Source organism: Hyalella azteca, unplaced genomic scaffold (genome assembly GCF_000764305.2).
Source record: "Hyalella azteca isolate HAZT.00-mixed unplaced genomic scaffold, Hazt_2.0.2 contig13457, whole genome shotgun sequence".
NCBI classification, from domain to species: domain Eukaryota; kingdom Metazoa; phylum Arthropoda; class Malacostraca; order Amphipoda; family Hyalellidae; genus Hyalella; species Hyalella azteca.
Genome location: NW_025943380.1, coordinates 618,159 through 690,247, shown reverse-complemented (window position 1 = coordinate 690,247; position 72,089 = coordinate 618,159). Strand labels below are relative to the sequence as shown.

Genomic DNA, 72,089 nt, shown 5'->3' with positions numbered 1-72,089 from the left:
GTACTTCGTACAAGTGTGTCTGATTTTTCATTTCATGAAGTTATTTTCCAAGGATTCTTGATTACTTTCTTGAAAAGTAACATGACATAACCATTGAGTAAGGAATATTATAATTATTTCAAATGCTCCTCATTAACAAAACTCACCCTAATCTCCATTAAAACCAAGTGTTTCCTCATGCAAATTGGTCCATGAGCTCATTGAGAATGTTTTGGACGTTTTTTGAAGGAATGTAAAAGTTTACGACTCAGGAATCGTGTTCTCGGTCGTGTCGATGAGGATTTACAAGAGGCGAGGGATTTAAGAATTCCAATAGCAATAAATCTACCGCAGCCAGCCTCAGCTGCACCTTCGATGCTAGGAGATCAGAAGCATCGTTCAGAGTAATGAGATAATAATCAAAATATCAGGGCATCCATTCATAATATTTCAGAGGTGTATTTTTATTAATTATATGAATATTATATCTATATTTCTAAGCCATGCAGACAGATGTGCAACTAAACTGTATTTTTGTAATTTATGTAAGTTTTGCTAGTGGTATTTCAGATCGGTAGTTTGTCGATATATTGTTATTGTTTCTGAGAACAAGTTGGAAGATTTAAATCGGTATGCCCTTGCGTATTGTATTGATTGTCATTTTTATCAACCACCGCAGCTTTTTATGTGATTTATGACTATGTAATGAATTTATCGATACTTAATAAGGGCTTTTCCTTCTGCTAATGACCCTTAAAACTTCCCAAATGAATGGGAGCGTTCATTAATATATCAAACATATTACGTCAATACCTTATATTATTATTTTCGTTGTGAACGAAACTCGAAATAATGAATGTAAAATCTATTTTTATCTATTTTTAATGAATCTCATATCTTAAATCTGTATAATAAAATATCGAAATATTGAATCAACTTACATGTATTGCAGCACCCGTGATAAACCGGCATCATTTTTATCAAGGAATCATTTTATTAAATACCGCTAGAAAGCCATCCTTGCTATATTAAAAAACTACCAATATCGACTAAACTTTGTTATAGGTACCAACTTTGTTTAAACTACAGAATATCATAAAATTTGCTAAACTTATATGACACTGTAGGACTTCGCTAGAATGTGTAGACTTTCATAAAATTCCCGGGCTGTGACGAAGCAGTGAAAATTTGCTACAACTTAGAAAAAATCTTACAAGTGAGAAAGCCACTATGACTTCGACAACGAAAACTAATTGAATTTTGAACTTTTATTGCATGCCGAAATTTTATATGACCGCAACGAATTACACCTTCAGGAAACTTTTTTCAAACCTTATTAGGGCCTTTATGTTAATTAGCGAGTGTTGCCACAATGGACTCGGGAGCCTTGATATGCCAGAAAGTGTTCACCAGACCTGAAACCAAACTTATACGAGTGAATCTGAAAGCATTTACAAGATATTAATGACGTTAATAACATATCAATTCGACAAAGTCCAGACAAAAGTAGAGACTCAAATACAGAATTGATTTCCAGAATGAGAAGTTAGTCTTACCTTAATCAATCAGAATTCTGTGTTTTTGCTCTGATTGGTAACGGACGCGATCATTCCTTTCCTCTAGTTATCCAATTCTATTCAACTATGATATAATTCTACGCAATAAAGTGATTGTAGATGTTGTCGTACAATGCCGCTTCACAACAAACTTCATGCAATTCCGAAAAACGACAACGGAGTTGACACTGATCAGTCAAATATTTCCAATACAGTTAATTCAAAGTAGACTCATGAGGATTAATAATGAAAAACCTTATCTGAAGTATTGGTAATAGTATATGTTTGTTCATTTCGTAATTTTAAATTTTAACCCCGACATAAAACTTGATTCACCGAAATACAATCAGGTAAGTCATAGCGGACGATATAGTTTTGTTCGTGCGCAATTTTCAATACTCGTTTCCTAACACAAAAAATTTGTAAGGAAAACCACTCGGGGATTATCAGAGCGCTGAGCGACAGCATCGATAGTCTCATTAGAGCACAGCGTCCGGTGCAAGTTTGAAGATCGGAGTTTAAAATCGGAGAATCACGAAGATTATTAGGATGTATGTAATCACGATTACGATGATGTTATCAGACGATCACTATTGATGTTAGCAGATGATCACGATGAATGTTTTACCTGACACTCACGGTGAATGTTATCTGACGATCACGATGAATGTTAGCTGACGATCACGATCATTACTATCAGATAATCACGATCATCGACCATTACCAGAAGACCACGATCATTATTATCCGACGATCACGTTTCCTATCTAACAATCATTATTAACACACGCTCACAATGATTATTACGAGTAAGAAGATTATCATCACACGATCAACAAGGCAAAAGATTCTATAGCTATCCCAGATCTATAAGAGGGCAAAGAAGGCTATGGTGCACGTCTGAATTTCCATTAGTATCGTTACCATCAGTATTATCTAAACTCAAAGTTATATCAAATTTCAGGACTATCAGAGCTCGAGGAGTTCCAATATAGAGCATCAATTTCAATAGAGAGATCACAATTCCCCCCGTCACGGAATGGAGGTGCCGAATAAAGCCATAAATTTCATACGGGCCATTTCAAGCTGCGAATGGATGCTAAATATTTGAATGAGGTAAGTTTCCTAATTATATCACAGTTAACAACTTTCATTGGAAAAATATGTTTACACGCGCTGACTACTTCTAGATTTTGACTACAAGACTTACAAACAAATTTTTGATTACAAGACAAGATGAACAAATTTTGTCTTGCTTGTATAAATTTACAGTATGGCTATGAAAAATAAGTATATCAGTTTCACTTGGAATTTTATGTGTTAATTGAATGTTATCAAAAAGTGAACACGAAATGAATGTCCCTCACATGATGAAAATTTTTTATAAAATATGATCAGTATGAAGACCAAACGAAGGTCATGTCATGACAATATGTACGTATTTTGTAGCGTATATGAAAAATATTAAATATTATTTAATTCATTAAAATAGTTTCCACTTCATTTGCGAGCTGCAGGAATCCCTTTCTCTAATTTAATAATTGATTAATTAGATTATGTTATATTTTCTAAGTCGTTTAGACATATTTGTTGAGGGAAAATTGAATGCAAACAGCTTTACGCAAATATTCTTTCATAAGCTGCTTTTACTAAGAACGTCATGATATTAAAACTTGAAGGTCAACGGAAAATTAATAGTTATTTTTACAGGCTTTAATTTGTATGATTTTTATCATCTGTTTTATCCTACTGGACAAACACAAGCTCATCTTCATTTAAATTGCATCCGTGAATATATATATAGCGTCCAGGGTATTTACAAATGCTCGCGTGTATCTCAAAGGAAATTAAGTGACATAGCACAACGCTCGCAGTCCACGAGATCAAAGTTAAATCTATTTACCTGCGGACCAAATTTAAAGAAATTACTACGCACTTTTTATAAAGTGATTGACTTGGAGGCAATCAACGGGCGTTTAACAGAGCCTGCGCGCGATTTGACTGCTGTGAGAAACTCCGCACGAGCGGATTTTTTTTAAAGATTTTTCCTTCTCATCTAAAATCCCCACGGAGAACATTTTTTCATTTTAAAACTCGTAAATGAGCTCCAAGTTCTATTTGAGCGCTCGTGCAGAATCATTAATTGAAAAGAGAAAATATGACACAATTGGAGGTGTTTATTATCACTGAAATGTATTGAAGGATACTGATGCAATGGAGATATTACTTGAACTGCACGACACTTTTCACTCAAAAGTGCCGGAGTGGTGACGGGTCGATTGATTAAAATAAAGTTTAAACGACTACCTTCCGACCACCACATGTCGAGTTTTCAGCAACGGCAAATTTTCAACTTCAACCGGCAAGTTATTTCATGTAAGGGCGTGAAAATTCTCAAAAATAAAAGTAAAAACTAAGATGAATTTTTACAGATGGCAAATGTGAGTTGAATTGAAATCTATCACTAGGACATAAATAAACAAGTAAAATTAGGATTTAACGCTATTAACAGCAGTTGTGATAAAGGCTTAGATATATTTATTCGTTGAAGTATTTGGTAGATGAAGTAGTCAACTTCAGATGATAAATTGCAAATACATATTTTGCATTGCTTAAATAGTCGTTATGTTCTGATAGACACAAAATGAAAATGAAACATAGCTGACTATAATCTTATGCTACATTAGTAAGATATTTAATATGGAAGATAAGGCACATCATCAATTAAAGACTTAATTTAGTCCAAATTTAATGAAGGGTAAGTAAATCAAGTTAATATTTTCATTTTAAAATGATTGGGCATGATTGGTGGTTGATCTTTTGCATATATCAATAGGTACATATAAGCTCTGACAGGCATAAAACTAGGAATATGTGTTCAAATACACAAGAATAATAATCGAAATTCCTTATCAAATCCATGGTAAACAAATCAGAATTTATTGTGAAATCCCAAGCATACAAGTCTATTTTGTTCTACATTAAAAGCTTTCTTGGGTGTCAAAGGCAGCAGAAAGTCTCGTTAAAAAGTTTCGCTAATTAAGGAATTTTTGTGTTTTTACGCTGTTAACCAGCGTTGTTTATTATTTTCTTGGATTAATAAAACACGATATCAGTAATAAATTAAAATATGCTATTTCTATATTCAGCTAATAATAACGAATATTTTATCTTCTTTAAAGTTTCGCTCGCTTTTAATATGAGTCAATAATTTATGTCACTTTTCAATTTGATATCTATTTTTCACTAATAAATAATTAGCAGACTGCGTGATCCCATTATTTAAAAAAATATTTTACTATCCTACGCTTTATTTCAAGCTTTTTTTTAATCTTTGACAGGTTTATCTCCTCGAACAATTGTGATGCCTGACTATATCTCTTTATAAAATTCCACAACTCCTGTTTTTTGTCCTTCTATTGTTAATTAGTGGATGTTGACGTGGAGCTGGAAGCCCTTCCAGACCTGTTGCATAATCACCAAGTCTGTACAAAAACATGTTGATCAATTAGCACGTCGTCAAAGCCAGAGATCCGTTTTCTTCTATTGTAGTTGTTGTCGTCACATGCAGACAATTAAGCAACCTCGTTTTTCACCTGAAGTGGCAATTAACAATTTGGTTCTTGAATTTTAAATTATTTTCATAATAAAAATTTGTTATTGACATCCAAATTAGTAAAGTATTTATCGCAAAATGATGCCTTTGTGTTCAATTTTCGCATGAAACAATCCCCTTCTGTTGTCACGTACTTTGATCAGGTGTTATTCCAAATAAAAATCTGATTCCCGGGAAAAAAAATCTGATTCCACGAAAAAAATTTGTCGATGTTCCGACGAAACATGTGCAAGTTTTCAGTTAAAGATAATTTTTCAAATTTTTTGCTCAGATTCACAGAGCACGCATTTTTGCCTACGAGAATACGAACTACGAGCTCAATTTTTCAGTCATGCTTACATTTTATGAGCTTAACAAAGGCTTCTGGCAAATATTCATTGTTAACGCTAATCCCGATTCTCATATAGTGTTTAATTACAATTTAACGATGCTGATAAATTACCCCGGTTTTCACAGCTGTGCATTTGTTCCTAAAAAATCAATTTTGTATATCGAATCGCAAATGCTTTTTAAATTTACAAGTTTTAGAACGTAAATGGATTTGGCATTTATGTTTTGTTAATGTTTTAGTGAATCCAAACGAATCCAAGCGCATTTAATTGCCCACATCTCCGACTTTCAAGATTCTTAGTCTTTAGTTCTTCCACCGAAAATTTTTAATTAATAATATTTTACCCATAAATATTAATATATGGATTTTAATGAGCATATTGTTATACCTACGGGTGCATATGCACATGTCAATTAATGACATTTAATATGCCGTGTTAAAAGTGCGTTTTAATTTTCACGTGTTAAAAAATAAATATTAAAACATACGTGTTCATAAATTAATATTAATACCCATTCCTTAAATAATTTTCTAAATAAAGATAAATTAAATAAAATTGTTAAGTTCTTTAAATAAAAGTCACAACATAAGTGTTAATACTCAGATGCCTAGATAAAGAGAAATCTATTTAACTTTAACCCGAAAAGTATGGCGACGGAAGGCAAGGCACAGAACATCAGCTTATGCACGACTGGCGGGAAAAATCTTGAAAAGTTCGCATCCCTCGCCGCTCGTTGGCACGACCATAAAAGTAAGCAAAGTGTCGCTTAACATTTCAAAAGTCCCGTCATGCTAACGAAAGACCGGCTTCAGCCAGCGCCTCCTGAGGCCTTGGACAACTTTATACGAAACACGAACTTGTGAAGCATAGACGCAACGCTGCGAGTCGATGTTAGAATTTACCGGAGTGACAGCGACGGCCGAATTAAGGGCAACGATGGCCAACGAAAATCTTCCCTGGGTATTTTATACGGTTTTATAATGGATGTCGTCGAGGTACACTAGATTGCTTCATTGTATTCGCTCAAAAATTGCGAACTTTACAAACTGAGGGAACTTTTTTTACCCTAAGGAGAAGGTCGGCGATACATGATTGGCTGCCTAAAAAAGCTCCTTGTTTAGCGCTGATTCTCACAGAAAATCTGGCAGAGATATCTACCGTGGCAGCGCTGTAATTTAATAAGTTTCGGTCATCATTCATGTTGGGAAGTGATTGGAATCGACAGATTAGGGATTAAACTATTTTAAGCATCAGTACGTAAAAATTTTTTCCTGCCTAATTGACAAATTAAAAACTTACCTAAGTAGAACGATAATACACTTTCTTCGCATTTTATCACAAATTTTTCTATCATGTTTAGAAACAACTATTTGAATCCTTCCTTAATATTATCATTTCTGAAGGCAAATTATCCAAATAATTAATCATCGGTTCATCCAGTATATGGAAATTCTGAGACCAATTTAACAGAATTTCGTATTCATCAGAGCGTGAATTTATACGTCTGGAGTTGTGATTATTTGAAGAGCGGTGAGTGCCCTTCAAGCCATCTGCTGCTGCTGCCTGTGACAGCGAGGCTCCGGCGACCAGCAAGACCTCAGGCTCGACAAGTCAAATGCATACTGCTCCATGAATTTTAGTATTCATGAATTTCTGTATATACTGAATTTAATGAACATCATGAAGCTCGAGATGTCAAATGCATACTGCTCCAGGAATTTTAGTATTCATGAATTTCTGTATATACTGAATTTAATGAACATCATGAAGCTCGAGAAGTCAAATGCATTCATTAGTACTCAGCTCCATGAATTTATCATTCATGAATTACTCGAGAGCTGAGTTAAATGAACATCATGAAGGATTTATTTCTTCTCAGTGATATCAAATTGGGTCAGAATGAAGTTTTTCATTTTGATCCATGTCCCGTGTGAGTTATAAAATTGAGTAAAAAAAAATCACATTTAATCTTTTCATACTTCTACAAAAATTAATTCTAGGTAGAAAAAAGTCAATAAGTCAATCAGTTACGTTTTAATCAAATTTTATTAACAATAACTTACATGTCAATTTAGTTATGACGCTGATACCCGAGCGTTGATCTTGCTTCATCATTGGAAGCGAGTCGCAGTCGCTGTCCAATTAAGAGCAGAGATTGTAAATCAAAAGGCCTTCAAAGTTCATTCACTTTTCTACAGAAATAAAATCAGCGAACTGTTAAGCATTGATTGCTTCTGGACACTGGATTTATATTTTTTTGTTACGAATTAAACCATCTAGTTAGGAATACTTCATATATAATAAAACATTCTTGATTACAGATTGAGGTAAGGTTTTTCCTGATGAAATTCGCAAGTTGTTCCCCATAGTTTTGTTCGAAATCTGCGGAGCTCAAAATACAATTTCTTAAGAAATGTAGCTGTAATTAAGAAATTAGAATAATTTTTAAAATATATCAATTTTGCGACCTTGATTAGTAATATTGTCAAGAATTTATTTTATTAAAGCGTGTAAGGTTTTCATCATATCATAAGTTTTCACATGCTATCTCAGAGGTGAAATAAAAATGTTCAACGATTAAGAATAATGTTTGTGGTCATGGTATCGAAGGTCTAAATTTAAATCTGCTCGATAATAATGTTCGCATTAATTATTGCAGAGGTCCATTTATTTCATTATAAGTGCACAAGTTCGTGTAAAGTGGCATATATAATACAGTGGCTGTACAGTGGCACGCATGATGGCAGTCGCATTATAATCGACGGCCGAGTTTCGCGAACATCTCTAAACTATAGCAGTATTTGGTAGCCCGATCGTTGTTTCGGAGCTCCGGGTGCGCAGCATGAGAGTTGTTTGTCGGCAACGGCATTAATTGAGTTATAAATTACAGTGACCCCGAAGTAATTGGGTAATTAATATTTAATTGGGCAATAATTAAGCCCAATAGACAAAAAATGATTTTAAATGAATAGATTTGGCTGAAATAAAAGTGATTGAGTACTTGTGGTTACTTACGTTCTCTTCAGTTTGCTCTGAATTGGTGGGGATATACGAGCATTTTTGTGTATCTTTCTTAATTGATCACAGAAGATGTTCGGTGAAAGACTGAATGAAGTTAACAGTTAGCAGACTTCGTAAATGCTGAACACAGATGAATGTCTTGAGCGATATCAATTTGAACTTAAATTGATATTGGGATAATTGTTACTTAGTTTTTAATTTTTTGTCATTCTGGTTCAATTAAAATTCATTATCAATCTAATTTTATAAATAATAACGTGCAAAGGAGCTGACATCGAACTGTAACTACTTTTTTTCGATAATAAGAATGTCTTCCACAGCATATTTAAGGAAACATTTTAAATGGATTTTAAAAAATTTTGAAGAATTTTCTACATTTTATAAAAAAGAGCTAAGCCCATTTTAGCTATTCAGACAGGATCTTCAATATAATTTTTGAAAAAGATCGGAAAGGCGAAAGCTCTCTTGATAACCTAAATTTCATCCTGCCAAACTGTAATGCTCTCAATCCTCCTAAACGCAAACATTTCTGTGCCGCCCAGCATATCGAAGGAACCTCGAAAAACACATTTGGATGCTCTCTAAAACTTTATTCATGCCGATGCTATTTCGATGACCTGAAACTTACTTGGGACTTTCTTGCATTTCTGTCTCTGATCGCTAAAACTTGCTTGCCCCGAGAACGTGACTTGGAGTGGAGAGTCTATGTTATTTGGAGACCTAAATAGAAGGAGGGGCGCCGCCCCCTGTATTCTTCACACTTCATTAAAGCAGCCTGCCTCGAGTAGGTCGATTTCGGTCGGCCCTCGCAGTTGGACTGTCACTTGGACGCAATTTATTTCCTTGAGAATTTTAGTGTGTAGAATTCTATTCAATGGAGCATTGAATTTCTTAATATAGCTTTATAGAGTACACAAAAAAATTCTGCACTTTTTCATTAAATTCTATGATTATTTTAGAATTTAATGAAATCAACTGAATATAATTTAATCAAATCATTAGTTGTCGATGCTGAATTTCGGTTGACTTTTTGGGTTAATTATTTACTTAGGTTAATGAAGCCTAATAATAAGCTCTATTAATATTATTAATGCAACTAACTATTTACTTGCGCCGAGCACTTCAAGTCGTGTACGGAGTATGATAATAATATAACCAACTCATTAAATAATAACGCAATTCTTTCTTCAGTAATCTCCCTCATTGTTAATCAATAATCTTCGTTTATTAATTCACACCATCTTCCTAGGATACGCAATTCAGTTTAGAGGCTCAGATTCTGATCCTGTAATGGACGGACCTTTGAACTGGCGAACAATTTTAACGAAGTCCTATTGACCTAAAAACTGGATTTGAAGATCATGGGCCAGGCTTCGTTTTAAATTTAAATTAAAAAAACGGCAGCACTGCTGTTCTTTAAACAGAATAAAATTAGGGATAAAACAGAAACAATGTTTGCATAGAAAAATTAAAAAAATTAGGGCGGCTGCATGCTCATTACGTAATTGAGGAACCTAATCATAAACGACAACCAATAAAAAACAATTTAATTGCAATTTGAATTTTATGGTGTAAAGTTACCACCGTTAAGCACTTTTCTAAAATCACCATAAATCAGTCATTTCGAACTCTACATTTCCACACGCTGTACATGAACCTGACGAACACTCGTGTAAAATAAAATACTGTAGCCAAAATATCAATACAACAAATGGATTTTATTGCAGCTTTGCACACTTTAATTTGTTGCAGCTCAATAAATCTTGAACCTTTTATTATATGCTATGAATTAGAAAGGAGCATCTCTTCACAAGCAACGAAATTTCGTGCAGCACTTTTTCATGCCGAGGCTGTGATGAAGAACGCTTTATATTTGGGAAATTACCCGTTCATTGTGTAAATTCAATGGCAAGCTATTTGAATTATTGAAGCTAAGCCATTAGAATTATATTATAATAGGGGACATATTTCTATTAGTTCTCGAATAACAGGAATCTATCTCATTGACGTAAATAAAGATTATTACTCAAACAGTCACAAAATCCCATACAATATGTATAGTAAATATATTTTTCGATAATGTAAATGAAGGAAACGTTTTACCGGAAAATGTTAATTGGCTTGGTATCGTTAATATAAATTGCAATTGAACGTAGATAATGGGCATTATAACTTTATATTTGTATTGGGTATTTTCTAAAGGTATTGTGTATACGTTATTTTTAGGAGTACATTTAATATTCCTTGTTATAAGATATTTTTAAGACGTATTGTTATCACTGTATTGATATTGAGTAATGCGCAGTGTTCATGAAACTGGGAATACGGTATAAATGAGTGATGTTTTTCGAATATGTTGTTAATTAGTACTGTTTTTACAATCGGGGAGCCAGTCAGCAGTCAACCTTATGATCAATATGATCTGAAATTGTTTCTCTTTCCAGCAAAACAATTCTCAACCAAGAGTAGGGTAATTTTAAGAAAAATTTGTAAACTCGAAGTTGAAAACAACGTCTGTTACCCCTCGGTTTAAAATTTCGATTAGAAATAAATTTTGGATTGGAAAGAAATTCAACTTTAAACGAATTTTAAGTAAAACCTATTTATACATTTTTTTATTGAACACCTACTCATGTCTTGTTTATCATGCAAAAGAAAAGCGTGCATAAAATGGAAACTTAAAAGACGAGTGAATTCAGACGTGGTAAAGAGTAAGTTATATACGCTGATATTAATGTATGTATAAAAGAAAAAAATGCATTAAAAGCTTAAAAATTAATTTTTAACTGAAGACTGAACATTATGGTGCGATCTCTTCGGAAATTTTTAAAATGATGAATATTTTCGGGTAAGGCGGAAAAGAATGCACCATATTTTCACAGAGGATGCACAAAAAAAATAAGTAAAGACTATGGAAAAATGTGCAGAGAATGTATTGCAAATGGCTGAAAATTAAATGAGAGATAAATTATTTTTTTTTTAATATGCACGGATTTCGGAGCTATGGTGCAATTTATTAAATAATTTCAATCGCTAACTCTCCCAAATCACTCTATAGGGACGAAAAATAATCGAATAACTAGGAAAAATTATGCGTCATAAATCTGAGAAAGCATCTCAATCAAGTGCATTGCTGTAAGATATTTTCAGCTTTTTTAGCGCATTTTCTCATTCATGGAAAAAATGCACTATTGTGCTCGCCATGTCCGTCTGTCTGTCTGTCTGTCTGTCTGTCTGTCTGTCTGTCTGTCTGTCCGTCTGTCCGTCTGTCCGTGACCTCAAGTTTTCGTCGACGAGAAAATGCGCTCTCTGTCACTCACTGCAGTGAGTACTGAGTTATATTTTTTCAATTGACCGCGTGCGAGACTGATTGGCAAGTCGCTCACGCAATTGGATTTTCTCAAAGTTCTGAGATATTAACTGTAACTTTTCGAATGGAAAATACATATTCTGCTGAATAGATAATCACATTCTACCTAGAAAGTATTTCAAGGCATCTGACCTCATGAACAGAAGCTACGCCTGCGACGCGATCGCTCGCAGTAGCGCCCCAACTCTCGCGGCGTGCGCGTGTGAGCGGCTGGCGGGCGATACGAGTTCTTGGGCACCGGGACAGCGTTCAGAACTGCCGTAGGTTCTTGGAAGCAAGTGAAGGTGGATATAAAACTCTGATTGCTAAATCGGGGAGAAAATAATAACACAACATAAAAGGATGTTTTTCTCTGCCCAAATGTATGTACATTCTAGATGTACAACGATCGAAATATAAGATTATATGCGAAGCAAAAGGTTGTGAATATTGAACCTTCAGGGCTCAGAAAATATAAATAGTTCAAGTTTCCACGGTAAAAAGAAACTTCTGCTATCTTTGAGTGTCTGTGAAAATCAAACTTTAATTTCATGAGTTCTTTTAATAAATTAAAGATCCTGTCTTTATAAGATCCAGATTCATCCTTACAATGGAAGGGATCGGTCACCTGAAGCCAAAGTTACGAGCAAACGTCTTACCACTGCCTGCTCTGACCTCACGATATCTCAGTTAATTTATTCGCTGTCACTTGGTCGTAGTCAGATGGTCACATTGTCGCATTGTCATATGGTTAAATTTTCGCATAGTCACATTGCCATATGGTCACATTGTCGCATAGTAACATTGTCATATGGTTACATTGTCGCATAGTCACATTGCCATATGGTCACATTGTCGCATAGTAACATTGTCATATGGTTACATTGTCGCATAGTCACATTGTCATATGGTCATTTTGTCGTATTGTCACATTGTCATATGGTCACATTGTCGCATAGTCACAAGGTCACTTAGTCATATGGTCCTTGATCGCAATGTCACATACTCGCTTAGTCACATTGTCTTATAGTCACACGGTCACTAAGTCATATGGTCACACGGTCACATAGCTTGAGTTGAGAAGATTGGCATGATCAATATTATGAGGCGACATTGAGCGATGTTACGGCCAGAGTAACAGTTGTGATCTAGTAAGTTCTTGATGTATTTAGAGGCTATAATAAACGATCTAAGATCAAGGAACAGTTGCTTGCTTGCTAGTACAGTGATGAGTCATGTAAAGTATAAGCTGGCTATATAGTGGCAATAAAATTAGGCTCATGAATATTTACCAATATTGCGCTGGAGATCTTTGTTTGCCCATTTGACTTGAGTAACATACATTGTACGAAATGTATGCATTGTGACGCAGTACCCCGTTGACATTCATTGTTCGAGGCCGGTCATTTAATTGCTCAAGTTAGTTTAAGATAAAAAAATATGCTTCCTATATATTTAAAATTGCTGTGCTAATAAATGCGCATTGATTTCAGCTGTTAATCATGAGAAAAAAGTGCTTTATAAACCTTTAGCTCTGCGACTTTATTAATCCACATTTAATCTACAGCGAATTTAAATTCATAAACGGAAAAATATTCAAATCTTACAATTAGAAGCCCAATGAAGCCCAAATTACAACATGAAGCCTAATCCTTTCTATGAGTATGAAATTATGTATGACAGTCTATTAACTGACTTCTGTACATCTGATTAAACATTTTTCAAGCATAAAGCAGACAATCGATTCAGTTACTTGTAAAGTTGTTTATTTCTAAGTGTTAACTCTGACTGGAACAAGAATTCAAAATTGCTAACTTTTTTCTATGATATTTCAATCATTTTCAAACTATTTGACTTAATATTTCATTTCATAATTTAGATTCTACTCTGGAGGCTTCATTGCAGCTATTGAATCAGAATTTCTCATCGTTTAAGACAAGCTAAATAGGAGATAAGGCCGTGTAATTGTTTCAATTATTTTGTTTAAGTTTTTATAATAAAAGTTAACAGATAAATTCAGTAGATTGTGTCGACGACCAGTAAGATCAAATTATTAGTTTTTAACTAATGGCGTAATTTCAGCTGTAAATTGACTATTTATCAAACGATGAGCCATCAATTTTGTTTTATCAAAAAATAATAGGACGACTGAATACGCTCCCAAATGGCAAACATACTCATAGAAGCCAATAATGTGGGCTAGTGTAATGTTGGGAGCATCTTCCGTAGACTATTTTACATTTTGCTGCTAGGTGCTCGTGGATTTTAATTTCCAAGTTTACAAGTAAGAAATACCTCGGTGAAGGTGATTATACAACTATTATTATATGAACGATTTAAAAAGAACGTGCAACTGGGTGTAAACAATGACATTTTCATCCATTATTTCATTTGTCCAGCTGCATTGACTTTACAATTAAATTAGCTGTTCAATAATTTGTGAACTTTGCATCTCATTCAACCACACTAATACCTGTTGGCTTTTTCTATTTTTGATGATACCTTGCGTAGTTTCAGTTTCCTTAAAATACTAAAAATTCTTTCTATTTTTTTCTGAATATTTCTTCTCTTCTTCATTATTTTCCCGATCGGAACTGAGAGTAATAATCCTGCAGAGAATGAAGGTTGCCATCCATTTCAATGACACTCGATGCACATATTATGCCTCTAATTAACTGTTTACATCTGCTTCACTTCTCTCAATGCATTGTTGTGGACCATCATTAAGTGAGATTAATGTGGCTGAAGCCACTCCTGATCTTACCGCCACTGATTATATTTATACTGATGGGAATATTCATATCAGATTTATATTTATTCGCATTGCAGAAGCATTCATTTATTCTTGTTTGTGAAGCATGGTAGCCGGAAATATATATGTTCTTGCGTCATTGGTAATTTCATAAAAATTTTTAGACTTGATTTGAATAGTCAGTGAAAGAATCTTAACGATTTATTTTATAGTCGATTCTGAACTTACAGATTAAATATTCGATATATAATAAATATATTTAACCACAGAGTAAGAAAAACGTGTTAGTGCATATAGGCTTTTTCGATTTCATGCATTCGGAAATAAACTTCTTCGAAATGACTGGAACTAATAGGAGCAATGCGATATAATAAGGTGAATTTAAATTATTTGTTATAATATTCTATTAGGCAACTTTCAGGCTAATTCAATGCTTAATGAAATCACCGGAAAAATATGCTCACTCGATAATTGACTGAATATTAATTATTTTCAGTGAATTTTTGTTTGTAAATATCAATTAAGAGCCTTAGCTCATCCTCCTCAAGCTCAACTTCTGTCGTCAGACAAATCTCAACCGTAGACAATGATGGCCTCCGTGGGTTCCTAAAAAATTTTATTAGTAGTTTTATATCACCTTCTGGAATGAATGAATAGAAATAAGTCCTGGCAATAAATTCTCTTTCAGTTCTGTGCAATTTTTTGTGCCAAACATATGATCTATCGGCATTTTTAGCTACAAAATGTATCAATAATTATGGAAAAATATTATTTGGTTTATAGTCATTGTTAGTGAATGCGAAGCAAGTAATGGTGGAAGAAAATGTTGTTGAATTTCGTTGCTGTATCGACTTCAAATATTTACGAGGAGCTCGATAGCAAATGCAACAGGACATCAGTCAGTTGTTTCTTTACGTCACTTCTCCCCTGGCGCAATAAACATAATGACATTATTCCTTAGTTTTCAGCTAAATGTAGAATGCAGTGGCGGGAATCAATTTGCGTCGCATCGTGCACCGCACTTGAGAATAGCTTTAAATTATTACCGATTAATGTTGATATCACATTAGACATGTTAATTCAGATTACTCCTTGCTTACAAGCCTTCTGTTCATCCAAAAGACTAAACGAACTGATACAAACTCCAGTAACGATGATATTTACTGGCTTGACTTTAAAACTGGAAAACCGGGACATCGTTTCGACAGAAAGTTAATTCTAGGATTTATTAACATTATATTGGCTGATTGATAGCAGTTATACTTGCATAATGTCATCCATAATGAAGAAGTCAACGATACCATCAATGTATGTATGCAAAGAAGTTATTTCGAGTGTAAAATATTTCCCTTTAGAAAAAGAATAAGAACATAATTATTAAAAGTTGGGATAATTTTACATTCTAAATGATTATTGAGTCTAATATATTCAATACATTATTTAGGTATTGGGATCAGCTAACATTCATTTACTTTTATTCAATACGAAGAGAATACACTCATTACACTGCATTTTAATAGTTCAAATCATGATTAAGTTATCTATTTAAAACTTTTAAAAAAGAAACTTGCCAGAAAATTATATTGTAGAGCTGGGAACATTCTTCATCCGAATATCTATATAATCTTTCACCTGCATGAAAAACTGCAAAAAATCTCATTCATTTTAATGTGTAAAAATAAAAGGACGTCAGAGGATGAAATCAAGCTAAGATGAAATAAAACTCATATTTTTCTCAGTACATGCAATACAAGACAAAGAGACTGCTTCAGAATCTACTCAGACGTTCGATCAAATAAGACGACCTCTGCGGAGGTCAATTCCTAAGTGCCAGGTTGCTGTGGAGGTATCTTCAGTCTTTGGCTTTGCGAAAGGAAAGTCGATGATGGAAGTTTTGAAGCCGGCCCTCATCTCAAGGGAACCCGGCAAGTTACTCCCTCATACAGACCAGAAGCTCGAGACTTGCACGTCCAAGATCAGACGCCGGAGCTGCCAAGACTCTGTAGATGGTGCAGGAGAAACAACACCGGTAGGATGATCATAAACACCAACGAGTGTTCTTTAGAGCAAACTTTGGCCACAAAAGTTAGCACGATCGTCTAAACTGAGAAGTTTGGCGGTGTGTGCAAGACGTGTTACCTTCTTTACGACAAACAAGGACTTAAGTGCTTGAAGCTTCTGCATTAAAAGTGTACAGCATGCGGCTTTGCAGTGAACTGCATCTGATCTAAGCTCGTCGTAAGGAGCACAACACAATGTCTCAAATTGATTGCCAAGCTAAGCACTTACAACGACCTCTAAAGCTCGAGCATATTTATTTTCAAACGCCGCACCACAGCCATTGTGGTAGATTTAAGTTCTTCAGAATTGCCTGAGGCAACGGGCATTTTTCTTGGAGCAAAACTTTCCGATTTTATTTAATCGAAAAATATTCCCGATCTCAGCAATGTAAAATTTTAATTATATTAAAGTAGATTTAAATTATTTTGATTTGAATTATTGCGATGCATAAAACTATAAATGCATTTCCATATTGACGTATGGATCATATTCGATTGAAGTCGTATTGACTCAATAGTGAAGAACTTTCTTAGTCACATTACATTACGAGGTAAAAGAAAAAGAACCTTGATACACTTTTTTGTCGTGCCAAACTGGGTCAAAATGACCCACTCATGGAGCATAAGTTCTTCGGTCTATGAAAAAAGTCTCATTTTATAAGCGTATAATTTAGAAGCAAGGAATCGCGTGTATTTTTTATTATTTTTAGATACTTATAATTATATAACTATATTATAGTTTATAAAGCTTTATCATTCCTTTGCTACTGATAACCTGAAGTTTTTCTAATTAGGGGTGCTTAAACTATGCTCCACGAATATTATTATCCATGTGCGAGTAAAAATCTGTTGATATACTAGAAAAAATCATTTAGATCACGAAAATATTTTTAGTCCAATATTAATTATCATAAATTATTTTTCTTGATAAGGACAATTGTAAAAACTATCCACCGCTCTCATCAGGTCCAGTTTGCTCTCGTTTTAAAAATGGAAATATAACTCATTTGAAAGCATGAATTTTAAGTTTTAATTATTGTACATTATTTAGGATAGTAGTTTTGTGTAAGTTTTCTATACTATTTGTGGTTCACAGAATTTTTGCTCTAACGACGCAGCTAGTCTTGCCGTTCGTGTCGTTCACCCTTAAATTCAGACTAGCATTATCACAAAAGCACAGAAATTTTGCTCTAATGACGCTGCTAGTCTTGACGTTCGTGTCGTTCCTCCTTAAATTCAGACTAGGATTATCACAAGAGGAATTTAATTTTGCACGAGCTGTGAATTATTTGGTGACTCTGAGCTCCTCTTGCTAGCTTGCCTCCAATACATACAACGAGTGGCGCTCAATTGTTGCATTTAGCGTCCTAAATATTTTTTGACCTACAACATTCACGATTTCTTTAATTCACCAAATCATGAAAGTGTTTGATACTAACTTGATTATTTTAAATCGATCATGAAGCAATTACAAACTGTTCGATACCAACTTGGCTAATTACAATCGCACTTAAAGCAAGTACAACAACATTTCTGTACCAAGCAGCTTTCAAATAAGTTCTAATATCCATCCTCTCCATCACTTATGTGAACTGGGACATTTTAAAATTAAATTTACCATGTAAGCAATTGCATGGTGACTCGAAAAACATGTAAAAAAACTGTAGTGTGTATCTTTGACTCAAACGTTCAACGACTGCCTTCCAATCATCCACCTGGCCGTGGCATGTGATAAAATAGTTCTGCTAACATTTCTAAATTTTAAATGCCAATGAATTAGTTACAACAATTGCCTGCTTCAATGAATAGTAAAACACATACAAACGGAGCAATGATTTATTAAACCCGTCGTTCCCTAACATTTATCGCCCTAATAATGAAATGTTTGCATAGTTACTCACAGAGGCCCAATATTAGAATTGGGAAAATATTCGTCATATGTACGATATCGCCATAAGTTCCTGCTAAAACAAGCAAGCATTACAAAATGTTCTCAATCATTATTCTTCAAATTATCATGTCAGCATTTAAAAGCAATCCCTCTTCTTCCTACAGAAAAGAAAATTCAGAAATAAATGCACTAAATGTTCCGGGAAAATATGTTCTCAATTTTACTATAGCCCTGCATTTTTTATATTGCAAGTTTAACCTGTGAAGTTTCGCCGCTCAGCGGATTAGTTTGCCACTGTTAACTTTTCGGTTAAAATTTTTTTTTAACCTAACTTCCAGCATTTCATGCCGCTCTCATGTTTTTAGGGGACGTTGAACGTTCCTCTAAATTATTCATCAAAACATCGGATGAATTGCTGCGCATGCGCTGAATATTAAACTTGAAAGTTGGTAGAATGATAGCTGGAATGGAGCACAGGTCCTAAATATGGAGACAATTTTCATGCCAAGCCTTCGTGTGTGCATGTAAATAAGTTCACTAGGCAGCAGGCGACATTCATAAGCAGCATGAGAGGTAAAATCGGCTGTCGAGGCTAGCAAAAGTGGGCTTGTTTTTAGCAGGACACTTAATACAAAGGTGCTGCATATTCATGCTCGGCAGCTCAACGATGAGACTGCCTTTATAGAGCAAAGAAAAATTGTGGTCGAGTTTTGACTCGGCCGAGTCTCATCAGGCGGAAAAGGCTGAAACAAATAATGTTAATTCAAAAATAGACTTGTGTGTTCATCCTAGTCTTTCCGTCATGGTGACTATGACCTCAATCTGGAGTTTCTTTCCGATTGATTTAGTCTGTTGACGAGGATGTATTTCTACGTTCATTTCCCCACACGTTCAATTGCATTTTTAACCATCTTTACTTTCCAGTGTTTGACTGATATACTCTATGAACTCATATTAGGTATAAAAAATAAATGTTTTTCTTCTTATAATTTTGCTATTATATTTTTACCTTTAAGGCAATGAATAACCCAGCATTAGTGCCATTCAGTTCTCGAGACCCTCTCGTACATCTATTGCAAGTTTTTGAAAAAAAACTCACAGTTTTGTTTCGTTCATAATTTGCGCTGCAATTAATTCACTGCCAACTGGAATAAATAAATGGAAATTTCTATGAAATATTTCAATAAATTTGTCACATTTAACGCTAATTTTTTAGACCTATCGACTGGAAAATTTTTAATTTCAATGCCGAGACCAAAAATTTCCTTATAGCTTCTCACGTGCCACATCGGAAATGGCTATACGTTCTCCATGTGGTGGCAGTGCCAGCGCTAGGCACACGCTGCCCTATGACGATCCTGCTGCACAGGGCAGCTCCCTGGCCGCCCGTTGCCATAAATGGCAGAAAAATACAACTCAGTACTCACTGCAGTGAGTGACAGAGAGCGCATTTTCTCGTCGACGAAAACGTGAAGTCACGGATGGACAGACGGACGGACAGATAGACAGACAGACAGACGGACATGGCGAGCACAATAGTGCATTTTTTCCATAAATGGGAAAATGCGCTAAAAATTATATATAAATTCAAGATATGTGCAGTCAATCCAGATTTTTGCAAAAATAAACAATTTTTTATAGTATGCTTGAGTTTCACGCTGATTTACCAGAGTCTTATAGAAAAATATTAATAATTCTTGTAATCACCTTTTTTTATTTTAACATTTTAGGAACGGGTAATCTGTTACACACTTTTTCTATAAATAAATCGCCCATTAATGTATGCCACATTCGCGTTTGGCTTATCGTTATCAATAGAATTTATTCTCACCCTCCGCACGTCTATCAAACTATATATAAGAGCCTTCAATGCATTCACAGTCGCAAATTACCATTCTGAGCAGCTCATCCTTAGAAAAAATTTTACTGTGTAAAATATCCAAATCCATATCACGTACCGTAAATTGAGGAGAATAATGAAAAATTCACTCAATGTGCCAACCAAGGTGCAGTTCATCGCCTCCGTACGGAGGATCATCAAAGTTTTCTGTCGCTGAAGGCCTGTGATGGCATCGCCTTTAGGTATAATTTTGACCCTGCCGACTGCAGCTCTTTGTCGGTGAGCAATGTTGTAGTAATAAGATGGAGGGTCGGTCACGCATGACAGAAACATGTCATGTCGTATCGAACTTTCAGCACTGACCTGGTATTTGATATATGCATTCATCTTCGGATTATTGGTTCCTTGGTATTGTATTAGGAATGAATGTAAGATAATAATTAAATTTTTAATAGAAAGACGAATAATTTGATTTCCTAATGTGGAGCATGCTTCAGTTTCCTAAAATTTGTAATTTTAACGATGCCATAATACTTTTCGAGTCTCATATTGTAAACTTCAGCCGTCCCAGATTTGATCGGAAATTGAGCCAGATTTTGATGATATTTCAATAGAGTTTGTACTTACTAAAGTATGCACCAACTTTTCAATAAAAATACCAGCATTGTGGCATAAAGTTGCTAACAATTTATTATTTCTTACGTACAAGGAAAACTCTTGGAAGCTAGATCATGATCCACAACGCAAAAAAACACTTCTATTTTGGAGATAATCAAGTTTTACGGCTAGCCAACTTTTGCAAAAACTCTTCTACTTTTTCTCACGGAAGTTGTTATCGAAAGAGTTTTAATACCACCTCAGTCTGCCCTGGGCGTGGCTGATTGGCAGCGCGTGCATTGGCTTTAGCGAAGAAATCCATCACAAGTTCGGTGCGCTGACAGGCGTTGTCATGGGCACGCATGCCAGACGGCATGGCAGCAGGGCGGGCTCACATCGGTGGTCTGGGCACTATGCGGAAATACGACAAAATTAAGACATGCAAAACCGCATGCTGTGAACGTGCGTGGAAATTTTTACTTTGCATTTTTCATGAACTATGTGTAATTAAGGTGTATATGAATGTTTAGAATATTATATCAATACTTTCATGCTGGCAAATCAATCGTTAAATGTCGGGCGCAATTGGAATCGCCGTAGCGTTTCGTCCCGATTCTAAACCATAATAAAAATATACATATAGAGGTGACGAACTCATACGATGGTTTAGATGGATTGATGGTTTAATCCATTCGATGGATTGATGGTTCATTGCAATTCTTTCACAGTTACTGCAACCTTCCGTAACTACAGCGAGCAACCAATCTATATAACTGTATTTTTACCGATATTATCAGTTATGCTTAGTAATAAATCAGAGGAGATTGCTGATAAAAATTTACTCACGTTAACAAAAAACCGCGAAAAGAATAATTTTATTCTATTTTTTTAAAGTGTGATTTAATAAAATTATATAAGCACAACAAAAAATTTAACGAGTCTTCGACACTAGTGTGACTTTTATCTTGCAGTTTTCGAGTTTTAATTTTTTAATAGAAATGCCTCATTAGTTTTTAAAACTGAATTTTGAAAAAAAAATTATATATTGCCTGATGCTTTCTTATTATATGCCAGAATCTAAATTCATATGAAGGTAAACTGTATATGTAGTGATGCGTAAATGTTTTAATGACTTGTTATGTTCCTTTTACATATGTCTCAACGGATATTTTTCAGCGTTTATAAAGGCCCACAGATTTTCAGGAGGAGTTTTCAACAAAAATATTACAAATTATTTTGTTAACTTATGAGTCACGAACAATAAGTTCATCATGCCCCAGATGAGGGGTAGAATCATTCATCTGACGATGAATAGTTTGTAGGCGAGATGATATTCATCGATAAGAAGCTCTCCTAATTAGGAACTTCAGGTTGAAATATGACCGATGTCGAATTAGCTTATGATTGTCTCTGAAAATAAGTTCCTTGAATACAGTTAATGTTGTTTTCAAAGTGTAAACGCTAAGAAATAATTGTTGATTTAACAATTCTACTGCAGAGATTTGATAAAGCTTAGTTTCGTGAAATGAGCGATCAAAGTATATTCATGCAAACTAACTTACTTTCTCCTATTTTCCGATCTTAAAATCCAGTTAAAGTAAAGAGCAATAAACAAAAATACTGCTAGCCTAAAATTCATCATTGAACCTTTTACTCCTTAATATGAACGTCACGATCTCTGGAACGGCTGAAGTTGAGCTAGTCATTTTTTATGCACGACTAGCTCACGTATCGTCTACAGTGAGCCTCTGAAGCCGTACTAAATTATCGAATAAATATTCAGTAGCAATCGTGCGTAGTCACGAAACCGCGCAACTTTTTTGTTCGGCTCTCGTTAAATAAAGAAGCTTTGTGCAGCTGCAGCCCATGTATGCAATTTCAATGTTGAAGTGGTCTTAACCTGTTACCATGACATGAATGTACTGCAGTCTGCCACAAGACTTAGCTGAACATTTTGCGCGTAGTTCCTCTTATATTTCATTTCATTGCCGAACAGTGTTATTTCAAGCTGTTGATTTATTCTTCAGAAATGAAATTGTTCCAATGGATTTTTACGAATTCAGTGATAATGCCGAAGAAGATAAAGCCAATCGTGAATTTTCCTTCGTATCTTTCTCAGATACCGAGTGCTCCTATCTAGTCAGTTTTAAAATTTTCCTAGCTTGAACGTAATATAGAATTTTAAAACATAGTTATAGTGATATAATGAATTATAGTAATAGTGGATAGTGGAGTATATTCGTAATTGAATTTTCAGCACGCATCGTGAATATCTGACTGAACAAACCTAAGAAATGCCAGCAACGAAGAACAAAATGCGTGTCACTTTATTTTTTTTAATAAAACATATGTTTATTCAAGAAATTACAAACATGATTATGATATATTTTCCATTTGTACTTGCTGAATATTAATACTATTATTTTTTGCTCGTGCGTTAGTACTCATTTCTAAGATCGAGCAAATTTTTATTCTCAATTTATGTAATATTATTTTTAATAAACTATTTTCATCGTCATCCTCGCTCACAATTTTGAGCATTCTATGATGTCCTTTATCTAGTCTTAATTTAGTCTTGACAACCATGAATCACGTTGATTCATGGAATATTTTGAGATAAAATTATGCAATAGATACTAAATCAGTTTGGTCTTCTATCAAAATAAGAAAAATTACATAAATTTAAGATCGCTGCGTGCAAATGAAATCTCGCTGTCAGTTTTCCAACAGAACAGTTCCAGACAATTTGAACCTATAATGCAACATCAACCAACATTAATAACTGCCAAGTTACTGAAAAATTTAGCACTCATATAGCTGGATAGCTGGAGGCCAAGATACCAATGATAAGTTTGATAAATTAATCTGTTCACAGTCTATTCTTAATTACCTTGGAAAGCATTAGCGATCTATTAATCGAAAGAATTGGTAATTATTTAAACATGGCGTTCAGTTCCACGAAATTGTACTTGCATGCCTACACGTTGTTGTGATTATAAAGATTAATAGAGAGTAGTTTAGCTGCTTGGTTAATAGATTAATTAAGTGTTTTTAATTACCATTTTTGAGATACAATATTTAGAAATAGTGCATAGTAAGACTGAAAATTTGTATAAATATTCCGCTAAATTTATTTCCTCAGCTAACGTTCACTCAAAATGAATTTTTATTCTAGCTGTAGGGCAGCACAATAATATCTTACGTTTCTCTTGCTGTGTGAAGTGCTCTTTGTGTTACGTCTTCTATTTTTTTGCCTCGCGAAGTCACTTAATTATTTTCTGAGAGCGAAGAGATTGCATCGACAAGAAAACAGCTCGAGGGCATTTTGCGGGGCCTTCCTCGTCCAATAACCTTTAGCCGCCATGCAGCCCCAGGCCATTCTCTCGTATTCATGAAGGCCGTGGAATGATGTCACAGGTGACGATCCTGTAATGATGTTAGCAATTATAATTTTTAGCGCATTTCCTCATTTATGGATAAAATGCGCTATTGTGCTCGCCATGTCCGTCCGTCCGTCTGTCCGTCCGTGACTTCGCGTTTTCGTCGACGAGAAAATGCGCTCTCTGTCACTCACTGCAGTGAGTACTGAGTTATTTTTTATTATAATAAAAATTTTTATGGAAAATTTATAAATTTATAATATTTTAATTATGATATTGAATCGATTGGTATTCACATGCAATATGTACTCTACTTCAAATTGAGTAAATAAATATAGTAAATTGAAATTAAATATTTGCGGTCGTCATTATATGATAAAATGTCATATGGTGGTAAAAAAATAGATTTAGTCTTTGTAGAGTATCTGAGGCTTGCAGCAGCCCCCTTAGTAAATATAAGAGAAAATGGAGACTAGACTAAGCAGTTACTTCTTCACCTAAATCATTGCATCATTACATTTCTCTCATCTGCTTATCTAATCGTAAATCGGACAAAAAAAAACTTATTTCGTTCTCCTAGGGTAATCTAGAAGAGCTTTTAGTGACACCCTATTGGAGCACATGTTCTTCGAAAAATTTATATATTGCAGGTAACTAGCATATTATTCTTGCCTCATCAGAGCAGTTTTTGCAGTTCTCTTGTTAATTGAGAATCAGTAATGTTAGAGATGTGGTCTTCTTGAAAGGTCAGAGAGAAGGCAAAATTAGCGCGTCCCAGCATGAAAATATTTCTTCATTCTTGTCTCTCTGAATGTCAACATTTACACTGAATTGCCTGGATTTCTCGCAAGTTGAAAAATAGCTTTCATTAGTTAATGTGAGTCTGAAGATAAGTTTAATAATCTAACTTGTGACATACCGTTCACTCACTGGTCTTCTAAGATATGCAGCGTCCCTTGCACTTCTAAAGAAACTCACTTCAACTCTAACATTTATTCATTGGACATTTACATCCAGACTTATTCACCTTCCAAACCAAATAATTACATTTTTTATTTGGTATACTTACAAATAAAACCAATAGCATAATGGACGCATCAGAAGCCTTAATTTGTTCGCCGAATGAGCCCAGACGCTCCGCTTTATTCTATGTTGCCGTCCGTCTTTTAACAATGCCGCAGAGCTGGCATTAGCCTAGCAACCTCATGCAGTGCTTTATTTCGGTAAGATTCCTGCTGGTCAATACGAATCATCTGCTATGCTGCATTGCTTGAACATTTTCTGAATTCAGCGCAAGCTGAGGAGGAAAACTGCTGGTCAATACGAATCATCAGTTATGCAGCATTGCTTGAACATTTTCTGTATTCAGTGCAAGCTGAGGAGGAAAACTGCTGGTCAATACGAATCATCAGTTATGCAGCATTGCTTGAACATTTTCTGTATTCAGCGCAAGCTGAGGAGGAAAATTATATTATTCACCAGCACTATTGTTATTTGTACCTGAACACGCGATTTATCTGTCTGTTGCAACATTTATGCTTGTCACGGTTTAATTACAAGAATTAAACGACGTTATTACTAGTCTTGAAAGTTATAGGTTAAAAAGATCCCTACACTTTATTATAAGGGCTTGAATATTGGAAATGGTTTTGAATTTCAATATTTTTAATATTTCACCTTTGCATGACATCTTTGCATCAGCCCTTCGTTAAATTAGCATTAGAAAACTCCTTGATGCATGGGCTTTATTATTTATAATATTTTTAAATTACTATACTTATTTAGATTATTCCTAATTATCATTAAAACGAATAACCTAACAATAATTATATGAGAAGGAGGTGAATTATGAATTGAAGTAAAATTGAATTAAATGTCAATTACAAATTGTTTTGAGATTTTAGCTCCAAATCTTTTGCTTAGATTAATTAATACACTCGATAGAAACAGTTATTATGCGTTGACCATTTGCAATTAAGCTCAACATTAATCACTTGAATTTGACATGCACTAAACTCGCTTAATTATTTGAATCAATATTGACTAACATGACTGCCACGCACACGTGATGTTGCGTGCCACATATTCGTGATAACTACTTTCAAAAAAATTTAAGAGATCGTAAGTTCATCAGCCAATCGTTGACGGCCTTTCAAGCAAAATCCACCAATCATGGACAAGAAAATAGAGCGTAAGTACTTACGTTCACTTAGCGAGTTTTGAAAGTATGGCCCCAACAAGCCTGACCACATCTCGCTAACTAATGCTTATGCTGACATATTCATTCGTAATTTTTCACGCGCGTCATTGAACGCAGATGCAAATTTCTTCTCTTTTAATTTGCTACACGCTAATCCAATGAAAATGAAATAAAATCATTGTGGAAAGTTTTTTCTTAATTTTCGAATTAAAGATTGATTGCGATCTACCTACGTTTGTTGGCAATCAATTTATGTGTTGACAAGTAATCCTAACATATAAATAGAAGGAATTCAATGTTCTCCTCATCTGTTATTCATTTATTTATGGAATTGATTTATCATTTTGTAATATTTAAATTAAACTTTGTTGAAGCCGTAATCAATATCTTAAAAGTAGGTTATAAAATTTCATTCGGCCATTGTTGTTCATGTACTAACTTTCTCCATACAAAAGTCCCGAAATCTAACCGTTCTTTCTTCTATTTTCAATCGTTTGAAAGAAAAATCTATTACCGTATTTTTAAAGAAGCATTAACGATGCTATATTAGGGACTAAGCAGCTTACCCAATACCTATGCGTGACTTTTCTCACTTACGTGTCAAAGTAACTGGCACGGTAAGCTTGTATGGAGCTAACGCTGTGATGTAGCACCCGTGGTAATCGCTTATAATGACACTAGAGGTGCTATTAAAATATTCACCTCTGTGCGCTAGTGCAGTAAATCAAATAAGTTATTAAGTGCTACGGAAATCTATGATGTCTAATGAGTTTTCTAATAAATGAAAAGTTTTATATAATAGAGACATCAAAAAGGTGTTTCTAACAAAAGAAACGCTTTATACAGGGTGACACAAAAAAAACAGAGCTCACTAAAAGTCTTATAACTCCTGAAATTTTATTCAGTTTGAAACAAAAATTCTATGGAATTATGTACAATCTATGTAGCCAACATCTGCAAAATCTCAATTCTATACCACAAAAACTCTTTGTTCTACAGCCGCTCAAAGATATGTTCCAGATGCGCGCCCCGGCGCTGCAGGCAGACTTGTGCGTTTCCCGGAAAGACTTTAGCCGAAAATATGTCTCAACTGCAAATGTCTTTTGCTCTGTAGTCCAAGGCATCTCGAAGCTCACACGTGGTAGACTCTTAGATCAATCCGTCTTCTTAATGAATCTGAAACAAATAACAGGATTACTTGAGTATTGTGGAAATTATTCAACTTTTTATGAGCTCTGTTTTTTTTGTGTCACCCTGTATGTATCGAAATATGCATGGGGTCGTACTTTCCGTTGCACTTTCGTTTGATCCAAAGGAAACAAGTCACAATTATAGGTGTCGCGATTAATTTGGAAATTGTTTGAATCTTTTAAAATATTTTAGCATATAAATGAACGATCAGTTATACATTTGGTCACGTTGTGTCATGCATATCGAATTAATGCCATGGTTGCGTTACTGTTTGACAGCATTTCCTTGAATATATATATTTTGCTTAAACTGCAGTCTTCCCAGTAATTTCAAGAAAAAAAAATTCCTTCGTTCAATTCGACTTCTTTTGTCCTTATTGGATAACTTTTGAGCGTTGAATGGGCAAGCGTTTTACCAGCCCTGTAATTTCTCAAGGTATTTTTCGATGCTGTGGCGTGGAGGAACGCTGAGTCAGCGTCGGTCTGACCAAACGTGTCTGGAGAGTCGCGCGCTCTAACGAAGCCTCAGCCGGTACACGTCGCCTCCAACGACGTAAATCCTAGTCATTTATTACCTGGTAAAAAATAAGTGCAAGAAGCAAGAGTAATATAAGTAAAGAGCAGTGCAAAATTTAAAGAAAATGATATTCGGTTCGAGGATATAATAATATATGAAAGATGATTAAACTAATTAATTAATTCTGTTTCTCAGTTTCTGCAGTTCAAGGGAGTGGTAGGCAATCTTATGTGAAAAAATTTTACTGAAAAATAATTGAATTTAATAGAAGCTATTTTGTTCCAAAATATGACGGACCAATATTTCTTAACTCAAACAACTGGTTAAGAAACATACTCTCCATGGATCTAATTTGAACTAATTCCAAATATTAAGAAAAGTCAATATTACATGCTGGTGAAGAATATTTCAGTGTAAATAGCAATACGACATAAATTAAACATCAAATCGTCACTTTCATCTCCTGCGCAAATTTCAACGGCAGACAGAGTCTTCTTTTGATCTTCAAGTGGAGCGACGGCACTTCTCTTCTGAGAGACTTCACTTAAATTATTTTCTGTGGAAGTTATTTCTCGTCATAAATTAAAAAGTCTTTTAGTCTCAATTAAAGGAATGATAACATCAGTTAAGCGGCCTGGTCTCTCGAGACTTCGCCTGCACGCACCAAAGATGAAACCAAAAGGCCTTGTCGTTCCGCTCATCTTCCTGCAGACGCTGCTGGCAGGTAAGTTGGTCTCGATTTATAATTTCCTGTTGATTACTTGTAGTAATGTCTGTTAGAGAATTCAATGAGCATTAGTGCATGTTTACTTGAACAAACTTATGCACTAAAGCATAAGTTTACTTTTTCTTATTTGAACAAAAATATTGATAATATTGTGCTGCCTCATTTGCAAATTATCTCTGGTTGATAATCTTTGGATCCTACAGGGTACGGCGACCAGTAAGTTAAAGCAACTGTTAGGTCCCGACCAGCCACCTTTAAGAGTGTGTAAGCACTAAGCATTGACACTCAATCGTGTCTGGTATCACTCAGCTCAGACACTTCGCAATGTCTGGAAATATCGTTCAGCAGAGTGAATATTATAGTTACACGATGTTTTCATTGCATTCAACTAGATGGTTAACGCTGTAATTCGCTTTTTATAATCAGAATCACAATCATACGAGAGCAGTCGAGGTCCCAACAATTATTATTCGTTGTATCTCCTAAATGTGTTTTCAATGAACCTTACCCCAGTGTTTGTTCGGCTCGCACATTGGAGAATATACCTCGACTTTGCATAATTAAAAGTTCTGAACATGCTGTCCAACTTCTGAACCTGTAAATGCTATATAATTTTCCTTTGTAAATTTTCCATGCTAAAATTCAACGATAGATGAAGAAAGGTTTTGTTAGTCAAATTTTGCGATTACAAATAAAAGTGAACATTTTTGACACGGAAAAAGTCTCCTGATACAACCATTGCGATTGGTTTCTTTGAAAAAAATTGAAATTGGACGTCAAATTATTGACGTCTACTTTAGTATATAAATGTCTAGTTCATCAATCCATCTAAGAATGAGCTTTCATGGAAAAATTTGTTAAATTCAGTGAAAGATTTTCTTGAGCAAATTCCAGTTTCTAAATTGACTTTTTTGCTCGCGCTTCCAAACCATGGAATTAGCCAAATTATTCTGGCCTTGAATGCTATCTTCTTTCATCGAGATTGCAAAGAGAATGTGAAGCGAATGCGTGTCGTGTTTTTCTCATTGTATAGTTAGCGAAGTTTAAGATATCAAAGTTTGAGATATAGTTTGAAATACCTATGAAACTGAATAATTTCGGGCAACTAACTGATAGAAATCATTAATTGTTAAAGTTTAAGCTTTATATTCAAAATACGATAAGCTTATTTCAGTAGAATATCAAGAAAATTTTAATATACAAATTAATCTTTGGTCCTCAAAAAAAATCGGCCTAAAAGTACCAAGTCATAAAAATCTATATAATTAATAATAAACTCACAAAAAAAGATTTCCTCGCAAATCTGCATCTACCGTTCCCGGTATTAAAATTTTAAAAATTGATTCCAAACACGAGTATTCGTTTAATATTTCATTGAATTTCAGTTACTGAAAAAATTGTCAGGTTAACACGATACCTTTAAGCTCCAATATCAAACTAACCATTAATTTAAGCCCTACGAACAGGTTTTTGTTTCTGAACTGAAATTATCAGCAACTTGTGGTTAAAGGTGACATTTGTTCTGTCGCTTCTGGTGTTTTTGCTCTACGGCCTCTGCGTGTCGAGATGAGGCGTCTCCACAACGCGACATGTTTCTGTCTCCTGCGATTGTTTTTGCGCCCTTTAAAGCTCACGTGGTGGAAATATTTCTTCTTTCTCACCGAATGTCTGCAAGTTTTGCTTAAAAATCAGATAACACCCGACGTTCCACAATTTGCTTCTAATAACCTTTATGCCAGAAAATGATCTCTTTGCCAGAAATCTCTTTGGCTCAAAATTTTCGATTATCGCAACGTTTGTGCTATCATCGGAAGCCGAGTCCAAGATTTTAAATTAAAATCGCCGCGGCGTCGTAGCTCCATCATATCCGACCTTCGATAAAATCATCCACATCCATCAGAAACATCCCCGAGTAAACTGCGCTGCTGGATGTCAACAACGCAGTCGGAGGGGAAATTATTCAGAACAGTCGCAGGATCGGCCAGGATGACGACAGGCAATCTGCTCAGGTCAGATGAACTGAATTGCAAATGCGTCTGCAGAAATGCTGCAATGTGTGTCCGCGATTCATGAAGCGATCCAGCGCACAATATGGCCAAACTCTTTATTTTGCGATACTTTTTCGAGCAGCTCTTGACTTCCATAGAAAAAAAAAAGACGAAGGCCTGGAGGCTCGAGTCAGGTTTCTGACTGGGTAAAGATGAATGCCTTTTTTCGCATGTGTTATTTTAAATCCATTTAAAGTTGGAAGCCTAATGCTAAAAACAACTACGTTGAATATGCTTGTGTTTTATGCAATGAATTAGAAACTCCAAAACTAAGTCAAGAAAATCTGTTGAATTCCTAAATTTGTTTCCAAAACTAAGTCAAGAAAACATGAACGATTAAATGAAATGTGAAATATGTTGGATTCCTAAATTTCTCTATTTTTGCGAGAGAATAATACTGCATGAAAGCCGTGCAGTGCATGCTGATAATGAGTATATGAACTACCGTATTGGTCACTTGTAAGCTGCCGTATTGGTCACTTGTAGGCTGCCGTATTGGTCACTGGTAGGCTCCCGTATTGGTCCCTTGTAGGCTGACGTACTGGTCACTTGTAAGCTGCCGTATTGGTCACTTGTAGGCTGCCGTATTGGTCACTGGTAGGCTCCCGTATTGGTCCCTTGTAGGCTGACGTATTGGTCACTTGTAGGCTGCCGTATTGGTCGGTGGTAGGCTCTCGTATTGGTCACTTGTAGGCTGCCGTTTTGGTTCATGCTGAACTTGTAGGTTCATGTTGAAACACTTAACCCCTAATAAAATATTAATAATTTACTATTACTATTATTTACTATTACTATTATTTCGATTCAAATTACTTTCCAATGAGAAAAACTTTATCTCCATTCAGGCAATTGGTTTTCAATCTATACCGAATAAATTATAGGAAGAAAATTTTTAATCTTACATGCATTATTGAATTTTTCATTGAAAATGGCTCGGCCTCCAGAACTCTGTGAACGAAAGTATTGCAAATTTACTCATAATATCCGTACAATCAACATCTTACGTAATTATTGCGCAACAAAAGTTTGATTTGAAAATCTGCACAAATCAGTCAAATAAACTTTTGCCTAAAATTAGAAAGATGCTTTGATAAATTCAGAGGAGAAATAAAACAAAAGTTGTCATAACAAAACGTCCTTAATCTAAACACAATATGTATGATAATTGTCAACATTTCTTAAATTTTTACTCATAAAAAGTAAAGTATATATAATTTGAGAATTGATATAAAACTTAAAAATTAACATAAACTTCATTTTATAATCAATTCATAATACATGGATTCTTATATTATATCAAAATTGCATTCACAAAGAATTTGAAAACTGAGTGAATGGAGTATGGTTTGTAGTGTTCAGCAGTAATCCGTGCAATCAAGATATAAAACCGGGAAAAAAAAGGTCCCGGATACGATTTGTGCGGCGGTTGTAGAATATCGTGTCGTGAGTGTGGACCATTGACCCTAGAGACCTGCAGCTATTGTACCAATAATCATCGCCGAATGAACTGGTGCCATGAATTGCATAGCCCTTGCACATCGGCCAGAATCGAAGCCTTGGAAAGGCTGGCGAATGCCCGGGAGACACGCAACGCCCAGCCGCGCCGCTGGTCAGGTTACCTCCGCTCGTTTGTTGGTTGCTGCTGATGCTCAAACGCGAGCTATGTTGTGCTCGTTGCTCCTGATGCTCGAACGCGAGCTATGCTGTGCTCGTTGCTGCTGATGCTCAAACGCGGCTATGCTGTGCTCGTTGCTCCTGATGCTCAAACGCGAGCTATGCTGTTGCTGTGCTCGTTGCTGCTGATGCTCAAACGCGAGCTATGCTGTGCTCGTTGCTGCTGATGCTCAAACGCGAGCTATGCTGTGCTCGTTGCTGCTAATGCTCGAACACGAGCTATGTTGTGCTCGTTGCTGCTGATGCTCGAACGCGAGCTATGTTGTGCTCGTTGCTCCCGATGCTCGAACGCGGCTATGCTAATATACTGCATTAAATTCGTTTGTTTTTTTATTGCTGTTTCCGTACATAAATTTGGATGCGTGTCTGAATGTACAATAGGTGTCGCTTCCGACTCAGCAAGCACGTAAATCAGCTTCTCTATGTCTGCTTCGGCCGGTCTTGAAACGTAGCCTCTGAGCAGCTCGCAAGCTAGGTAGACTCAGCTTCGGCCATCCCTTGTTATACTCTCAGGACACTATATAAACTCACAAATTAGTTCGGACTAGAAATTGATTTCCCGCCTGAGAAGCGCGGAATATATTTGAGCCAAGTCGGGCGACTTCTGAGCAGATTTATTGCTTTCCTCGATTTTTGTGAAGGTTTTTTACCGAGTTTGATATGTTTTTTTCGCTGTTTTTACCGAGTTTGATATGTTTTTTGCTAATGCTGATTATACTCTTGTGCTGCTGATCACAAATCAAAACACGCTGTAATTCTACGGCTCCATTTCAAGTTCAGGTATTCTACGAAGTGGACGGATGAGAAATGCAATGAATTTAAATAGACTTTTTATTCTCATCTACAACAGCAGTGAACGTAGCAATTCTGTTCTGATCAAAAATCGACTACAAAACTTGTTATCTCAATTGGCTCGCTCTCTATTATTCTATAAGCTATCAAGACACGCAATATTTTCAGCTGTCGTCGACAGAGAAGGTCGATGAATTTTAGCAAGAATACGGCCCAAATGACCGCGCTCTACCTGAGCTCATTTGGAGACTCTTTAAAACATGAAGATTTGACTGCTTGTTCCGTCGTAAATCGTGTGCCACGTGCAAGCATTCCAGAATTATTTGAAATAATACACCCCTATGCATGGTATTTTCATAAATGCTTAGAATGCAGGTTAACTTGGAAAAAACATGTAATAAAATCCACTCGTGAATTTTATTAATATAGTTAGGAATAATTACATTGATAATTATATTATAATTTATATAATTTTAATATATAATTAGAAATTTATAATTTTTAAATAATTTAATTATATAATTAGGAAGATAGGTGAATTAGATCTAGATTTTATTTTAAGGATTAAAGTAATTACGGTCGTGATTTAAGAAAAGACATGCGTGCGGTAATTAAATCTATTGTATCATAAAATTTTGACCCTACAAATCTTGTGTACCTTATATCTTATCTAAAATGTATTGCTAAAATACGAAATAAATATGTCACTGAAAACTTGCAACGAATCAGAAACGTATCATTACATAATATATATCTTAATATTCCAATAATTATGTAAATTTCGTTTTTTTTACAAACAAAACATCCTCCAATTTTCATGCCTGTTGCCGCAATCGACCTAAGGAGCGATCTCGTTGCCGCGGGCCAAGACTGATAGAGCAGATAGCGAAGCCTAATTCTGGAGCTTGAGCGTACACTTCAATATGAGTATCGGAGATCGATGCTGCTATACTGACTTGCATATCTCAATCTGCTCAGCGACAAGTTATCCGACTCAAGCATAAGCCGCTGTTTCTTGATGAGAAATTTGCAGTCAATTGCGTTCACGAGGTTCGGTATTAGCTACATGCACTGCTTGCTAGGCCGTTTGCAATTTATAGAACATTATTGAACTATTGACTTATTAACATTTTATTGAGTTCTGGTTAACCATCGTTTATGTCTAATTGTACTATATTATTCTATATATTGTTCGTGCATAATAATTTTTATATGATATTCCGAAACAGAAATCATAAAATTACGATGCAAATATAGTTTCATTTCATTTTCGAATTTTAAAAATTTTGATTACTTCAAATTAATATTACTGGGAAGACATTAATGCGGCAATATAAATCGACTACTTCTCTTTTTTCCTTTCATTGTTATCGCTTGATGGAAGCTCTAAATAGCAATCAAAAATGCATATTCAAGGCTGCTTAATTTATTTTGCAATTCGTTGAACTACAATAGAATTAATGTCCGTAATATTTACTTCCATAGTAGGCATTTCTGAATTATTTCTACTGGACTTTAAAATAAGTTGTAATCATAGGAAACTTATAGTCAGTTCATGAAATGAGTATAACAATGATTAAAACATCAATGACGTTATTTGGCTTCATTCAATGAATAGAATTCACTTTTGCGTTTCGTTTAAAAGGGCGATAAATGTTCGAAATAGCTGTTCATATCGTTAATAATATGCGTTTCAAAATTACTTTTTAAAGACAACACTTCTTATGAATACAGTGTCTCCGATGTTACACATCTACAATGAATTTCTAATTTTATTTCCATGTAGTAGAAAAATAAATTTTTGAATTTTTTGTTATATATGAAGGAAATTTAAATTTACAAATTTGTTTATTCTGTCAATTGATTCACGCATTGTCTCCGACTTTACGCAAGTGTGCAAAATTTCAGATCGATTGGACAGGCAGAAGTATGTTGATACATTGATTATAAATTGTTAAAAGACAAAATTATTTTTTTCAATTTTTTTAATGTCAAAAAAATTATATATTTAACATTTTTAAAATTATTTATTTTGTCAATTGATTCATGCATTATCTCCAACTTTACACAAGTGTGCAAAATTTCAGATCGATAGGAAAAGTAGAAGTTTGTTAAATTTCGATTATAAGAGTTGTAGCAGACAGACAAACAAACAACATGAAGTGAAGTTAAAGAGAAGTGTTGTATTAATATACGTTTAAAAATTACTTTTTAAAGACAACACTTCCAAAGAATCCAGTGTCTCCAATCTTACGGATGTACAATGAATTTCTCATTTAATTTTCGAATATTAAAAAATTAATTTTTCAATTATTGATAATATATAAATTTTTGTAATATATAATTTTTTTCTAAATTATTTATTCTGTTAATTGATTCATGCATTGCCTCTGACTTCACACACGTGTGCAAAATTTCAAAACAATTAGACAGGTCAAAGTGTGTCAAATATTAGTTGTAAGATTTGTAGAAGACAAAATTATTTTTTAATTTTTTTAATATTGAAAAAATAAATTAATTTTTAAAATAATTTATTTTGGCATTTGATTCATGCATTGTCTCCAACTTTACACAAGTGTGCAAAATTTCAGATCGATAGGATAAGTAGAAGTGTATTAAATTTCGATTACAAGATTTGTAGCAGACAGACAAACAAACAGACAAGAAGTGAAGTTAAAGAGAAGTGTTGTAAAAAAGACGATAATTTTGAAGATTCTGTTTAATTTTCAAGTTGAAGTTTTTCAAGGCAAACTAAAACATATTGACTTTATTCGAAGTCTCACAGAACATGTCATACAAACTCATTTTATATTATCTCTTTTTATTTTACGGATGATATGTTTTCAGAAGTAAAAGGTCCGACAATTTCAAATCTGCTTGAATTTTTATAATTATTGTTACAGTATATTTTAAAAATAATATTAATACATAAGTAAGTATTTTAATGATTTCCTTCGTCTTATGCGCAAACTGTCCAGAATATTCACGCCACTTTTTAAGAATAATCTCGACCCATGAATAGGGAATGGCGGCTTTTGGCCTGCTTTATTTTGATGCTTTATTTTAAAAATCAACAGTTTGGACGCGACAGTCGCTTTAGAACCTGCTGCACGAAATAAGAAATTGCGCTGCGTGGAGCTGAGATTGATCCAGTGATTTGGAAATTTTATTCTAAATCGAGCAACGAACAATTCTCGCGAGCCTTCCAGGCTTGAATAAACTAAAGCACTTAACATACGCTATTTTATTCAATAGCGACCCCTGTCCAGAAGTTTTTGGCGATATAAAAATACTCTTAGCCTCCGAGCCAAGTAACTCTTTTATACCACCATGTATTATTCTGGATAAAAATAACCAATCTTATTTGACAGGCAGCGAATAAATTTTACATTAGAATATTTATTTCAAATGGATTTGAAACTAAATCTTGCGTGCTCCATACTTGCCCGAAAATGGGAAATAAATTATTCTTCACGAATCAAAAAACCATCGGAATTTTACGTAGAGTCTACAAAAATTAATAGGAGGACAAGCAGGTGCAAAAGTATCAATTAACTGAATTAATGCCTTTACTGTCTGAAACCTTTAACTGGAACACCTTTGGAAAGCCCGTAGATCGGTGTATCGGCCGAATAGTTTTCGGTGCAAGAAAATTTACTCCATTTTTTCAAAAACCAAGTATCGCCCAGAATTCACATAAGTATCTCATAAAACTGCACTTTTCGTTCAACATCAAAGTTCCGTGTTTCTGATACGATCTACGCTGCACAGCCGAGATTATTATTTTCCACGAATTCTATCTCAGGCGAATTTAGTTGGTTTTTGTAGGCAGGACGCCGAGCAGGTAGGCAGTCCATCGCCCCTGCCGAGCACTCAAAAGCCTGGCACTTCACACAATATTGCCTATTACGGCAGTTCTTTATAGGCCACATGAACACCCGATCATTTTTTATGGTCGCTTCAAGAGAATGAGGATAAATTCAAACCATAAAGAATTTAGGTGGGAATATCGCTTCCTGGGCGATAAATTTTCCTCTTGCTCGCGGGAAGCAGCCTAAATAGTTCAGCCAGTAAACGCTTTCCGACTTTGAGACACTTGGACGTCTCATGGAATGCTACGTTATTTTTTAGATTTTGTAGCTCTTTATTTAATAGCGTTCTGTTCATTTTATACTCTCATATCTTGTGTGGAATTTAAATAGAAAGCGGTGGCTGAAAATAAAACTTTTGATAGTCCACAAATGTGCGAACAACTTGGGAAGAAATTTTTCATTGTAAAGACATTTAATAGGACGCGTAAATAAGATGATTAATAATGATGGGGAGTCATGTGAAGTTTAAAAGCATCTGCATTTCATCACCTACAAAATTATGGCATAAATGCCTGAAAAATCGAACAGAAAATTACTAGTTATCAGAGGCGTATTAGTGATTAATTTACGCTCTGTTAATATGCGTAAAGTTTATTCGACGGAAAGAATTTAACCTACTGAAAGAAGAATGCACTTCCAAAATTATCATAATAAGGTAAGAGTCATTCTCATGACTCATTCAATGTTCGTCGGCCCCTAGTTAAGTGGTTTCATTTCATCGTTTCTTTTAATTTTCAATTAAAAAAGCACGATTATTAATATTTTCATTTCATAACCTAATACTTCGGGACAATAGTAGATAATTTTACTTACATTTTACGAGTAGAGTTATTTACATGTAAATTTCTCTTGTTAGTTTTAAAAATTTATTAAAATCAAAGATAACAAAAACCTTTCCTTACATCACACAATCTTTAATTCACATTTCTTACGCTTCTACGACTCAGATTTCAAAAGTTCACTCATGATTTTGCTAGAATTTTAATACGTAAGTAGCCACGCGAAATATATAGCTTTCAGTGCAGTCGAATACACTAAGGAGTAAATGTTGCTTAAATCGAACAAGCATATTTCATAACTTTCCGCGAAGTTGCTTGCTACAAGTTTAACGAAACTCTGAGTACTTCTCAATTCAATTTGCCAGGCTTTTGGTCATGCGAGTTCGGACCACGAATTCTGTAACAGTATTGTGTTACGTATCATGAGCTGTGTGACGATCATGAGAAACGGGTCATTATCTGTATACAAATCTTGTGTAATGGATCATTAAATTTGTGTCAATCTTGTGTAACGTATCGTGAACTAGGGGAAAATTTTGTGTAATGTCTCATGAACTGTGTGACAATAATTTGTAGCATATCACCTGTGTGGCGATCATATATAACTTATCATGAAATACATGACAACGCCACACAAGTTTGTTGGCAGCTTAGCTGCATTGAAGGTCCATGCGCCTAAGCTGTCGTGTGAAATAAGCCGACATGAGTGAAATTCATGAATTGGCTCATGAGTAGTTTGTTGGGTAGCTTCAAAGTAACTCAATGATTTAGTATTAATTTAATCTAGAAAATATTATATTATTCTTCGATAATAGTTCGTCTATTATGGGAGCCGAGGCAAAGATATCCCTGCATTCCAAACTGATACTTTATGTCATACAAAATAATGAATAATGAACAATTGCCATCTATATCGACTTGAAAAATAAAAAATATATAATACCCACCAAACAAGCTCTCGAAATTTTTAACTTGCCGTTCTGAATTCTTTCTAAAATTATTTTTACGATATCACTTTCAATGTTCGTTAAAACTAGTCACGTAATTTGATATAAAAAGAACACCTCCTAAAAATTTGTCCTTAATATTTTCCAGTGTCCGTCAAAGGAAGCGCAGTGGATGGCTTGAGCTCCAGTACGAGGCTGCCGGTGCAGGAACTCAGCGAGGCGTTCACAGAAACTTCGTTTGCTGTGGACACGACCCTCGAGCACGTCCTGCCTGCCATCACGGATGCTCCTCGAACCGAGAAGACGAACGTTCACAGCAGCGATGACTTTGTCTACCACAACATCATAACCAATCCCAACGATGGCGACGTCGTGGCTGGTAAAGATTACGGATTTGACTTCCCGACCAACGCTCAGGATTCTTTTGACTCGCCCGATTACGTGCTTGGTCAGAACGTCGTTGATTACGGTAGAGGTTATGCTTTTGGCGCTGCAGGTGACCCATGGAACTCTGTGACGATGGTCGATGGGAACTTGGAGCCACTCGAAGAGGAAGTTCCCTTCTTTGATGACAATTCCCCCACACAAGTGACGGCTGCGGTCGGGGCTCCAGCTCACATACCTTGCATGGTGCGCAACCTCGGCTCTAAGTCGGTGAGTTTACGCATTCAAAACTGAATAAAATGCGCTGATATTTTTTTGTTCACTAAATTTATGTCTTTTTGTGCCATATTAACTACAATTTTGTAAACAAGTAGCGTAGTGAAGGCGCTGAAATAGGAATTAGATAGGCATACATGTAGGGAGTCCGTCTGTGTAAAAGATCTAACATAAATATTGTAGCAAATACGTAAACAAATCCACATAATATATACTATCTTGCGCAGCTGTCGTGGATTAGGCACCGAGATCTCCACGTCCTAACCGTTGGATCCTTCACGTTCGCCAACGACCATCGCTTCTCTGCTCATCGCGACCAGGCGACAGGAGACTGGGTTTTGGTTCTCCGCAAGCCCGAGCCTGCGGACTCCGGCCTGTACGTGTGTTCCGTGTCGACCAAGCCTGTCATGACGCATTCCGTCAAACTCAGCGTTGTTGGTGAGTGAATTGTGAGATATTAAAGTACAGGCAGATCAATTCAAATATTTGGCCTAAATGAAATTCATGATAGGAAGATGTATTGGCCTCAATAAGTGTTATTGGTGTGAAAATTTTAATTATTTCAACCCTTTAATGACAGATTGGATCTAATATTCGAGCTGACAAAAATTTTCGATCAGTTAATAAATTAGCCACTTTCATTATCAATTAATAAGTTTCAAAGTTATAAATGATCTCCTTGGCCCAAATACAGGGTTAAAATAAATTAGGTTGACCATTTTCGTGGATTAAGTATTTTAATTTTTAACCTTTCCCGAAATCCAGTATGTAAACTATTTATATAACTTCAATATAAACAACATCTAGTAGCAAGAAATTCCCAGACATTAAAATTTCTGTTCATGTTGACACCGAATTAACACTTGATGGTCAACTTATTAAAACTTAGATGAAGATATTCTAATTATTTCTAAAACAAAATATCAGCGTCGACATAATTTGTGTAGCAATCTAATTGTCTAAAGAATTCGTCCACAAAGTATAGAAATTTCTTCACCGTGTATTCAGTATTCAGTGATGCTAGCCGAAGCACATTCAGCCAATATTCACGCTAAGTGAGTTCGTTGTAAGTCATTATCTCATCGATGAACGACCTCAATAAACAGTCTGCAAGTGATAAATAATCCACTAGAAATGAAGAAGTACCTAATTAATGAAAGGCTCGTAACTAATGAGAGTCTTGCATTCTTTCTCCAGCAGCTCTACTTTATGTCCCAGCGTGTACGATGTCAATGCTTCAGAAGATAACATTAATAAAATAGGTTTATCGTGTAGTCGCCTTAAGCCTATGTCACTCATTTTCATTATATGCATTAGGTTTCTTGCAACAATAAGAAGTTCAAAGTAACGAAAACGCTTGGTAATTCGCTGTATTTTCATTGAAAACGTTTCCAAGATCATTTCTGCCCTCAGTTCACAAGATTATTACAAAAATTAGCAAAAATTAGATACGGTTCAATCATGATGTGCTGAACTCACTTGGCGTTTTCTTTGATTTTAAGTTCTTGGTGAAATGGCAATGTAAGCCAGCTGAATATAGAATTATTCATGTAACATTGTATAGTTATGTACGATATGCACTAATATTTATTAATGATTAATTTTAATATACCATATGTTATTAATTATATTTCAATAATAATAAATTTTAAATCAGATCGATTTTAGGGGACCGTCTAACCTAAAATTTTCAATTTTGGCGTTTTCCACTTTTTGGGCTCATCTTAAAGCTCACTTTTCAACGCATTCAACGGTACCAGAATCATTAGATTTTCTATAGTAACCGTTATTTTTCCGTTTTCTATGAATATCACGTTTTCTATCAATTTTTTCGAAAAATTCATAGAAGTAAAATGTTTTTATTTTTACATTTTACGTTTGAATGTGAAGTTTCATGATGATCGGATAATAACTTTAGGAGTTATAGGCTATCTCCAATTTAGGTTAGACGGTCCCCTTTATCATCGCAGGCAAATTTTAATCGAACTCTTATATGTTCAATAGTCTTATTTTTCGTGCGGACATCTCACATAGATATTCAATTGAGATATAAAATCACACAGAACACAAATTAAAGAAATCAGGCCTAACGTTTCTTCGTTTTTCTACGCAGGTAAAAAGTTGCCATTGTCTATTTTTATTCGGTTACTGAATACGGCGTGAAGATCAAATAAAATATCTATAAAAAAAACTCAATCAGTTTAAAAATTATATTCGTGCTACATAAAAATTTGATAGAAAAATTAAAATTCCTAAGAGATTAATTTCGATGAATTGTTTTAAAAGTATCATAAATTATTCCCACAATATTATGAATGACGCAAAATGGAATAGACTTGTAACAAGAAACTACGTAAGCATTTACATTAATGCTGGACTTAGAAGAGTATTAATTAGAATTCATTTTAAAATAATTTATATAATAATTTATGCAATAAATTTAGAATATCATTAGAAACATGATAATAAATGATGCTGGGTATAATGACAGATAATATAATATCGATAATTGGACGTGCTTCTTCTCAGCTTGGCCTGAAACGTCTCTTGAGATAATAACTATCAATGTGGCTTATCTTTATATACTTCTTCTGAAATCCTTTCATAAGAGTTCTTCGGAAGCTGGATGTACCGTTGAATTGCCCAATACTCCTCTGCTTTTTAAAATAGAATTTCTGTAAAAGTCCTAAGCCGATTAGTGTAATCTCTTCTAGGAAGCATTCACGACTGCGATTCCTTTTTCAAATATCTGCGATTTCTCGGATGGCTAACTACATTTCATTCAAAACTCGAACAAATCATATCAGGCTTTCAGGATTTCCGCCCAAATTCTTTTTTGATAGCCTGCAATACCAATCGATTTTTCCGAAATTTTCGTTTAAAAATCATTCATCATTCTAACCAGCCGTGTAATCTTCAATGTTGTACGATGATGATTGTATTTGCTTTCCAAAATGAAACGGAGCGAGATCATCGATTGTATACAATTTGCGAAAAATAAACTTGGTATCCATTCAACCTTGGTTCCCGTAAAATATTCGCAGATTATTTATTCCAATAACCATTTGCTCAGCTGGTGTTCTTCCTCTGGCTAAACAATCCCCTTAAGAAAGCATACACTTTCTATTTTCTATTAAATGCAACATCCTCCTACATTCAGTAGCTTTGAAAGAAACAAAGTCAATAATCTCTGGAAAAATTGTTCTCATCAGCTCTAAGAGGAATATTGAAAATGCAAAAATCATTTCAACTACTAACATTTATAAGAAAATTTTCTTCCATTTCTACGTCTCCAGCTTCTATAATTTATGGTATAAATGCTCACGGTAATACGCTTCAAAAATTCTCTAGCGTTACCTCACAAAAAGTAAATAGTTCTATGTCAATGCTTTTCACCACATATATACCAATCCTTTATTCAGTAGGCACATTGAATGCTTTAGTGCGCGTCATTCAGGATCATTTATTATTCAAACAATTATTATCCCTAAATATTGTCACGATGTTTGTTTCTTTGCACAGTTCCATCAGCGGAGATGATAGGAGGCCGCGAGGTGTTCCTGGACCACGGTAGTACCCTGAACCTGACGTGCCTCATCCACTACTCGCCCTCACCTCCAGAGTTTGTGCTCTGGTACCACAGGGACAAGGTGTAGTGTCAAGAGTTGGTCTTTATAATCGTAGTATTTAATGTTAATATAACGTTGTGAAATCAAAGTGTATCTTTCAATATTACGAATATCATTCACTACTTCCTTTAATATTTCGCATCGAGACCTCAGTCATAAAGTCAAAAAAATTGTTCACTGAAGATGAAGTCTCAATATATTTTAAGTATTCTGACGCAGTAAAATTCAACTAAATACTTAAACTATGTTAAAAAATCATGTTTGAATATTGCAGATAGTAACCGTTAACATGAATAGTTATAAAAATATTAAAGGAATAAAAAACTCGTAAAGGATCTTACTGGCAAATATTCCTTAGCAACTTCGGATTGAGGAAACAACTGTTAGTGGCACCTACCTTCCCCTTCATTTCTTCCTCAATAATTTAGGTTCCTCACAAAACCTCACGCATTCAGCTCGGCTGTTTACCTGATTGTGTCCAAGTCGCCGTGAAAAACCTCCCTAAATTGCCCAATGTACAGCAAATCAATATCGACGCTTTGGAAAAGAAGGAGAATTGTACTGAAAGCAGCAGTGATTACAAAGGGGGAAACCTTACTATTGGCTGACGCTTTCATTTGTTGAACGACCCGATGTAATCCCTGGTTGACAAAGCCCCAGCAGAAGAACAAGCACTTGTCCCACAGCAATTCTCATCTGGTGTGTTTGTTGCTAGCATCGTAAAGAAGATCCCCTGACGATAGGATGGGTCCTTCGAACGCTCCTGAGACGGTTACAACCCTGCTCTGAGTGGTAGCTTAGAATCGTTGTTGAAACGCGGATTGCTCCTTGAGCATGGAGGCTCTTGGTGCGAGTTAGAGCGTCTCCATCGAATACAAGATTACCAAAGAAGGATCAAGCCTCAATTACGAGCGCCGAATCGCGCCTTTATGACATCAAGTCTGTCTAGCAATGAGGATTTCAAGATTCTTGTCACGAGATCATAAAGACGTGGTCGTCATCAAAGAAACCTGCAAGTTGTTTTCATGAATGTAAATATGAACGATTTAGACAATGACTCAGTTTAATGATTTTTTTTAATTGAAACAAAAATTAAGATTTTCCGATTAGCAAAATGTAGCTATGTAATGGAGTATTTAGAAAGGTTTCACCTGAAGTTGTATTGAAGGTTACATTTTTTTGCAGATTTTGCAATGAGAGACTTTCGTGTGTTCAAATGGGCGTCTCAAAAACAGTGTTCGAAATTTCATTCGACTAGCATTGATCTAAATATTTTCTTTCATATAGTCAGAAATATCGTAGATTTGTTCTAAATGCCTGTGATTATATCGGGCACGGTAAGTGCCCCGTTAGCTCAGCTGTTTAAGGTAAATGTAATTATCTAAATCTTTCTCAAAATTAAAAGTTAGATCTCCGGTCATAAAATATTTCTATTTTACAAAAAGTCATGCTATTTATTCAATATCTGCTGCACGAATATTTCGTTTATTATTTTAGAGAAATAAAAGATTTAGAATGCCAGGAGAAAGTTGCAATACATGAAAGAATAATTTCATTTTTATGTACAGGAGGCAAAAACAAGGTAGACAGCAACCATTTATTGGTACGCAAGACTTCAGTTTGTATTCACAACGCAAAATTTGTTGTAAAAACTTTGTCTTGGGTAAAGAACTTTGATATGCTCAAAATTCAGATTTAACTGCAAAGAACATTTTCCTGTTTGAATGGAAACGCGAATTCGCACTCGGAATGAACTAATCATTTTTGTCTGACATTGAGCATAACTAAAATCAACATCGCTCGAAATACGCTAAAGAGGTCATATTTTCCACAACCCAGTGATCGAAATTTCTAATTTTTTCATACGGAGTCATGCCGCACTAGGCTAGTGCATGAACACTAGTTTCTTGTTGCATCTCGTTCGCGAAACATAATGGTATGCACAGCAATGTCACGTATTATGGCTCAGGCGACATCATTTTCTCAAGTGAACTTCAGTGGCAGGGGATGTTATATATTGATCGAGACTGTGCACCCCGTTTTATACACATCACAATGCTGCCTCCACTTCATGTTATACTCATAACAATGCTCCCGTCACTTTTCTTTGTACACATCACAATACTCCTGCCACTTCACTTTATACACATCACAAAACTCCTGCCACTTAATTTGATTCACATCAGAAAACTCCTACCACTTAACTTTTATACGCATCATAATACTCGTGTCACTCTACTTTACACGTATTACTATGCTCTTGTTACTCTACTTTATACACATCACAATACTCTTGGCACTGAACTTTATACATATCACAATGTCACTTCTTTTTCACTTCTATCTCTCCCTCGTGTCTCTACTTATCACTTATCCGCCACAAGCTCGTGAACTACGGAGGTCGTGGTGGGCGCGTCGAAGTCGAGACTGTGCACCACGACACGACGACTCGCTCGTCGCTGCTGGTCCGCAATGCCACTCAGTGGCACTCTGGCCGCTACTCCTGCCAGCCCGCCAACGCACAGCACGTCTCAATCCTCGTACATGTTCTCAAGAGTGAGTTATACAGTGTTCCATGCTCTCAATGTTAATTATCGTATGTATCATGGTAATTAAAACATATCACAATGATAATAACCAAGAGAATATTCAGTGACGGCTAAGGCAATTGATTAAACACTTTGATTCTAGTAAGGTGACTGCATCGTAGAATTTTGCAGGTTGATTAATGATCGTGGGTGTTGCTCAAGCAGAAAATATATTGATCGTGGCAATCGAATTATGTTTTTGTTTGATTAGTAACTATTAACACACCAAACATCACACTGCCCGGGAAATTATGAAGGTATATTAGCAAGTTACTTGTCCCGTGCTTAATTAGAGTGGTCATTGATCGCGGCGCCAAGACACAATGAATTAGTATTATTTGCTAGATTATTGATTGCTTGTGCATTATAAATTATTTTCCATTATTTTTGTAATCGTTTTATACTGAATTGAATTTCAATCGTCAGGCGAGACTCCAGCAGCAATGCAAACGACGACCAGTACAGCGAGTCCCTCCCTTGCCACTGGCTCCTGCCTTGTGGCAGTGGCATTGGCTTACATCTTTGCATCGGCGTTGGCGAAGATGACATTGAAATTCTACCACATTAACGATCTTGACTTTAACATCATCATGAAACGCGGTAAGTCTTCGATGTTTAGGGAAACAAAAGCATCCGTCACTGGACAGAAATTGAAGTCATTTAACAGCTACAAACAGTCGGGCGAGAACTGGGGCAGCAACCGCGGAGATTTTTGCTCTTTTTCGTCACCGCGCAAAATCGGAACGCCTTCGGTCGCGATTAAGCCCTACATCTAAGACTACATTGTCTGTATACATGTCAAGCTGAGAAATAGCTTTGTACAGTAACTGTATCATTCCCTCGATGTGATATGAACTGTCTATATATTAATGTACAGGAGAAATATCAATGAATATTCAAGATTTATATTTATAATTGAACAATTGTTTAAATTGTTGTACATAAGAGCCATTTTATGACAGGCTTAATATATAATTTTAAGTTAATAAATTTACTCTCTGGTAAGTAATTATTGACATAGTATAAAGGAAAAACCTTGTGTAGAGATCACGTTTATAAATCCAAATGTACCTATATCCAAATTTAAGTTAAAAATTGTACTTGACGTTTTCACGAAACTAAGAATAAATGAAAGTTTCTTACCTATTATAGTTTAGGCTTGTAAAATAGATGCTGTATTTATGCTTAGAATTAAAAAAAAACTCGTACAAATAAGTAGCTTGAATATTTTGTTTCCTTATAGAAGGTCACTCTGAATGAAAAAGGGAAAAATCCCAATTTTTGGCGTGTTTTCTAGATGTGAAATAGGATGCGTCAAATAAAGTTAACTCTTATAAAATTTGAATTGAAATTCAATTATTATATGCACTAATGACACACGCAAGAGTATTGAGATATTGGATACGGATGAGAAATTAGCTAAAAAAATTTAGGGTGTGACCAGTTCATCAAGTTTTAATTACCCATTATATTATTATATTCCTGCGTGAAGGAAAATTCTTTTTACTAATTGTGAAACATTTTATATCAACTTGAATAACCATCAGCGCAGGAGTGTTGAACTTGGTTACCGCCTGTTTTCAGGGACTTCTTTTCGTGGCCAGAAAAGGACATTATACAATAATTTAGCTTGAACATAAAAGTTTCCGTGTTCAGGACGAGATAATCACACATGAAGCAACCGAAGGATGTCACATGCAGGAACCTCCTACCAGGACTGAGTTCCGAGAGGTTGTCAATAAATTTACTTTGGATTTGGGAGCAGTAAAAATGTTAATTTTTTAGGTAATTTCTTCTATATTCCTGAAGAAGGGACAGCTTATTGTTTGTATTCAGTTCCTGTCTTACTTAAAAAATTGAAAATTATATTGAGTAAAGGTTATTTTATTTCTCCATGTTCTAGAGAAATCTCATATTCTCAATTCGAAAATTGTTTGAGCAAGAGAATTGTGCTGAACGAAAATGCCCAATTAGTCTCCGACATTCTCCAATTTAAAAACCAAAGAGACGGATCGAAATTAGAATGCAACCAAAAAAAGTGCAACAACTTACGGGCACCTGTGTTTAAGAGGAAGCCTACTTTAATAATAATGCCCGCATGAGGTTAATTACAATCTGAAGGAGTATAGGGTTCAGAGGTTCAATTAAACTATAAAGCTTACCAACTTGATAGTAGTGACTGTAGTTTATTATTTCTGCAATTGCTGTTTATATTTTTGCTGCAATAAATTAAATAATAACTAACTTTTTTAATTTCCTCCACCTGATGAAAGCAGTGCCTTGCGATAACTTATAGAAAAAATCACAAACAAGTATACCCGAATAAACAGAGGTTTTCATTACTTTTGATGGCACCTTAATTTCTATTGATAGAGCTCACTGCATTCCTTCATTCCAATAAAAAAACTTTCGGAATTTTCAATTCCAGTCTGCAATGGAAGCTGTATGATCTCATTCTCATTGTTCATCAAAGTAATGAGTCTTAGATTCTAAAATTTTCAATCCACTTTCAATTTGTATTTTACGACAAAGCGATCGGATTTAAAATTTTCAGCTTTCTATTCGGTAAATGAAAGTTGTGTATTCTGTTGTCCGATTTCGTAATGTTAATTTTATCCTTTTCAGGATAAAATATTTTCATCTGAATTTGATGTTCATGCATATTTATATACCTTCGAGTCAAATAATGCAATTACGACACGTATTTTTAATACTGATATGAGCTTACAAAATGTTGCACTGATTGCACTACATTTTCTTAGCACATCAGCGTTCACCGAGAGCCAAGGAAATTAGGAGTTGCCGTTGTATCTTTTGCTTGCGGCTTTGAATACATTCTCGTGAACTGGTTAAAGTATGTCGAGGACTCGTTTCTAGCAAGCAATGCAATGGAGTTATGCGGCCATGCGGCATGACTTTAACACTTCTGGAATGGCCCATAACAAGAACGTGCCGATATTGAGACCGTAGAATGCAGATATAATTTGGCTCAAACCCACACTTCCATTAGATTAAAATGAACGGGTTTATGCCACAAAATTATTCCACAGTGTCATTCCGTGACTTGAGGATGTCAAATCACGGCTGTTCAGAGAGTTGCGACGTGAATATGGAGAAAATCTAATATCAGAACTCTCAAAATAATAGTCTTTTGGTAGGAATTTATTCGGTCATCAATCTGAGTTGAGTTTCTAAAGCGTTTATCTGAATAAAGAGTAGACATTTAATATTAAAAATACAAGTAGTTTCCACACCTTTATCTTTTTGAAACCCTGCTGGACTGGATATCAAGGGACTAGGAAGGCCATTTCGTGGAATATAATCTCGCTAGAGCGATCACGTCACACAGAGAACCAATAAAATTTTCAGGAGAGTCCCAAGTTGCCATTTGAATTTAGGAAAAAATGTCTCGCCAACGCGGATTTTTGGACCTGAAAAGACTTCTCGCTCGGAGATGGATCGTCAAGCCTATCGCAGAAGACCATACTGCGGAAGATTTTACATATTCAGCCCCGTGTACATGAGGTACTAAAGTTTTTACGCGCCTCATGAATGTAAAATTCGAGTGGTATCAGCGAGAAAAACCATAAAACTGCCACCGGTAACCATTCTGTTGGACACAAGTCCTAAGCATAAAATGGGAAAAGAATGAAGCTTCCAAAGTAATATTCAAGATTTTTATAAGCCAATAATGTTATCGTATCGGTGAAACAAACTCTTTGACAAAACTCAATATAAAAATCTTAATGTCATTTGCAAAAAATATGAGCGGAGCGAAGAAGAGAGTTCGAGTTGGGAATACTTTTTTGCTAATTTTTCTATTATTTATCGAAGCGAAGCCACCAGAATAAGAAACTAATAACAATTTTATGCTTAATGAACTAAATACGACACTACACGCAAGTTTTGTCATCAATAACGGATCAAAACTTTTGGAGCTAGAATTCTTTAACATTAACTTTTTGAATTCATTCAGTTTCTTGTATCATCGACGAAATGTCAAAAAACTTCACTTATTACCTGAATTTTCTCACATCTACATCTTATCATTCCTAATAAAATTGTAAAACTTTCTGAGAAACGCAGTTACTTATTAAATTGTCCACATTTTTTTGCACTCCTTGACGTCGAAAACGAATATGGCTTCACCAGTCCTCATTGCGAAAGTCTCATATAGCGCAGCTTTGGACAGTATGGGCATTTAGTGAAATGAAGGCGAAATAAGATTTATTATAGCATAAATAATTTTTCGCGATAATGGCAAACCAAATTTACACTGAACTTTTTAGCCGACAAAATCTCACATAACGACTTTCAATGCTAACCTTCCAATATGTTACGTAGAAATTAAGTTAAACCCCAACCGCAATTATAACATAGTTTGAAAGCATTTAGACTCTAATTCAGCTGCGAACATTTACTTAAATGTACTCACCACTCAAAGGAATCAATGAGTCCTTTTCGAAACTGATGATACCTTTCTTTACACACAGCAGGAGCACAGGGCGGATGTTGCACTGATATGTCAGAGCTCGACCAAACCGAATTTGGACGATTCACGTCAGGTTAAAAAATGCAATTATCTCAATATGTTTTATGCAGTCTCGATCATTTCTCAGAGTGATTGAGCACCCTAAAATTTTCCGTCTTCATGCAGGTTCTTGCGACGAAGACTAACCGCGCTTACATTCCCTATGCATCAGTAATCAGGGGATCGATGTCGCATTTATCACCGGCGCCACGACACCGCAATCCGCAGAACGTCTGCAATTTATGGCCGAGCGTCGTTACACTAGACGGTTCACGGGGCTGCTCGTTTTACTCTCATGATGACGACACAAATTCTACAAATTAAAATGACTGGTCATGTAGAAATATATCTTTGAAGTGAATTGTCTGACATAAACGACATGAGTTGTCGCCACTCAAAATATACTGCACTTAACTCGCCGCTCAAGAAACAACAGTATAATTCTGGTCAGAACTACGATTTGTTTGGTTCGATTACCAAATAATAACTACAACGCTGTTTAGATTTTCGAAGAAATCTTTTGTTCAGTTTTGTTCATGAAATAATGGTTTCTGTTAAATGCCGGCGAAATACACTAGGTGCTGTGGCGACTACAGCGACATTAACGTCAGTGTAGCAATTTAATCAGTATTATCAGTTATTTTAATGTCGTGCATATTTGCGTTATATTCTGTTAAATCGGGCACTTTTTATAATGGAATCCATGATTTAAATTTCCCTAGTCTCAATGACTCAAAATCGAATGCGTAGTGAAGACTTGCATGTACTTTACGACGAGTTTTTTGTAAAGCTGCCATCCACGGAAATGATCGGATCATTGAGCGAATATCATTGTAATTTTTTTTATTTAAGTGGGTCATCCTACTCAGATTGGCTCAGCAAAAAAGCATATCAGCCTGTGGCAAAAAGGAAATTACATAATTTTTGTAAGAATATTACCCGTTCATTTTTCTGGGTGTGCCCACGCAATATCTCTAGGGTATCGCAATAAATCCGCGTTCACTCAACGATCATAGACAGACTCTAGGAATCCTATCAACTGATTGATATCAATTCTTGCTACAAGATTTTGCCTCGATACCAAAGCAGATTCGTTAAGAGATTTGCCCGGCCATCTTGCAGGGTCGTCAGAGAGGCCTTTGGCCGGGGCGTTCATTTAATTTATTTTCATTCACTCAAAACGCAATAATTGCGCTAAAGATCGTTGTCCTCGTACACTTTTGATCGTTTTGCATTACAGTTACAAGCAATTTTTTTTATTTTCACAAAGTTATTTCCAAGTAAAATTTTTCGTTTGAAAAGCTAAAGAAAAATACCAGTGGATATAATGAACGACCTGGCATGGCCTAAGGCCTGCCATTGAGCAGCCGATGGCCGCCGCAATGGCTTCAGATTACAGGTCGCCACGTTGCTAATGCACTCCTGCCGACTCCTGCACTACGGAGCTGAGGACCGCTGTCCTCCACGCTTCGTCTCCCTCGTTGTCCTCCACTCTTCGTCTCCCTCGTTGTCCTCCACGCTTCGTCTCCCTCTCTTCGTCTCCCTCGTTGTCCTCCACGCTTCGTCTGCTTCGTCTCCCTCGTTGTCCTCCACGCTTCGTCTCCCTCGTTGTCCTCCACTCTTCGTCTTCCTCGTTGTCCTCCACTCTTCGTCTCCCTCGTTATCCTCCACGCTTCGTCTGCCTCGTTGTCCTCCACGCTTCGTCTGCCTCGTTGTCCTCCACGCTTCGTCCGCATCATCGTCCGTATCGCTGCCCTCGTGCCCTCATTGATCTCTAAAGCTCTTGTCTCTCAGTTTGTCAGGTGCGTCAGCGCAGCTTAGTCAGGCTCAGTCAGGCTCAGTGCTGATGATGTTTATCGGTCAAAACACTTCAGTTTTTTAGTCAAAATATTGCAGATTTGTCAGTCAAAATATTGCAGTTTTGTCAGTCAAAACATTGCAGTTTTATCAGTCAGAACATTGTAGTTTTGTCAGTCAAAACATTGCAGTTTTATCATTCAGAACATTGCAGTTTTGTCAGTCAAAATATTACAGTTTTATCAGTCAGAACATTGCAGTTATTTTTGTCAGTCAAAATATTGCAGTTTTGTCAGTCAAAACATTGCAGTTTTGTCAGTCAAAATATTACAGTTTTGTCAGTCAAAACATTGCAGTTTTGTCAGTCAAAATATTACAGTTTTGTCAGTCAAAACATTGCAGTTTATCAGTCAAAACATTGCAGTTTTTCAGTCAAAACATTGCAGAATTGTCAGCATTTGATGTCTCGTCTGTCACGAAAATTCTTATCAGTCATTGTGCCTATTTTCTCTTGCCAGGTTTGCTGTTGCCGGGCAAACTATGCATAACAAATTTTCAACCTAATTTGCACAGAGCATTCATGCAGCAGCCGCCAGACTAGGAAAAATAATAATACTTATGTCCTATGACCTACTATCTAGCTATAGGAAACAAACTTTTATAGGGTAATTTTTAGATATGACTCCGCAAAATGATCGGCAGCAAGACAAATGCTTATTTCCTGAGATGTTTTATGAAGTAAGAAGACAGAGAAATTAATTATCAACTCGAACAACTGCGTCGAGCAATGCGCGACCGATAGTGATTGGCAGGAAATAGGACTCGAGTTTAAAAATAGAATAAAGGACTAGTATAACAGGATGACTTGGTCTAAAATTTTACAAATATTTTAACTTCACAATTGAATTCCGAGTCTAGGTTTAATCGGCGCTTTAGGAATCCGTCTTTGCCGACCGTAGAAAAGCGTAACTTCTCATGAAGTCCAATGGATCATCCGACTTAATTCCTTCGCTGCCATTAGGTGAACTTAATTTGATTGGGCCTGGGTTTTCTCTGAGCAGATTTGAATTTCAATTGCTGATACATGGAGGTCAGCTGTAATTGGATTGGCGTGTGGGCTTCTTGTTTAATCGTATTAATCATTCCTGCTCCCAGAGAAATGATGAGACTTTAGTTAAAATGCGATGCACTTTTCCTCTTAGAATGGGTCATGCTGATTCAGTTTGGCGTGGAAAACTATCAGTGCTACATGCAGAATGTGTGTCTCTATTTGGAAATTTGGACCAATTTTTTTTTTGTGCGTCCTGCCTGTTAAAAATACGTCTTCGTCGTCTAAATACGTCTAAAAATACGTTCATATCGGTCATTGGTGAATAAAATAATTGTTAAAATTCTAGGGATGAAAGGCAAATCACAATTTCATTTTCTTGGTTGTGCTGTGGCGTTTGTTTCCAGACAACATTAAACATTCAAACAATCGAAGACTCAAATATTCATTACTAATTCGAATCGAATTATTGAAATTATTATTAAACATATTACATATTATATCATTAAAAATAATGAAAATTATACATTTTTGCTCATGCATCGTCATGAAGAGAGCACCCTAATCATTTCAAAAATGAAAATTTTTTACCTTATTATGAATTACTTATAAGTTCTTGGTTGCCTTCTTTATGTAATAGTTATTCTGCAGTATAACTTAGAATTATAATGACAGAAATTGATAAAAAAACAAATATTTGAATAAAACACGCATTATATCTCACAGAAATTTAAATCATAATTCAATTGGTTGACGTCTTTATTCAGACAAAATTTTAGAATTTTTTCTGCACTTCGCTTTTGAGAATTCGTTCACAATTACAGCACTTCCATTTTATAGTTTGGTGATAAGTTGAATATTGTTGCAATAATTATTTACATAGCAGCAATTATTGTAAATAATTGTATGTTGTTACGCAACAATAAAGTCTTCGACGTTCCTGGTCGATAACTTTATTATAAAGTGAAGGCTTTTTACATGTTCTTTGTCCATCATATTCTGCTCGGAATTGATTTTATCTACATCAGCCAAATTATTCTTGACAAATTAACCATTTCTCTTTATATAGTTTCTCGGGTTGCGATCTTGAGACATGTTCGCCGTCAAGTTAAAGCTCATCAGCATTAAATTAAGCAGCGCCAAGAGTATAATTAATTGCCCGGACCGAGAAAATTGACGCCTCGAGAAGTCGCTGAGAATCTTAGCCCCAAGAAATTTTTCCTCGTTTAAATGCTAAACGATGTTTACCTTTTGGGTCTAATCAGAATATAATGAATTTAAAGTTTAGATAGAAAGTTAATTAAATTCTAGCATCAAAAAGATGAATTTATTGTAAATCTTGAACTAAAAGTTGCTGCGGTATTTCTCTCAAAGATAAGAAACACTGTGTTTATGTTCTACACTTTAAAATGGTAATGCTGAAATAAAAAAGTCATGGTACAGATGAAAATACCTCGTTAAAAATATGGACTGCAATTTTATTCTGGCTTAGATTAGCAACAAGGTGATGATAATATCAGTACGTATAAAAGTTCATTAATTAGGAACAAAGGCTTCTCAGAAGGCAGCCGTGCAGCTCTAGTCAACAAGCATTTCATTTTCTCCGTAAGAAGATGCCAAATATTTTGCACTAGCGGGAAATCTGGTCTTCATAATTCCGAGTCTGTAACGTCGGTCTCATCCCAAGAGCAGCTAGCAGTCGCGGCTGAGCTTCCCTCTGATATTTCCGTCTCATATTTTCTTCAGAGCTGCGATCTTAAAGAGAACCGCGGGATTTCTGCAAGTCTCCTAGCGAACGCCATCATCACACCAGTCGCTTCTGATGCTGCGAACTTCGCCTCCTCGTCCGAACTCTCGCAACTGTACAAATCAGACCTGCTTGGCATCCCGAGTGATGACACTGGGTTGGTTTTAGAGTATGTATGTTAGGCCGAAAAACTTATCCTTTTCGTGATAGATTTGGTCTTTTACGCGTGATGCTGACCCAGAATAGGCTTTGGGGCAGGTATTTTGCTCTAAAATGCTGAGCCGTTTTTAAGGGAACGTTTTTCACATTTTATTTGTATTTAAACCCTTTTATTGTGAGCTTTCCAGTGCGCTGTGTTTGAATAAAAATGCATATAAAAGCGGATTGTCATTATCTCATGTCAGGAAGGATTGCGGAAAACTGCTACGCTGCATTATTTGGTATGCGAGTCTTCGTACCAGTTGAGTGGTATCCAGGAAACCTAGTATTTAAGAAACTTTTGAATGCAAAGCCAAGTGTAGAAATCCGATTGTAAATTTTTGAAGTGAATCCAGCAGTTAACGCTTCTCAAAAAACCTTCTACAGTCATGCTGAAGCTACTCCTATAGTCAAGAAAATGCAACTCAAAATACTACTGCCTATAAATACTACCCAGAATGCCAGTACCATGAAAATATTACCCTAAATACTATGAAACAAATGCTGCCATGGAGTGAACACATTACTATAGGAAATTATGAATACTGACATTAACCTATATATAATGCACCTTCGAAAAAGTAGCAAATATTGACGCAAATGTAGCAAATGCTCACATAAAAATCATCAACCACGCCCCATACCTTTGTTTCGCCATCATGTCGAAGTCAGTACCAATAAACAACTTATGCATGCATGCATGTAATTCCCCTCCTTGCATGTTTCCATCATCATTAAACCTACATTTATTAGAGCGTGTGGGAAAATTTCGTATCTCAGGCGACATTCATGTGAACGACATTTGCTTTTCCAATACTCATAAAGAATTTTTGAACATGGTGCGGAATTTCTAGAATCTGCGAGCTTGCATGAATCATGCTAATGAGCAGCGCTTTTAACGGATTTTCCCGCTAAATCAGCGGAAGAGAGGAAAATATGCCTGAGTCTGGCAGCCAGACGGCAAATGTTAGCGTTTTTTGGTGGTTTCAGGCACAGTTGGAACCCCCAACATAAATCACTAGGCTTTTACATCAGCAGCTATCCAAGGGATGCCCGACATATGGGCCGGAAGCCTGGCTCCTGAAAAAAGGTCACCACACGAATTGGCTTCCGAATTTTCTTAGCGCCTCGACCACAGAATAGCCCAGGAATTGGAACTATTTTAACTATGTATTTCAGAGGACATTGGTTCAGTGAACGAGATTAACGGGCTCCAGCTCACTGTTGCTACAGGACAACAGCCCTAAAATCTTTCAGGCGATCGAATTGAATCCTTGCAAACTCTGATCACATATCTTTTGAATCACGTTTTACTAAATAAACATCGCAACAATGAGATTCTATGAGATTCAAGACCTAGTAATTTTATTTATTACTCGAGGAAAGCAGGAAATGGGGATATGTTCTTCTTTTATTTAATAAAAATGTCTAGACAATCTGAGCTTTAGTCATGTGTCTAAAAGAAATGTATGAATCGCCCTTAAATATATCTATTTAACCGCTCTGGACTTCACCAGCAGCCTCACCTACTATTGTTATACCCCATCTCCCTTGCATAGTCCTAAAAGTTGTTAGCTTAACACAGCGCGACGGAAATGAGATTCAAAAACAAACCCTTAAAACAAGATACCAATGCAGATTTGAAGGCAAAGCGGTGCTTTACTGAAAAAAATGCGAGCAGTTTGCATGTGGGAGCAGAGCAGAAGATTTCACGCTGGTGCTTGCATGGCGGCCCTTGAGACCGCACTCGAGATCTGTTTCGGTGAATTGCATCGATGACATTAAAACAGGCGTGCATGGTATGATGGAATACTATATTAAAATTTAACCAGGTGTAAATTGTTTGATGGAAAACTATATTACATATAAACCAGGTACACCTTGTTTGATGGAAACTATCTTACAATAGAACCAAGCACATATTTCTTATGGTCAAACTATGCGTGAAACAGTTATAGCCATCAAACATATACCGGATAATAAATTGAGCCAAACACATTAAATCAGAATTATATGCATATCTTATTTGCTTCAAATCAAGTTTTGTCGATGAGTCTCTATTGGCTCATGGTGTTAATTCCTACTTTAAAATATTTTAATTCATTTAATAAACCTGCTTTAACTACGATTTCTTGAACGCACGACGCGAGTTTGCCGAGCTTCACATCGTACATCAGTGTAATTTCAGACATCCTTTAGAGCTGCCGTTGTCTGTTTAAGTAGCAAACAAACGCCACAAGAAATATAAAGTCTGAGAAGTTCAGTCGGAAAAAGAGTGTTTTTTGACCCCCAGACGCTCTGAGCAGGAAATTAAAGAAATGAGCCAGGCTGCGAGTTTCATTGTTGTCGAGTACAATATGAACGTACAAAAGTCGATATCTTTCTCTAGCGTCAACAGGCACGTTGATATTTAGCGCTACGTTTCGTCTGCTCAACTTAGGGACGAATCTAAAATATTATCGTGGGACTAAGAGAGCTCACAGTGGAGAACGATTGTTTGAAATATAATGGTACAAATTTTTTGCCTTATCAACCACTATCAATATAATCTTGAGCCCAGTTTAACCGCCGTTAAAATCTTTCGCCAACTTCGTTCGAGAAATTTAATTCTATAATTCCTACTTTGTAGCTGGACTAGAAAATATCTAATTTTTTTTCTGACATACAAAATAGGCAACATCAATTTTTACTGCGCTTAAAGCGAAATTGTGAAGTATCTATACGCTTGAGTGTGATGCTCTAAATTTTTTGTTCCGAAAAAGTAGTGTGATAATGGTTTTCATACTAATTAATATGTCCACTTGCTGACGCAAACTTGAGGCAAGCCAATCTCGAGCATTGATTTTTGTAGTAAAAAATGTTCTGAAAAACACCATTGAATGTTAGACGTTTCCCAGAGAATCCACGTTTTCAATCAGAGCTTGATACACGACAACAGGCTATGAAAAAGACTAGGTTATCGGTAGATTATGTTATCAATTTGCAGGTAATTTAAATTCTTCAATAAGATTGTTATGCGTTTGCTTATCCACAAAATAGAGACCGTATAAATAGGTTTGGGGTAGATCTCTTATGTTTACGTCTCAAATTGACTGCCGAAAAATATTGTTTTTTGACTTCATACAATCGATTTTGACTTGGGTAGACTTTGGTTTACTTAAACTTCTAATCTAAACTCATACCGTAGGTCTTCCTTCCTCAGAGTGATGTGAAACCTATCAAATGTTTGAAAATAATTCACGGGCAAAATTATACAAATAAACACAACTCTGATAAATCATATTTTCTAACATCTAACTTCCTTCAATTATACAAAAAAGTAGCCAAACTTATTGTCTCACGAGAGACTAATTAAAAAGGCAAAATAATCACTAAATATTCAAGCAGAAGTCATTTATTGCCAGTTTGATCAAATTCTTTGTAACACCGAGCTCAAAATTTGGTAATTAGGTCAACAACAGCTTTGGTTTTAGTACGTGGGCCTACAGAGCTTTTATTTCAGCCCGTAGGCCTACAGCCACTATTATTTTAACACGTCGGCCTACAGTAGCTTTTATTTCAGCTCGTAGGCCTACAGCAGCTTTTATTGCAGCCTCCACTAATTGTTATTCCGCCAGGCCCCCGCATCGCTTAATTACCCTGAATTTCTCTTCGCAAGTCTGGACCAACCAACTGCACAGATTGCTTCTTCCACTCTCAAAATTGTTGCCCTGTACTGAATAACTTTCTGAAAATTATTTATGTAGAATTTCGTAGGAAAACGAGTTCCAATTCATAATTAGTGAATAGTCCTGCAGAACGAAAATTCGATCACAGAAGGAAATTTTTTTCCTTAATTATTGATGATTTCATTATAACGTGATATTTTAATAGCAAATCCTCATAGATAATGCAAGTATATATTAATTAAAAAAATCCCATTTTGCGAGAGGAAAGTGAATAGCAAAGACTAATTTAAAAGGCAAACTTCATGATTACCACGACGGATTTGTTAACTGGAAACAATACAATCAGCAGTTCCACAGAAATAGCACAAAGGATTAATTTTTTCACGATTTTGAATCTTAGTTATTAATCTTAAGAACTACCTTAATATATTGCCTTAAAGCTTAAAACATTTTCTGAATCGAGTCATTCAGTGACTGGTTTATTATCCCTAATGGCAACCATCCAATATCAAAAGGATTCAGAAAAGATTATTAATCCGAGAAAACTTCCCTATTCTTTATCTGCATTGGCAAATTGAAAAACCTGATAAATTTTTTCCACCAAGATAAAGACATTTTCTTTTAAGATGGTAAATGGAAAGAATGATAAACGATGCAGAAACGCTTTTAATTACTAAAAACTATCCCAGTCAGGAGAAAGTCATTATAGAAGTTATCATCACCTTTATTAGAAATGCATTCCTCTGAATTTTATTTCCTTCTCTGACAATTTACTACCGTTTCTCTAATAACAGTTTACGTTACCGGAATCAAAGTTGATGAATAATTCAATGGGAGATGCCATCTGCAAATTTTCTGCAAAACCAAGCCAACCTTATCCTCGCGACTCCTATCGCTCCAAACTCCATCAGTTTCAGTATATTGCCTCAATTATCTCAGTTTCAGTATATTGCCTTAATTATCGCTACCACTCGTATGTGGAGATATTCTCGTGACTTCATATATATAAATTTTTCAAACATCGTAATTCATGGTTCGCGATGTGTCAGTAGGTTCTTTTTGTATTATAACCGTACTTTTAACATCTGTCGGTAGATAATCTATGTTGCAACTATTTTTATTATATTTTCTTTGTATTATACTCGTATCTCAACTGAAGATTTCAACATGTAGCGGTCAATGAACAACACTGCAGTTCTTCACTATATTTTTTAAATTACATTGCTACTATATATTTTAACTTAATTTTCACTTTCCTTTATTGAATTTCACCAGCAAGAGAGACCCAATTTATGCCCAGGACGTGCAGTTATTAGCAGCGGCTATATTGCTCATGTGAAATACATGACATTGTTACTATGGGTCTTCCTTATGTGCTATCTTCTCTTGAAAATTTTATGAAATTTCAGATTAGGTCTTAAATTTTATGTCAATAGACCTTTTTAAATCGGAACCTAGTATATTTCGTTATAAACCGAAAAATAGGTTTCTGAACAGGCAGTGCATGCAGAAAAATTGATGAAAAATTCTTACTATTTTTTATAGAGCGCTAGGATATCATATTGAATGAAATTATTTACCCATATAACTATCAAGTGAAATGACGTATAATAAAAAATACAATTATTTGCCAAAAAATAAGACATTATTTCATCAACAAAGCACATATGTTTATTTTATACCTAGCTTACCACTGTGTTTTTATTTACGTAACATCGTATTCCAAGCTCAGCTATTCCGGTCACGGGAAGCAATACAAGCATTATTCAGGTGGCCAGCGCCTCTAGCGCGCGGAAACTGGAGAACAACAAACCTCAGAACACTGAAATAGATAACAATGTAAAAGGGGAAAATCAAACCGGAAAACACGAAATAGAACAACAAAACCTGTAGAAAATATAAGTAAAAGAACAAAGAGCAATGTTCCAGTGGCAACACGATGCCTTTCTGACCCGCAAATTGGCATGTATGGAAATAAAATATTTAATTTCAATTTTTGATGTGATAAATCAAATTTTATTTTAACTACAACAGCTTAGTTCACAATTGAGCTAGTTTCATATTAATAGCCATGGGTAAAGAATTTTCGTTTTGGAAATACCCATTTTTAGCGTATTTTCTCATTTATGGAAAAAATGCACTATTGTACTCGCCATGTCCGTCCGTCTGTCCGTCCGTGACTTCACGTTTTCGTCGACGAGAAAATGCACTCTCTGTCACTCACTGCAGTGAGTACTGAGTTACATTTTTTCGGATTTAAAGCGTATACTTTTAGTCACAATCGTTCACTAGTTTATGAGACTCGCAGTTTATTAATGCACCTCAATAAAGAAGATAATTTTTGAAATTTTTTACCTGTTGACTGCAAGTCACTGCGTAGTGGATACCAGCACGCTTTGGCACGTCTCGTTTCACTGTTAAAAATGCCTTGTTTTGCAGTTAAGACTGACATAAAAGACCGTACCATTGCACCTGCTCTGCATACCAATTGGCTCATGTAAATGTTTCGAAATTCCCTGGAAGAATGTTTTCCCTACACGAGACAAGTTTTGCTCCAGAGGCTCAAAACTTCCGGCTTATTATAAAGTTTTGATAAGTTGGAGTGCGCTTACTTTTTACTGTCTAAAATATCTGACTTGTAAAATTTCCATCCAGATGATTTGTCGATGACACTTCATGATGTTTCACGTAAGTTTTGTACATTTGTTCGTGTATAAAGATGCTTCTCGAACTTATTTGATTAATCCGTTTATTTAGATAAAGTTCATTTTGGCGTCAATGTTTTCACTTAAATTTTCAGCTTAACCTGGCATTCTTCCAAAATTTTAACCTAAAATTTAATTGGATCATCATCGTTTCAGCTCGATATGTATTTAATATTCGTAAACGTGATATATCGATGCCTTCGTTCTAACAAAAAATTGTGATCCACAGGCAACTATATTTCCCTGCTCTATGCTGGACAAATAATGGCTATTTTTTAAACACAACAGAGTAGTTATGCATCTCCGCGGGCTCGGTGTGAACGCGTTCATGGTCAGTAAATCCTGCTTGCCAAACTACACTCATCCAATTAAGCCACATAGCTGAACAAAAACTTAGCTACATCAGACAACTACACGAATGGTGAAAAAAACTCAATAAATTTCAGGCAATCCACTTGTCATATACAGAGGTGAAGAAATCAAAACGCTTGAATACCTGCCCCTTTTATCACTGATAATCCTATGTTTATTTTCGATCTTCATGATTTAATTTATCAGTTATTAGAAATTTGTCGTCTCTGATGAAACAAAGAAACGAAAAATAAGAAGTCATTTCCGTAGCTTGTGCTATTCTAAACACGCCATGGTAAAATCATGTTAAAAATCTTTTATTGCAATTTCACTAATTTCTTGTTGGCAATCATAATCTAATCATCACGAAAGAAAATATTCATCACATTTTCGGGCTTGATTTTGAATAGCATTGTTGCAGCAGAGATGCGCCTCATTACCTTTAATTTTGAACATGACATTTTAATGCTATATTAAGAATTTGGTTTTCGGGGTTTCCCTTTGAGAAAAATTCACCGAAGCTCATAATTTAATATAAATAGTTAATGTTTCGTTGAAATATTAAAAAAATTAAAAAATTACGCAAGTATTCTGTAAGTCATCTAGTGAGTTTAGGACCTTTCACTTCTCTATAGCTTCATACTAATTTATCTAACAAACGGTATGACAAAACGGAGACTAAACGTCTTGCCCAGCGCGTAGGTCTAATCCTCCGCAATATTGTTTACAATAACAAAATCTGTGCAGAATAAATTTCTCGTGAATTGACTATATAAACTAATCTTAGTCGCTAATTAACGTAAACTGCTGAGATTTCGTATGGATATAAGAAGCAAACGAGCTGCACGAAATTTGGGTATTGAACCACTTCGGTTAAATAAACTATAGACTTGTTCTTTCATACATAGTCTAGAATAATAATATAGACGCCAGGACTCGTTACGAGCAAGATTTTATGGCTTAGACAAATTTTTAAATAGCGGCGTTGCAGCCTTAATGAATTTATATCAAAGATATTTGAAAAACTTCAGTTTTGTCTAGCGTTGGCGCTCAGTGATGTGTATTGTATTATGATTTAATACATTCACAGTTCCTTCATTCTGTTAAGTTGTTGATCAATTCACCTCGTTGCAGTATTTTAGCTCTCATTCGCAAAATCATTTTCAATTTACTAATGACTATCATTTACTTAGCTCAGGGAGTGAAAAACCATTTTTCAAGTGGATCTCAACTGATATAACGCTGATTATGGGAGTGAATGAATCAAGCTCATTATATCTGACTAAATTAATCAAATACTCAATCACAAATTTACAATTTAGCCACATGCAAAAATTGTATTCATTTTTCCACAATCTTACACACGCAAATTGGATGCAGCATAATTGTACAAATTAAAAAAATTAAGCCATAAATAAAAAATAGAAATGTTCGAGCCATTTCACTTGTAGAAATTCAATTAAACTTATCATATGCTAACTTGAGCGTTTATAAAGCTATATGTACGAGAACATTTATCTTCTTTTGTTAGAAGTGTCCTTTAATTCTTTTATTGCCCCTTATCTGCTTTTAACTCCCTGAGAATTGAAAATAATTATAACCCAACACGATTGAAATAAAAAAAGTTATTTTCACAATGTATTTACTGTTCGCTTAACGTTGAGCTGTTAGCATAACAGGTTTTACTTAAAAAAATCCACACATCTCTCATTAGAAATGATTACAACATTTTAAAAATCCGTACGTTTAATTATCCATAAAACTGACTTTTTTGTTAGTCCCAGCGATACGAGTGCCTTGCCAAGGAGACGTTCAGGAAGGTTGGCTGCGCAAAGAGGCTTACCAGTAAGCCTGGCGCGACACCGACTTGATTGCGTCTTCTGACTCGAGATGCTTCGCTGCCCCATACTTCAGACCGAGGATTTGTGACCTATTCTGGACTCTCATGTCCCACGTGCTTTTGTACACATTAATTTTATGGACACTACCAACATTTGTGACCGATTCTGGACTCTCATGTCCCACGTGCTTCTGTACACATTAATTTTATGGACACTACCAACATTTGTGACCTATTCCGGACACTCATGCCCCTCGTGCTTCTGTACACATTAATTTTATGGACACTGCCAACATTTGTGACCGATTCTGAACTCTCATACCACACGTGCTTCTTAGCACGTTTATTTTATAGATACCTCAGAGTTTTGTGACCAATTTTAGACTCTCATGTCCCACGTAATTCTGTACACGTTTACTTTATGGATACCACCACTATATGTAACCAATTTCTAACTCTCGTCCCACGTGTTTTTTTTACGTGAGACACTTTAAACGCACGGCCAGTTTCATTTCTGGGGCACTATAAACCCCAGGACTTAAGGTGCCCAGCTGCTCGATACCTCAGACCGAGGAACTAAAAACAATAATGAAGTTCAATTTCTTGCGTACACGTTGCCATTTTGAATTTTTTCGTCTCTTTAGTTCTCACAGACCGAGATTGGCCGATGCATATTACAACGCGGACGCAGCAATTCTCTTGCAAACGTTAATATGATATTATGACGTCATGAAACGCACTGGATTGAAGTGGTGTAACGAAAACGTCATTATATGACGTCGTGAAACGAGAGTTACCAAATGGCCTAACAAGCTGTCAAGCCCGCGGACAAAAAAAAACTATCACTCAAATTTGTATATTCCGATGTAATTTTTTAGCACTTTTTAAAATTAAATAAGGGAATACCGCTATTATAAATTTTAGCAATTGATAAACGCAATTGAAAAAATCGCGGAATTATGACGTCATAACACCACGGTCTGTAGTAACTTATGATGTCATGAAAGCCAGGATCTGTAGCCAAGTGGAGTAACAAAAGTCTAGAGCCAAAATCTTCTGACCGTGGGCTAGTTGCTGGTACATATACATTCACCGTCATCGACCTCTTCCATGCGGGGCCGGCGTTGATCTCACTGCAGGGGCCATTCTCGTAATTCCCAGGGTGCCGTTATCTGGGATTCTTCGCTTCTTGGGTCTTGTGGGTAATATTATTGCTTCTTCTCGCTCGGGCGCTCAAATTTCACTCATTCTTTTTAGCGCATTTTCTCATTTATGGAAAAAATGCACTATTGTGCTCGCCATGTCCGTCCGTCCGTCTGTCTGGCTGTCCGTCTGTCCATCCGTCTGTCCGTGACCTCAAGTTTTCCTCGAGAAAATGCGCTCTCTGTCACTGTGAGTACTGAGTTATATTTTTTGTGAAAAACTGAGCACTGGATTGTTTAGACGAATTTTTTTAGTTGCCTTGCGGTTAGACTAACGCGCATTTATAGCTTTTATTTATCTTTTTGAAATTCTCTAACGAATTGTTTAATGTAGTTCGTTGAGGAGTGCTGGGAGGAAGATGATGGCTGGTTTCTCTGACACTTTCATTTTTTAGCCTATTTTTCAAAATATTCAGGCTTAATGCTGACAGGATAGACGTCATATCAACCGAAGTTACTCGAGAATAACAAAGTTTCTCGTGCGGGAGATCCATACGAGTAATCCTAGTATTATATCCTATCTAAAAGCGAGCTAAATCTCTTGAAGAAAATGTCTCGGGAGTGAAAGCTGGTTTTCGAAAGCGAGCGAGGGAAAAGTGTGTCGTAGAGCGTATTTTAAAAGAAGGGTACAGTGTAAGGGTTTGGATCAGTATCGCCTAAGGACATTTGGTATTCTAGCGCTACCGCTCCTTTCAATGAAGGTAATACTGGAATTTACAGCCCGAGACTTGTTCGAGCTCAGATCTAGGTAATAAGAATTAATTCAATATATTACTGACCAATCGCTGAAAAAAATTATATGTTATATATTCTTATTCTACGTTGATATTAATAAATATCAACGACTCGATGAACGAGATTTTTTATCTCGCTTTATCATAAGATATTTTTCTGTTAATTATTACATAATCACAGAAAAATTTATCTTTATCTATTAGTTTCTGTTATTAGACATTGGTTATTTCAAGTACTAAACACTTGCTTGCAGAATGTCTCATTACTTTGCCTTTAAATTTTTTGTCCTATTGCCGGCAGCATTTAGAATCCCGAAGAGCAAGCACCTTAAACATTCATCCAAAATTATTTCAATTCGTTAGACACTAACCGATTCTAGCCAAGCTATGACATGACAGTCACATAGTCTTTTTCAGTGATTGTTTGTTAGCGTTGTGTATATAACTTCCGTGATTGAAACCAGGAATATTAATTTTTCCATGCAATTGAAGTTGGTCTTTCTTTACCCATTTCCTCCTAAAACACAATCCCTGGTACTATCGCTCACATCACGGCACTGCCGTCTTTTGTTTCGGTGCGGGCTTCCAATCTAAGCAGAAAGCCATATTGTCGAACCTGATCCTGAAAGGAATGGAATGAGGTCTCGTCCATTCCTGGTGGGAATGGAAAGATGTCTCGTCTATTCCTGGGAGGATACAACAGATCCTGCGTGCAAATGTGGCCCCGAGGACGTGTCGTTACTCTATATCTAGATTTCTGCGTTCTTAACGACTGACTCCCGAGATTCAAATCTTGTTCGACGAATCTGAAATATTCTGATATCACGTTGAGGTAAATAATTGAACTCATAAAACCAGATCAAAGATTTTAAACTATTGAACATCTTAAGTGGAGAAATTAGAAGGCAATAATATTATATAAAGTCTTACATCTCTGAGCTCATTTGTGCCATTAACAATTATCTCACAGAATAAAATTTAATAGTGCCATGATATTTTCTCATGACATCAGACAAAATATATAAAAATACAACATATATACTGACTACGTGTTTAACTAGCAATATAATTAATAATATTTCTTTAAATGTAATCAGAATGATGAATTATGTCTCATAAAACAAAGCACAACTGACGATTTTAACTATAATAGTTTAAACTTATACAAGAATCGAAATCCATTGGAAGAACAAAAACGATAACACAATTTGCATGCCTAGTTTCAGCCATGATGTGTCGTAATCTAAATCCTTCTTGCAAGGCCCCGTCATAATCTTGAGGTAATTCAAACTTAAGACTCGTCTCGGAGAAAATCTCCTCGCAGTGGACATTTCACTCCAAGCCTCGATTTACAGTCTTCTGTGCGACGCCTTCGCTGATTTACGACCAGCCCAGCTCTCCTGACGTTAAGTTTACTGTAGCTTGAGAATGAGACTGAACATGAATCGAAGACCGATCTGAATCGATTTCTGTTAAAATATTGACTTCGACAGTTTGTCGGATTAGTTTCTAACATGTAATAATAATAATAATTATTGTCCGTGGCATATTTTTTTCACCTTACTCGCTCTTTAGGGTGCTTGTGTTCAACATCATTCATTTCGTTAACAATTCAGTCCATTCTAAAACACATGATGATGTTGATTTATGCATATCGAAACTATTCACTTTATTTATTTCCAAACTTGGAGTAGCATACTTCTAACAGACGGCAAACTCGAATTTCGGGTTTTAAGAAATGAAACAAAATTGGCGTGAAAATAATTCTCAAGAGTTTCTAAAAGACTGTATTGTTTTACCAATCTTGAATATAATGTACGAATTCTAATTGTAACGTACGTTGGTCCATCAAAAAATTCGTAGAAGGTCATTTTACGAATCATTTACGCGTTTGTTAGATAGAGACATTACAGAACGACGCCTGGGGAAAATTTTTCTCACGGCCTCCATGACAGAGACGTCTCAGAAATTGTGGCGGCTAACCAAACTTGGAGGTTTACGACGCATTAAGAATGTTTTAATTTCTTTTTGCCTTAACTTAAGTCTTAAAAATGAGGATTCTGAGACACAGGAAGTTGAAACCACGATGTCACGTCGTCAAGAGAGCTCATATGCGACGCGACACTTTATAACATATATTGATATCTTTATTTGTATGAGCCATTTTATCCGAATAATAAAAAATGACTTAATTACTTAATGCATCGACATATTTGTCAGCACCCTCATGTTTGCTTTACAGTTTCTCCCTTGCCTAAACTTGCCGATTAAAAAAATAGTTTCACTTCATGTCCTCATTCTATCAATGATATTTAATTATTTATGAACCTTCTGTGTCATGGTGCGTCTCAAAATGTTTCAAACTGAAGTTCATTGGTTTCTGTCACCAACAATGCACAAAAAGTGGAGGTTTTAACCATGATCAATCTGAGTTATAAATTGTGCGATAGTTTGCGTTGAGAAATTTTTGGTTGCGAGGAAGTTGGCGATGGAAAGTTTTTGGTGGTAAAAAATATAGCGATAGGAAGTTTTTGTTCGTGAGAAGTCGGCGTTGAGAAGTTTTTGATTGGGAGAAAGTTGGCATTAGGAAGTCCCTAGCAGAACAAGCAGCGCATCAACTTTGGTGGTTCACAGAGCCCTGCAATCAAAGTAAGTGCCTAGGATCGCCCCATAAACCTAAACTGGATTATGACCTCGACCGCGCGAGCCTCGTGGAGCGATAAAAACCACAGTCCCAGCTTGACTGTGAAACAAAGGGCACAAAGAATTCAAATATATCTCTATATTATTTAGGATGAAGCCATATAGAGAAAATGGTCCTGCAAGTAGACCGCTTAAATAACTGATGTATTCCCTACTATATTTGTGCATCAATCGTGGCAACAATTTGCGTTGCGTAAGAATATGGCAATTCAATCAAGGATTTTATGAGCCCCCTTCCATCCCCCCCCCCCCAAAAAAAAAATATCAACTAAATAGGCGATTAAGTTCCTTTTGAATTTATTCGCTTATGATGAAAAAATGAACTGCTATACCATACAACGTTTTTGCTGTGTTAATGAACAGACCGTACGAGGGGCATCAGTTTTATTGGGCTGCTTCGCTAGGAAACTTTTACATCGGTCGTATTGAGTCATCAGCTGGAAACGCGAGCAGCGCTTCAGTGACCATCCCAGCATTAAACTCTTGCCTTCACCTCCTCCGCTGTAGCTCCTTGTTAATCTAGGTTTTATTCATGCTTAGTGTATTTAAATCTTTTGAAAATTATGATTTTGATTATTATACTTGCTTGCTTTCCGCCTCTGCGCTTAGATCTCCAGTTAAGAAAAAGCTAACATCTCGGTAACAAAGGCTCGTGGAAGGAAAAACTCACTTTTTTCTGCTGAAGACAACTATTTTTTTGTGAATTAATGCTGACAAATTCAAATTAGATCATTTTCCATTCTGAGTGCCTTTCATTATCAAAACATAATACTTTAATACCGAAATAATAAAAGAAACAGCGAAGTGGGTGTAATTTCACAATGCGCTATTGTCGTACACTAAGAGCTTCCGTAAGAGGCGGTGGCGCGGCCACTTTAATGCGACTGCTTTGCATTCGCAATGAGACACTTCGAGCAAATCCAGGCCATCAGCGATGCAGTGCTATGCGGCATGCCAGGCATTGACCAAAACTGAACACCAATGCTATGCCATGGCTATGGAGCGAAGACTAAACTCCTCAATCCTGATCCCTCCAGGAAAATGGCGTTGAAACAACGTTGATTTCGTTGAAACAACGTTTAATAACGCCATTTCAACGTCAGAAACCTGGTGGATTAGTAGTACTGGCATACCGCTACGCGGTATGCCAGAAATTAACCATACTGAGATCTTACGCCATCCCGATAATTGCAGCGTAGGCTAAGCTTCTGCTGAACGCCTATGGTCCTTGCTACGATGCGCGGTAGGGTGAATGCCGTGGAGAACCAATTATAATTTAGCAATACTCGTCTCTAAAACATCAAAACAACGTGAATAGATTAAAATATTCTGAATTTCATCCATGAAAATGTCCTCTTCGTGTCACTCTACGTTGAAAGATCTGAATCAATAGAGTAAAGAACGAAGCTTCAAGTGCCTAAATTCTCAATTTTTCAGTTACATTCTATAATTATGTACCGTGAACAATGGCTTAAACTATGGTGGGCTTAATGAATTTGCTCTCACAATAAAAAACATGTATTGTTCCTGTAGGTATTTTTTCAACAGTTGAGCTTCACAACGCAACTCAGCAAAAAAAAAATTTTTACACCAATATAATTTTCTGGCATGCAAACATGAAAATTTCGTTTTTCAAACGCTCGGACATCCTGGATTGTAGCTTCGTGATGCAACTTAGCCACGGAAGGCGTCTGTAATGAGGTGTCTAGGCAGGAAAACTTCTGGCAATGCGTTTATTCTGGAGTGATGGCCTAACTTTTGTCTACTTAATGATAGCAGCTCAAAAAATGAGCGTTCTCGTGGTACAATCCCTGAAGTTCATCAAGAAACGTGGACAAACACGAAAAGTTCCCATTTCTGGAGATTGCTCATTGAGATTAAATTTCGCTTTCTGATGTGCGGGTTGCGGTGGTCATTTTAAGGGAAGTTTTGTGACCTTCTGGCCTAAATTTTTCCCCTTGAAGCCAAATTGCATTGTTCCTTCGAATCATTTTCAGCATTCCTTCAAGACTCAGTTAAGAAAGACAGGCTTCTATAAACAATAGCCATGCAGAAAACTTCTCATTATTATAATCAGCTATTTTCACTCGAAGGAACATAAGATGAAAAAAATTTCCTAAAAAAACGAGTTCAAAATTATCTTCGGAACTGTAAAAACAATCTTTCGAAATTTACCAGACGCAATTATCTACCAGTTCCATTATTTATAGTCCAACCTAAAACCATCGCTGATTTTCTAAGCTGCAATAAAATTCCAAATTTACACGAAAACAAAAAAAAATCGAATGCCAACTCGTTTTCCTCTGCAAGCGCCGCAATTACAATTGACCAAATTCACTAACTTTTTTCCTGTGAACAGCAAACCAAGGAGGGATTGTGGCCGGCAGAGCTCAACAGCGACGACGTCTTCAACTCTCGGACTGAAAATAACCGAGAAGCAAAGTCATCCAAAACGCCGTTATTAAATATTTGAAAGGGAACTTTGGCTCTGAGATACAGTTGCTGAATTTTTGAGCGGCTTGGCGGTCCTCAAAGAATCTTCAGATTTTTTGGGTGAAATATTTATTAGGAAAAGAAATTTTATGGGGTGAACCATTTATCGGGAGTTGATGTTTTATGGGGTGAAACACGTATTTGGTAAGAATTTATAAAGGTAAACCATTTATTGGTACAATATGTTTTATGAGGTGAACCATTTATTAGGATAAGACTTTTTAGGGGCTGGCCCGTTTACTGGGACTATATGTTTTACGGCGTCAACCATTCAGTGGGCAGGAGATGTTATATATATGTGGTGACTCATTTTTTGGGACAAGATGTTTACTGGGGTGAACCATATATTGTGCAAGACTTTATGAGGGTGAACTATTTATTAGGACGAGACGTTTAAACAAATGAATACCTGATTTAACTATTCTGTTTAGCTGCCCGGTACGTGAAAATTTGAGCTTTGTAAAATAAGAAGATAAATGTAAACGAATTAATTTCATTTAATATTGGGGAAAAAATTATCTCCATGTTAATGATGTCCGACATAAATTAAACGAGTTCCTGCTGGCTCAACGTTGCATTTAATTCCTTTTCTCGGCCTTTATCATTAGCAAAAAACTATGTAGGTTTGATATGTTCACTGTGTTGTGTGATGAACGCTTCTGTCGTACAGGTGACCAATATAACTACAGGATAAAGCATCGATTTACTCCACGGTATTATAAGGTGGGAATAAATTTGTTATTCTAACTCTTGTAATGCCTTCATACTCCAGAGAAATCTTGTAATTATTTTTTTTAATTTGGATGAGCGTAATTCATTTTTATGCTGCTACAAAACAAACGTTTTAATTAGAATAGAACAAGTTTCTCTCAGCTATGTAACAAGGCAGACTTTGCATTCGAGCCGGCGAAATCGAATTCATTAATAGTTCCGGGAGCAGAAAATCGTTGAGATGTAGTCGATCCTCCTACTTGCACGCTCGTCTTTGAGATTGGAACCTATAAGACTTTCGGCACGGTTCCTTGAAAAATGTAATTTCAATCCACGACAGATTGCCATCAAGTTCTCGACTCACA

General features: G+C 35.8%; 1 protein-coding gene across 1 annotated transcript; it reads left to right on the top strand.

Moving 5' to 3' along the window:
• The first annotated feature begins 28,472 nt into the window (after positions 1-28,472).
• Positions 28,473-48,221, top strand: LOC108672487. Its single transcript, XM_018160153.2, has 6 exons — positions 28,473-29,004; positions 39,268-39,773; positions 40,007-40,217; positions 43,302-43,429; positions 45,793-45,964; positions 46,423-48,221. Exons 1-6 carry the CDS (start codon positions 28,893-28,895, stop codon positions 46,770-46,772), a joined length of 1,479 nt encoding a protein of 492 aa, XP_018015642.1. The 5' UTR covers positions 28,473-28,892; the 3' UTR covers positions 46,773-48,221.
• Positions 48,222-72,089: the final 23,868 nt, after the last annotated feature.

Excerpts from the sequence above, each read along its gene's own strand:
- LOC108672487 (XM_018160153.2), top strand. The coding sequence starts at position 28,893 with ATGATAACATCAGTTAAGCGGCCTGGTCTCTCGAGACTTCGCCTGCAC. Across the intron at positions 29,005-39,267 it reads CCTGCAGACGCTGCTGGCAG|TGTCCGTCAAAGGAAGCGCA; the intron begins GTAAGTTGGTCT and ends AATATTTTCCAG. Across the intron at positions 40,218-43,301 it reads CGTCAAACTCAGCGTTGTTG|TTCCATCAGCGGAGATGATA; the intron begins GTGAGTGAATTG and ends TTCTTTGCACAG.